Raw genomic sequence first — 70,796 nt, 5'->3', positions numbered from 1 at the left:
CGTGGCTCTTGTACACCAGCTTTAGTTATCTTCTGCCTGGCAGGATTTACCTGACCTGCACATACCTGGCCAATTCTGGCGCTGATCAAGCCAACAACCACTAAGAATCCTCAAGCCAGCTTATTGGTGCATGAATGGGCAACTTAGATGGTATAACCATTAGGATTATATGTCACCATGTTTGTTCAAACTTTTGTTCCGATAGGCTGGTATCCAGATTAGCGCCAACCTTATGTCTTCCCTGATGAGTGTTTGTGAATGGAGCAGAACCCTGAATCCTCTCAGCGACACTGACCCACAACACGCCGATCTGGTTCTTTATATCACCAGGTATGACAATATTTTGTAATGTCCTTCAGAAAAAGAGTGTAGAGTCCAAGCACAGCTTTGTCCCTGTTAGATCTCATTGCACCTCTGGTTCTCCTGACCCTGCTCTACCACCAGCCCATGTGGTCATCTTGTAATGGTCTTCAGAAATCTTCCCATGATTGATGGTATTAGGTAGGGGGTAGAATCCTAAGTCAGCTTTGTCCCCGTTAGATCTCGTTGCACCTCTGGTTCCTCTGACTATACTATACCACCAGCCCATGGGGTCATCTTGCAATGGCCTTCAGAAAAAGAGGGTAGTTTCGTAGCTCAGCTTTGTCCCTGTTGGATCTTGTTGCACCTATAGATCCCCTTGACTCTACCACCAACCCATGCGGTCATCTTGTGACAGCCTTCAGAAATCTTGCAATGATTGATGGTATGATGAAGAGGGTATAATTCTAGCTCAGCCTTGTCCCTGTTAGATCTGTTTGCACCTCTGGTTCCTCTGACAATACTCTACCACCAGCCCATGTGGTCATCTTGTAATGGTCTTCAGAAATCTTACCATGATTGATGGTATGAAAAAGAGGATAAAGTCCTAGCTCCGCTTTGTCTCTGTTGGATCTGGTTGAACCGTTAGTTCTTCTGCTTGTACCATCAGCCCATGCAGCGAGCTTGACCTTAAAATCCATTAGTTGATCCAGAAGTAGACACCTGACAACAGCTCTACTCCTTTTCACATATGGGACACTCTCTTACTGTTTGGACTGTTTAGAAGATCAGTAAGATGAATATGTCACATCAAAAGGAAATGCTCTTTACATGCCTTAAACATTTTTACAAATTTACATCTCTCTTTGAAGGTTTGATCTTGAGCTACAGGATGGAAACAAGCAAGTACGTGGGGTCACCCAGTTAGGAGGGGCCTGTTCCTCTTCATGGAGTTGTGTCATCACTGAAGACACAGGGTTTGACCTGGGGATCACCATAGCCCACGAAATTGGACACAGGTGACGGATGTTTAACATGTGACAAAGTAGTAGGGGGCAGATTAATACACGACTGTCATCTGGAATATAAATATGAGCAGAACCTACAGGTGTATGGATATATGTAATTTATGGCTTTTCTGAACCGATTATTTTTTTTAATTTTTTTTTTTTTTTTTTTTTTCCTTGTCTTGGTCTTCATATTTTTATCTTCTTGTCTGCAGTTTTGGAATAAATCATGACGGGACCGGAAACAGATGCAGTGCAAGCGGGAAAATCATGGCAGCTGAGGGAAGTCACAACAGTGTCCACCTGACATGGTCGGATTGTAGTAGAGAGCAGTTCCTCCAATTTCTCAGGTACATAGCACTTCACTATGTATTAGAGCGCCCCCTTTTGGCCTAACATGATAGCCTGGTTTTTCATCTGTGATTTTACATAGGATTGCAGGTAAACCGAAGGCATTATCAGAGGATTATCACAATAGAGCCCTACAGAGTTACTGTACACGACTTAATTCAGCTCTGCTATACCTAAGTTTGACTCATTCAGTCTTTAAAACCTCTGTCTTTATTTTCTTGCAGCAGTGACCAAGCAAATTGCATTGATGACCTCCCAGAATTAGAGAGCAGTATCCCTGGCTGGAAGCCTGGTCTGTATTACGGAGCAGATGAACAGTGTAAAATCGCATTTGGAAGCTCAGCCCTCGCCTGCACATTTTCCCAAAATAACTTGGTAGGGAGAGACTTTTTACTTAAAGGACACGTAGACTTTTTGAACTAGTTTTTTCTTATTGCTCACATGCATCTAAAAAATGAATCAACTTTGCAGTCTTGATTTAAAATTGCTACAATTCTTAGACAGACCTATGTGTCTCCATGGTTACAGACTACAAACCCTGTGTGTAGTCAGATCCTGCAGTCATTTGTTTCCCCACTCCCTCCTTTTTGAAATGTGGCCCAGAAATGTCTACTATATTTAATATGCCATTATTTTCTTTATATCTTACCTGAGATGTGGTGTGCTTTTTGCACCACAGAAATTTCTTTGTATGTGCCCACATGTACATACGATGCCTCCATAACAGCCAAAGTGCCTCCATTAATAGTGTCATCACAGTTTTTCCCTATTATAAGTGCTATCAGACTGTTTCAATAAACAGTAGTCAGCAGGGTGTCCCTATTAACAAATCCATCATAGTGCCTTCTGATAAACAGGGCCAGCAGACGGCCCCCAACAAGAGATACTGCCAGCAGAGTGTCCCCCCCCCCCCCTCTAAAACATATACAGCAGGCTCCCCCTAGTGGCAGCTGCCAGCAGCCTTTGCCAGAGACTTGCCTGGTTACAGTACTGACCGCTTTAAGGATATGTTCACACGGCAAACGAAAAATGGCCGTAAAATACAATTGAAAACAGTCCTTGATTTTAAGCCGTTTTTAAAGCATCAAGCATATTTTTATGCAGTTTTCGCGGCCGTTATACTATTGACACAATGAAAATGGCTCAAAAAGTGACATGCACTTCATTTTATGGGGCGTCTCTTTTTACGCAATGTTTTTTCAAATGGCCGCGTAAAAAAACGCCCCGTCAGAACGAAATGCCGTTTTTCATATTGAAATCAATGGGCAGATGTTTGGAGGCGTTCAGCTTCTGTTATTTCGGCCATTTGTCAGGGCGTTTACGGCCCGAAAAATGGCTGAAAATAAGCCGTGTGAACATACCCTAAGAGCTCCTTGTATCACTATTTCATGTAGGACATGTGCAGCGTCCTCTCCTGCCACATCAGCCAACAAGACCGGACCAGCTGCAACCGTCTTCTTGTCCCATTGCTTGATGGCACCGAGTGTGGAGAGAACAAGGTAAAATGTATTAATTTGGCGTCCAGAGTGGTTGTTACTCTTTTTAGTCCCATCATCACCGGCACTGGGGGTACTGGAGGAACCTGTGCTCAAATTCTTGGTACCTTGGTAAAGCATTATTTGCTTTAACTCTACATATCTGGCTGTGTCAAGGCATGATGGGAGTTGTAGTTTTGCAACAGCTAGAGAGCCGCAGGTTGGTCTATAGGGTAAATCGAACACACAGAGTATGACTAGTATAGACAGTGAATTGTACTTGGATCCAATTGTTCCTTTATGGTTTTTCCTCAGTGGTGTCACAAGGGTCGCTGTACTTCTCTTGAGGAACTGAATCCAGTATCAGTGGTCCATGGAGTCTGGTCCAGCTGGAGTGGTTTTACTTTCTGTTCCCGCAGCTGTGGAGGGGGAGTAATCGTCAGGAAACGTCAGTGCAACAACCCAAGGTAAAACACTAGTTAAAAAGGGGTTGTCCATTTTGGACAATCGCTTTTTGCTTGAAGGGTCCCTCGATGATGAGCTGATTACAGAGGACCCCCTGTGATCAGCATATCTATAGGGAGGGTCAGGGTGAGGTGTCATGTATATCATGATAACTGCACAGCAATGTAATATATACAGAGCTATTGTACTGTAGACATAAATACTTGACTTTTTATAATGTATGTATATTGAACACAGTGGCACATAATTCCCGTGGAGGGTAGAGTGGCTGTGACGACCCCGTGTATATTTCTCATTCTAAATTTTCTCTATTCTTTGCTATTATACATTGTTTGCTGATGTGTTGAAGGACATATCAGAATATAACTCTAACCCTGAAGGGGCCATGGTGCTCTTAGGCACATCCAACCCTGGTGGTTATGGATTTCCGTCACTGTCTAGAAGAATGCTGTGTTGGAGAATTACAGCAATGAACGTACCAGGGCATGAAGGGGAAATCCACCCAATGATCTACTGACATGTCATGGAAAGGTCTCAGTAGATCATATCTGTGGAGCCTGTGAGCGCAAACTTCCAGCCTGAAGAACAAATGGGTTTGGGGCCTCCACATGAAGCTGCGGCCCCTTGATTCTGGATATCACTTTTGGTGGTCTTCTGAGATATCTATCACATGTCAGCGGAACATTTTTGGGTGCATTTCCCATTTAAGCAGTTCCATGGTGTCTTCTTTTAGAAAACCGGTGCAGGTCTCCCCTCACAGACTACAACCAATTACATTGCACAATATGGTTTACTCCTGTTCTGCTCTGTGTTTAGGTCTTGTTTCTTCCCACAGACCTGCATTTGGTGGTCGGAAATGTGAAGGACCGAGTCTACAGGCTGAAATGTGTAATACGCAGGTAGGTTACGGGATCTCGGCTTGCTTTACTATATTGTTTGCATCATAGTCTGTATCACAGTGGTCTCCAAACTGTGACTTCAGCTGTTGGGTCATGCTGGGAGTTGTAGTCTCACGACAGCTGGACAGCCTCAGGTTGGAGACCACTGCCATATCAAATGATTGTATGGTGTTTTTGTCAGGTCTGTGACACAACACAACTGGAGTTTATGAAGCAGCAATGTTCTGGCACTGATGATAAACCGCTTTTCCTCTCGCAAGGTGAAGCCTCCTACTACCACTGGACGTCGGTGGCTGGGTTTGCACAAGGTGAGGAAGATGTTTCCTGAAGTCTTCTCAGTAATACAAAATTTGAATGTCTCTAAAATTTTCCAGTTACACACGTTCTTATTTAATAAAACTAATTATGTCATCTCCACGTGAACATATAATGGTGGAGCATTGACAGAATATTTCAGAGTGGAATTATCCAGCAGGTTATGGATAGACTATTCTGATTTTTCTTTGGAATTTTTAATATGGCCAAAGTATGGAAAATTAGTGTTTTTAAGAGAAAATCTAGAAAGTTGAATATTCATTCCAAAAATGTTAGACCATAGATAAACGTTCAAGGGTCTTCGGGTATACAACTGCAGGACACTACTCTATAAGAAAGTCTATAGTCACATTGGTGCACAGCTCCACATCATCACTGGTGCATGGTTCTATAGTCACATTGGTGCACAGCTCCACATTATCACTGGTACACAGGCAAATAGTCACATTGGTGCACAGCTCAACCTCATCACTGGTACACAGGTCTATAGTCACATTGGCGCACAGCTCCACCTCATCACTGGTACACAGGTCTATAGTCACATTGGTGCACAGCTCCACATCATTACTGGTACACAGGTCTATAGTCACATTGGTGCACAGCTCCACATCATCACTGGTGCATGGTTCTATAGTCACATTGGTGCACAGCTCCACATCATCACTGGTACACAGGCAAATAGGCACAATGGCGCACAGCTCAACCTCATCACTGGTACACAGGTCTATAGTCACATTGGCGCACAGCTCCACCTCATCACTGGTACACAGGTCTATAGTCACATTGGTGCACAGCTCCACATCATTACTGGTACACAGGTCTATAGTCACATTGGTGCACAGCTCCACATCATCACTGGTACACAGGTCTATAGTCACATTGGTGCACAGCTCCACATCATCACTGGTACACAGGTCTATAGTCACATTGGTGCACAGCTCCACATCATCACTGGTACACAGGTCTATAGTCACATTGGTGCACAGCTCCACATCATCACTGGTACACAGGTCTATAGTCACATTGGTGCACAGCTCCACATCACTGGTACACAGGTCTATAGTCACATTGGTGCACAGCTCCACATCACTGGTACACAGGTCTATAGTCACATTGGTGCACAGCTCCACATCATCACTGGTACACAGGCAAATAGGCACAATGGCGCACAGCTCAACCTCATCACTGGTACACAGGTCTATAGTCACATTGGCGCACAGCTCCACCTCATCACTGGTACACAGGTCTATAGTCACATTGGTGCACAGCTCCACATCATTACTGGTACACAGGTCTATAGTCACATTGGTGCACAGCTCCACATCATCACTGGTACACAGGTCTATAGTCACATTGGTGCACAGCTCCACATCATCACTGGTACACAGGTCTATAGTCACATTGGTGCACAGCTCCACATCATCACTGGTACACAGGTCTATAGTCACATTGGTGCACAGCTCCACATCATCACTGGTACACAGGTCTATAGTCACATTGGTGCACAGCTCCACATCACTGGTACACAGGTCTATAGTCACATTGGTGCACAGCTCCACATCATTACTGGTACATATCTATAGCCAAACTAGTGCACAACTCAACATCATTACTGATGCCTGTCCGGGTCGACAGCTCAAAATAAATTAATTTCTCCTGCCTAAAATAACCTGTATCTCAACTTTTATACCACGGTCCCTTGTCTGCCTGCTTTTACTGACTGCTATAAGATGATTGCTGAAACCATTGCTCAGCACAAGACCAAATCTGAGATTAAAACAGTTTGATTGAGCTAGGGCTCTGACCACACTTTGGTATCATACTTGCTTACATTGTCTATTCCTCAGGAGACACACTGTGCCAGCACATGTGCCGTGCTCAGGGCCAGAACTTCATGGTGAAACGAGGAGACACTTTTATGGATGGCACGCGGTGTGAGCCAAGTGTTGAGACAGATGCTGCTTTCAATCTGTGTATAGCTGGAAAATGTAAGGTAAGAACCAGAGAGGTAAAAACCTATATTATGGGATATAGTATTCTAGATCTGTATGTTAAGTGGTGTTGTACCATTGCAAACTCAAATCTCATGGAAGACCTTAGGAAATACACTGTGATGCACGTATTATCTCATGGGGTGCAAAACATTGTATCAACGGTTAAACAATCTTCATGGCTCTATAACATGGTGGTCAGGACCATCCAAACCAATGGTGGGTTGTCCTATCTATGTAAGACTTACGAAGGGGGTGACCTGCAACAAGAGTCTCCGTGCAACCCAACTTTTCCTGCCAGCAACAATCCTATTACAACCATTTTGTGTTGTATTAATTATAATGAAACATTGTGCCGGCGCAACTATTCCAACTTTCCTTTAATGTTTTTTTCGACTGTCACAAGGCCAACAGAGTGTGGTGTGAACCTACTGTGTTGCCAACGAACTTGGTGTGGGGAAAATCTAGGGAGCGGAGTCTAAGAATACCCTGGTGTTTATCCTTTAACCTTCGTATAGGGAGATGTAGACTTGGCTACTTGGAATCCCCAGGTCGCTACACCTCGTTGGCAACGGCTGATGTGGACAGACAAAGTTCCAAAAAACAAACTCTGCAAGATACACCGTAATAACAAGCAGAGGTCAGGGCAGACGGTCACTCACGGTAAGACAATCCGAAGGCAGGCAGAGTTCAGTCGTAACGGCAGACGAGCAGAAGGTCAGGGCATGCACGACGTGGTCAAAGTTCAGGCAGAGTCGGTAAGAGTAAATCCAATAATCCAGGAAACAAACTAACAAGCAAAGAACCTAATTGCTCAGATCCAGTGCAAGGGGAGGGTACCTTAAGTAGCCTGTATGATATTGATCATCTAATAATACTAGGAGTGTGTGACAAGTGGCCCTTATGAAGTGACCCTGTATATAATGCAAGTGTCTCGCTCAGGTCTTTGGCTGTGATGGGGTCATGGATTCAGGGATGGTGATGGACCAGTGCGGGGAATGTGGTGGAGACAACAATACGTGTAGTAGGGTCAGTGGATCCTTTACTGAGGGAACAGCTGGCGGTGAGTTGCAAGAAACTTACAAGAAGCTGTCATGTCTGTATCTTTGTATTAGTTATTAGTTACGGACCTTTAGGCTATTTGTCACTATTGCAGGTAATTTTATACTAACCTTTATAGACTATGCCTTAATATGATGTGTGTATGTACATGGTATACATGGAGAAGGAGACCACTAGCAAATTGGCACTATCCACCAGGTGCTGATTCATGCCACCAACTCCCTACACTATCCCAGGCACCGGCCGTGACTCTCAGGCTGGTTCCACAGTCACCTATCATTCTGACTAAGTAAAGGGTCTGGGCTAGCATTTCATTAGGCCCAATAGCAGTCTTGGAGCTACCGCTATGCTACATAGACCATTGGTTGCGTTTTGGATTTGTTAGAATTTGCCATTTAATATCCTTATAGAGAGAATATATGATCGAGATGACACAATACGCCTTCAAGTATTATAGTTTACTATAATTTGTTGTGTTGCAGTATATGTCACCTTTCTGACAGTCCCAGTGGGTTCCATGAAAGTACAAGTGACCAACCAAAATCCTCTTTTCACACATTTGGGTAAGCAAAAAAGTCTGTCCCAGAATCCCTTGGTATCAATGTAACCAGGGGCGTAACTAGGAAAGACTGGGCCCCATAGCAAACTTTTGACTGGGGCCCCCCCTCTGCTGGGTATCACACAACCCCCCCCCTTGTAGATAGTGCCTCCCTATAGATTCCACCACACAGCGCCCCCCCTATAGATAGCACCATACACAGCCCCCTGTAGATAACGCCATACAGACCCCCTGTAGATAACACCATATAAGCCCCCCCCCCAAAAAAAAACGGCCTATAGTTTGTCCTACAAAAGACATGCATCCCCTATCCACAGGATAGAGGATACATGTGCGATCGCTGGCATTGATAAGGAGAACGGGGGACCGAAAGTCCCCCCTAAGTTCTCCATGACTAACCTCGGACTTCCGGCGTCTGCGCAGTTCAATAAAAATGAAAGGAGTGCTGGTCACGCATGCGCACAAGCGCGACCGGCGCTCCATTCATTTCTACGGAGCTGCCGACACAGACCCCGGAAGTCCGAGGTTTGTCATGGAGACTTAGGGGGGACTTTCGGTCCCCCGTTCTCCTCATCGCTGGGCGTCCCAGCGATCCCACATGTATCCCCTATCCTGTGGATAGGGGATGCATGTCTTTTGTAGGAACAACCCCTTCAGTGGTGTCGCGCTGTAGCAGCCATAGCGGCTGCTAGCGGAGCCTGCGGCCATGGGAGGGGGCCGTGCCGGCGGGTGCCACGGGCCCCCTCATGCTGCAGGCCCCGTAGAAGTCGCTACGGCTGCTATAGCGGTAGTTACGCCACTGCGTATAAGTTTGTACGGTGTAAAACTACAGCTCCCAGCATGGCCGGAACAATGGTAAGGATATGCTGGGAGATGCGGTTTCACAAAAAAAAATCATACCACCCATCATCTCGCTGCAGATCATACAGTGACTACAATACTGATTAGAGGCAGAATAAACATTTACATTATGTGACTCACCGGTGACGTCTCAGATTCTAGTTCTTTTCTTCTCCCTCCGGTTCAGACATCTATGATGGATTTCTCCCGGCCATGACCCATTTCTGCAGTTTTCCGTTTAGATGTCTTCAGCTTCTCAGTTTTAAAACATTTCTGCACCTGTAAACAAAGTTAAAATTCTCAACACATCTAAATATAACTGTCACACACACACACACACACACACACACACACACACCGTGCCCCCTGTAGATAGTGCCCACATATGGACTCCAGAGCTGCAAGGCAATAGCGCTAACCACTGAGCCACCGTGCTGCCCTACATATAGCTTCCCCTATAGTTAGTGCTCCACGTATAGCCCACCTCTGTAGATAGTGTCCCACATATAGCCCACCCCTGTAGACTGTGCACTACATATAGCCACCCTGTTGCTAGTGCCCCACAGGTATCCCACCCCTGTATATAGTGTCCCACACATAGCCCACCCCTATAGAAAGTACCCTAAAAAATAGCTCCCCTATAGATAGTGCTCTACATATAGCCCACCCTTGTATAGTGTCTCACATATACTGCCCCACATATAGACCCCCCTGTAGATAGTGGCCCACATCCCCACATACAGACCTCCCCTGTAGCTAGTGCCCCACATATAGACCCCCCCCCTGTATATAGTGGCCCACATATAGACCCCCCCCTGTATATAATGGCCCACATATAGAGCCCCCTGTATATAATGGCCCACATATAGAGCCCCCTGTATATAGTGGCCCACATAAAGACGACCCCCCCCATTATAGATAATGCCATTCACATTTTTGAAGAAAAAAATAAATAAATTGCCATACTCACATTATCCCGTTCCCACGCTGTTCACTGGCGATGCAGACATGCTCTCTTCTGAGCATGTCTGCAGGAGCTGAACGAGCGTCCTCCAATGACGCTGATTGGCGGGGCAGAATGACTTGCCCCGCCAATCAGCACCTTCCAAGCATGGAAGCGGCGCGATGATGTCATCGCGCCGCTAGCCAATCAGTGTCATTGTAAGGCACTGGATGGTCAGGCACGGAACATGCCCGGCCATTCAGTGCTAACACATGTATTTGGCTGCCGCTAGCACTGGGGCCCCCTCCGGTGCTAGCGACACCTACAGGCATGATGAGAGGGCCTGTGTAAGGCTCGGCGGCGCGGGCCCCACAGTAGCGGCGCTACCGCTGTAGCAGCCATAACGGCTGCTAGCGGCGCCACCGGGCATTTGGGTGGGCGTGTCGGCTGGCGGCACCGGCCCCCTCAAGCCCCGGGCCCCGTAGCAGCCGCTACTGCTGCTACCGCGGTAGTTACGCCACTGAATGTAACCCTATTGGCCCTAGTGATGTGACTAGCATATTGGATTGATAGGTCGAGATGTTTTGGTACGAAGGACTATACTATTCATTCACATGGACCAAATCTCTGGCCCAACCAAAAAATGGGTTAAGAATATAAACCTGTATAAGTTCCAGTTGTGATAGTTGGACACTCTTGTCATCTATTTCAATGGCATTAAAGGTCCTACAAAGGAGGCAGATACTTATAACTTTAGATGATCAAACATCTTGCTATATCAAGTTGTCAGTGGGCAAAAGTCCACATAAATCATCAATAGTAGTCCATGATCTGTAGCTTGAGGTGGAGTCTTTTAATTAGGGATGCCACCATTCACGGTCTTGGTAAATAACCCATAATATGCCCAAGAACTGATTTAACAAATTACAAAAACAGAAGCTTCAGCCACTTTTACATTTTTTGCTCAGCTGTTAAGGAGAATGCAGAGTACATTGTAGCTGGAAAGAAAAGTATCTCCTTAAACGTTACCCATCCTTCAATCTTGGAAGATGAACAGATGAAGTATAGACTGTATCTCACGTCTGAGAAGCTTCCGCATCAGGAACGAATCCGTATTGCTGGTCCAACCCCATCTGAGATAGAGATACAGGTAAGATTGGGCATGACCTGATGCACCATGAAATTAACTATTGGATCTAGTGGGCATCAATATTCTTTATTTGTTTATAGGTATACAGAAAATATGGACCAGAATATGGAGATATTACAAATCCAGACATTGCATACAGTTATTATATTCCTAAGAAAGACCTTTCTTATACATGGATGTTGGTCTATGGACTGTGCTCAGTTACTTGTGGTGGAGGTACGAATAATTAAACCATCTTATCTGAAAACCCATCAGTATCTTTATTTTTTAGCCATTGTTCAGATCAGAGAAATTATAAATAAGTTCATGAATAGAGAATCTCCCTTCCTTCCAGGCATTCGGATGGTGTCCCATGAATGCTTTGACCCTATGCTCCAAGAAATGGTTGACTCCAAGTTATGTAATGAATCTAATTTTATCAGACCCACTAAGGAACCCTGTGGAGATGATCCTTGCCCCCCATGGTATGTAGTTTAACTATATAATCATGAAGTGCCTGGTGTTGTCTGAAGGATTCCTTGTGCAAGAATTAGTGAAGTTGACTCTTGTTTTTATTCCTAGGTGGGATGTGAAGGTTTCTTCTCCATGTACTGTCTCCTGTGGCGGTGGAGTGATGCTGAGGACTGTGCACTGTGTTCATAAGCAACACGATATGGAGACCATTGTATCTGACCGGCTCTGTACCAACACACCTAGGCCTGAAGCCTTCACCACCTGTCACCCAGAGGCTTGTCCTGCAAGGTAGATCTCTAAAATAAAAAGTGATGCATTAAAGAGTACTGATTTTAGGTGGCAGTTTCCTGTGACTGTAGTTGTATCTCCTACATTATCTCTATCTACAATGAGACCAAGTTGGTGGAAACCAGGAGCCAATGTCTCTGTACTCTCTTAGTTCTTACAAATCTCTTGCCCCCTAGAATGGTTGTAGAAACTGTAGGCTGGTAGGACATCTGTAGACCGTGACACAAACATGGTAACGGGGAGGTGACTGAGTTCCTCAGATGGTGGAGGAATAAAGTCAATTGCCTATATTGTCCCTTCTGTAATTTCACCCTTCTGGGTGATATAAAATCTTTTCTGCTTGTAGGTGGGAAGTGTTGGAGCCCGGTCTGTGCTCAGCGGTTTGCGGTTCAGGTCTTGCAAAGCGGAATGTTTCTTGTGTGCAGTCACAGTCTGGCGTGGAAGCCATAGTTGATGACGCTAATTGTTTAGGGCAGGAGAAACCATCAACCCTGGTCCAGTGTGTGGTCAGCGTGTGCCCTGTGGGCTGGGATAGAGTGAGTATAACATCCAGCTGAAGCTCAGGAGGGAAATGCTATATTATGCCAACTACATTATGGATGTTGGTTGTTTTCTTGCCATAACAGATTATACCTTCAATAAATAAAGATGTCCAGCTCATCAACACGCCATTCAAGAGAACACAAGTGTACGTGTGGAGTCCAGTCCAGGGTCAATGCTCCGTAACTTGTGGTACAGGTAAGAATTAATTTATAAATGCTTTGACATTGGATCTTCTTGCAGGTCTCTCAACCTTGAGGATGAATTTAACCTCTGCCCACCAGAAGTAATTAGGAAATGGCTTCAGCCTTAGCCTAACTACAAGGGGCTACCTGTCTAAAAGTGACAACCACTGCTGGGGCTGGCAATGTCTTCAGGATATTACATAGCCTGTGATTTTTTTTAGACAGGCCTATAACCCTGTTCCCGTTACTTTGGCAGGTAAGCAGGACAACTGTCAGGATCCCCAGGAGGGGAAAAAAAAGACTCTAAGCAGCACCTAAGCTACAGGGAGTACATTTGAGGCCCGAGACTTCAATAGTTTTACATTTTACTTAGTGGTCTTCTTTAATGTTTTATTTAAAGTTCATTATTTCTACTCTTGCCCATATATTTTAATAAGCAATGTAATCCACTATTTTTTGTGGTTAATCACCGTCTTACTTTATAGGTATCTCAGAGCTCCGCTATATTTGTGTTGACTTTTATGCAAAGGAGGAGATTTTGGAGAAGAACTGTAACCAAACTTTGAAGCCGGAGACACAGCACAAACCATGTCAACCCCAAAGCTGCCCTCCAGTGTAATAAAATCATGTGTATTATATACTGCTAACCTCAGTAGTCATTACATTACAATAAAGGATGAGGCAGAGGTGGAGCTGATTTTAGGGGGTAGCAAACCGCACAATTGCCCTTGGCCTCTGAGGACAGGAACAAACAAAAACTATCCAGTACTTTTTGATGGCGTATGGTAGTAATATTTGGCAACGATATGGCAGTTATTATGTGGATAACCTTTTAAGTGAATATTATTACTGTATATTATTTTGCCACTATATAGTGGTATTATATAGGCTGTATACGGCGTGTATTATCTTACCCTATATGGTGGTATGTCAGTATTATGTGGGCTCACTTTTATGGGTAATCTCTAAAATGTGGAATATTCTTTGGAAGAAAGCAAATTCAGAAGTGAACACTAATTTAAGGCCTTGTTCATTTTATTGCCAACGGATCATTAGACCAATGTAAGAAATACGGCAATTGCTTTCTTCTGCTAATTCAACAGGGAGGAATAGCCCAGAATGCTGATCCACCACACAACTTTGGTCCTTTATATTAAGTTTATGGTCTGGGTACATCTGCAATATCTGCACCCCTTTTATAATCCACATGCCTTTCATAATTGTAAAAGTTTTCCCATTTCTGTCCTTATAGGTGGGAAGTGAATGAGTTGTCCCCATGTCCTGTGACCTGCGGAGGAGGAATAATCCCTCTGTCTGTGGCTTGTGTGAGGAAGAACAACAACAACATCTCCCATCGATTACCTCACTCCAAATGCAGCCAAATCCCACGTCCAAACTCCACCAAAGAGTGTGCTATGGAGCCCTGTCCTGTCCGGTAATGGTGTCAGAATAGAAATTGTCTACAATCAATTTGCTTGAGATTGATTGTCCCTTATAGTTAGGAATAGGAGCAATCAGGGGCATGCATAGGGACAAGGGGGGGCACCATAGCAAATATTAAAATGGGCCCCCTGAGATAGGAGGACCTGATGCTTGTTTGCCACCATTACCTTTCCTTGTTTGCCTAGGGAGAGAGGATCCCAGTAACATGTTCACCTATTAAAATTAGAAATGAGGTCAATCTGGACCCCATAGCAGGGGTATGTGTCTCTGGGTGAACAATAAATCTGCAAACTATGAAGGATGGAAAGTGAAGGAAACTGGGTGACCAGGTGACAGTAAAACCAGACCTGTAGGTGCTATAATGGCTGACAATGGTAGCTGTCAGGAAGCTACTTCATGTTCTATTACCTGAGGGTAGTCGACGTCTGCAGCACAAATTGCTTAGCTTGCAAGAGAAAGCCGGCACACAGTTGCAACACGTTTTAGATTCACGAGCACAATCCAATTTTAATTTTCAGCTGGATTCATTATTTAATTGTATTACTTTTAAATCTTCTTACATGTTGTGTTTTTTTTCCCCCAGGTGGCGCTATAAAACAGGATCTTGTAGTGCAAGTTGTGGAGGGGGTATTTTACAGAGACTTCTATACTGCACCACAGCCCCCCAGGAAGGAGAAACTGAAGAAAAAATTGTTGCAGATAAAGATTGTCAGCATTTGCCTCACCCTCAAGAGCAGGAACCCTGCAACCAACAACCCTGCCCCCCGAGGTATAGAGCTGCTGAATACTAAATACTTCTGCTGTTGCCCTGCAAGATGCTGTGACATTTACCGGGGGATTATCTTTGGATGAGTTCTGTTCACAGAGCATATTATGTAATTCTACTAGTAACAGAGACAAACAATGCTTAGTCTTAAAAAAGAGTGTGGTTGCAATATTCAATGTGAGAGTATAACGGATCTTATGGGCTATGGACAGTAGCTGCTAGGGTAGATCAAAGACAACCTACATAAATCATTGCATTATACCTTTTAGGTAGAGGAACCTTTTAAGCAAGCCACTAAGACCCACATGTGTTGATTCTATAGGGTCAAATTATAAGTACAATGTATATGAATTGGCTTAAAAGGCAATAATTCATCTCTTCATATTTAGCCAAATGTTCCATTTCAAATTCGAGAGGACCAGACCTGATAGTTTTGACCTCATATGAGCTACAATATTTCCCTTTATACAAGTGAGACTGGGGCTTTATGATGTTTTGCTCACAAATCAACACTGAATAACTTTGTATGAACATTGGTCTGCACGCATTATGGTTGGCCAGTGAAAGCTAGGGTAACCTAAAAAGCATCAAGGAGGGTTGACCACTCAAAACAACAGCAAGATCGTACGGAGCCATCAAGCTGAAGATGCCAGATGGCTCTATGGAGCCTCAGCCCTTTATGTAGTCATCTTTCTTGGAATATTCATGCAACTGAATGTTGTCTTCTCATTGACTACTAGGTGGCGAGTGGTAGAAGCCAGTCCATGTTCTGCAGCTTGTGGGTATGGAATATCCAAGCAGAAGGTGTCATGTGTGCAGATGGTGGCTGGAGCAGAGAATGAAATGGATGCGGCCTCTTGCCAATCTCATGAGAGACCACTGTCTGTTATTCCTTGTTTTATCGCCAGCTGCTTCTACACATGGGATGTGGGGGCCTGGACTCAGGTAAGAAGCAACTATGAAGCATGGCACTATGCAAATATTCTTACAATAATAAAAGAGTTGGTATGATTGGGTTATTGGAGGTGGGCATGACTTATAAAATATGTACCATTGAAAATTGTTTTGTGAATTTGGGTCCAGTCTGTTTAACCCACCACAAAAGGGACCACACTTGGGGAAATGGTTAAAATAACTAAACTCTAAGTGATTAATGTATTCTGAATTTTAGTGCTCGGTTACTTGTGGAAATGGCATTCAAAGACGTCAGGAATTTTGCATCAACTCCAAGACCCATCAGCAAGTGAGCCCCACATTTTGCCTAAACTCCCCAAAACCCATAACCTTGAGAGGATGTTCAGAGAGTCCCTGCCGCTTCGTCACACAGACGTCACAACCAGACGAGGCACGTACCCGGCTGGTGACCCCCCTGACATCTGCTGCCCCTAATCAGAGACCTCATTTTAAAGCTGTGCCAGTGTCCGAAAGACCAGGAGATGTTCCAAAAGCTATGGATGATGAAGGTGGAATGGGTAATTGTGGTTGGAGTATTGTTAGATCTAATCTTGATTATCCAGTATTAAATTTAATGGGAGTCAACATATGTCACTAAATAGGCAGATACATGTGGGGGGGGGGGGGGATATTGTCATAGTCATTTAGATTACTGTCCTCCATTTGGTCATGTATGGTCTGATTCTGGTCCACTTGAAGGGTCACATTCATTGATCATACAGGAGTTAGACCAAGTATGGCCACCATGAAGGTAAACATTACAAAGTTCCCCGTTTTCAATATGTTGGTCAATCTCCTTGCAAGGAACCACCCTCTTTACTCGTAGAAGAACCAAGACTTCTACTTATTGCATATGCTCTGCTGGTAAGATCTTGATGCCTTCACATACAGGATGTCAAGAGTTAAATGTGACTGGACTGTTGATATCTACCCTTATACAGATTTGGAATGGCCTGCCAGAGTTCCCTATTGGGTTCAGGCCTTGAAATGATAGTATAGCAAAGTAATGTAATATTAATGAACCTATGTGTATGTGGTTACTGTAGTGGAGTTCGGTTCCACTGTGGAGTTAAAGCTTCATCGGACTGTTCCTCCTCACTAGTATCATTGTCTCATGCAGATGTATGTGGACGACTCTTCATGAACTCCTCCGGAGTAATAAATACTACTGGCCTTCTCGAAAAAGACTGTGTATTCTCAATTGGACGTCCTCTCGGAGAGGTGGTTGTTGTCAAAGTCCTCTCCAGTTCCCTGAACTGCACGGCCGGTAGGTTTAATCAGTGAAGAATACAAGAGTTTTAGATGTTACACTCTTTTTACATGTATGGCTCAGTATTCCATGTGTCAGATGGGCATTCTAGGCCTAATAACTTGGTCATAGACAAATCTGTCCACTCTTTAGTCCATAAGATAAGAACACTTCTAGTAAACCTTTTACCAACTTATAAGCAATATTGATGTTTGATCTGTTGACCACAGGAGAACTGGTGCTGTTTTATGGCAGAGCCATGTGGAGAAAATCGTGTACCCGCCTCTCTGCGGTGACCGTGATTGCTAGATCCAACACCCTAACAGTGAGACAGCGCCAAATTCATCCTGGTAACGGTATTGCACTGGCATACTGGAGCAGATCAGCCACGGAACGATACCACCAAGGTATTAAAGTAGTGATGTCCAAACTTTTTACTGTGAGGGAACCCCTGTCCTTAACCATGTTTTCCTATGTGAGAGCCCCTGCTCCTACTTGTACATGGCTGAAGCTTGGTGTGGCGATAGATGGGAAGGTCTAGGTGGACAAGACATTCCATAATCTTCAACAAGTGCTATCTTTTGGCCCAAATTTGAAATCTGTTTGATATACTGATAGGCCGCTATTGCTGCTGACTTTTGAGGAACCTTTGACCATGTTTCATGAAAGCCTAACATTGCATTATAGCCTACGTTTCCTTATCAATAATATCTTATATCGCCAACAGGGGGGATTACAATATTAGTGGTCTCGGTGACTCAATCAGAGGCGTAACTTGTAGCTCCTGGGCCTCCAATGCAATGTGTCATTTATAACAATGGTGTCTTACGTGGCCTTTGGGCCCTCTCAAGCACCAGGTGCCTGGGCGCAACTGTTACCGCTGCACCCCTGGACTCAATACCGTAAGGGGCTCAGTCAGTGATAACTTTAGAAGTCTGTCATCTGTCATCAATTTCTATGCTTCTTACAGACTGTGATGTCCAACTTTTTGGGATGCAAGGAGACATACAAAATCATGTACAGCCAAAGTCAAGCTCCCCTGCATGTCGTGTTTTTATTGATGTCCCCCCTACGTTTACCATAGCTATCCATGCCTTATATATGGATCTGAATTCAGGACACATTGAGACCTACTCAAATTATATCCTGGTGAGTTGGTACTAATAGGTTTAGTGGGGATTTGCAATGGTTTACTTGCCATAGATGAAGGTCACAACATTACAATAGAAAAGGTAGAGGGAGGGTGGTGCTAATCTGCTCCCAATGTCCATATCCAAAGGGGTTGTTAGGACACTGATATGGATGGATGCTTGCATTCAATGTCCCCATGACAAGGCACCAGCCAAGAAGTGTTGTCACTGGGGCAATGGAGATGAGGAGCTGCAGGCATCAAGCCTGTTTAAGTCATTGATATCAAGGTTTTCGGAAACTCCTTGGCAAAACATATCTGAGGCTCCCCTCCCATAAATGGAGAGTAATGCTGTCATAATGCTGCCCATAATATGCCTAAATAATACCACCATACAGTACTAATACCATCGTCACGCAGCTCCCGCGTAACACCGTCACGCAGCTCCCGCGTAACACCGTCACGCAGCTCCCGCGTAACACCGTCACGCAGCTCCCGCGTAACACCGTCACGCAGCTCCCGCGTAACACCGTCACGCAGCTCCCGCGTAACACCGTCACGCAGCTCCCGCGTAACACCGTCACGCAGCTCCCGCGTAACACCGTCACGCAGCTCCCGCGTAACACCGTCACGCAGCTCCCGCGTACCACCGTCACTCAGCTCCCACTTAATACTGTCATGCAGTGATCCAGGGCTGGATCTAGATTGGTGGAGGTCCCCGGGCAAAGCATTTTTTGAGGTGCTTTCCATATTTTGGAGCTAAGTAGGTGAATTTATGAGTTGTACTGCCTTAATGCTTCCCAAATAATTCTGTCTAAATAATAACCCTACGCAATGACAAAAGTGCAACAAACACATAATATGGCCATGTAAATCCTATATAGTTCCATACAGTACCCACAACAGAACCAATATAATACCAGAACCATCAGCTTGATATACATTGGGGATGACTTGCCAGGGAGATTTATAGCAAACTGCTTGATATGGGGATGGTAGAGACCCCTCGATGGTGCAGACCTCAGAGCATTTGCCCATCTGGTCCTGCAGTGAACACATAACAGTACTAGATAGAGCCAAAATAACACCACTATGTATTTAGATGGGCACACGCTGGTAAAGACGCCTATGATATAACCTGGCCCATACTCTCCACAGAGGCAACAACATGTAATACAGTCTGTATACAGGGAAACGTTTTTAAAAATCTTAATAAAACTCCACATTATACTTTCCAGATTCGTGACATGAAGACATTAAAGTCCACCGCCTTCCACGGGAATAACTTATTTTACTGGGAGTCTCTGGGAAGCCAAGTGGAGATAGAATTCAATGGAGACTTCTCACAGGACAGAGTCAGCGTCCGAGCTCAATATTGGGCAAGGGAACGAGGAAGACAGACGAGGGCACAGGCAGGCAGCACCTGATGATGTCACCATAGCGCATGAAAGCCATCGCATCAGTTCGTAGCTACCGCTAACTTGGCAACAGAATAGTGAAAAACTTTATGTATTGGACATGGACACCTATAACTTTGTATCATTTACGTTCTGATAATCCGGCATCCAGAACAACAGCCGATGGACATATTCGAAGATTCCTTTGATAAAAAACAAAATGATGGTAACATATTTTATATGAGCATTTTGTTTCGGACCATTGTCTTCACGGTTCACCGTCTTTACATCGAAATGTTCTTTTTCCAATAATCTGGAATAATTGGCATGCGGCTTTTATCAGGACTTGTTAATTGTAATGGCAGGAAGGAGGTGAAGGGAACAAGTGAGCCCTAATCTACCCACCGCCCTGTCCCTGCCTACTTGCAACGACCCGCCCTAGGCGACGGGGTACAACTTGGCGGCGGTCCCTACGCTGTCTAAGTGCAAGGGAGACAAACCGGGAACACGCAAGGGAATACAGTAGCCCACGGAACGCCGCGAGGAAACGGAGCGGTGAATGAGCCAGTCAGGATAAGGAAGTAGTGGAGTATACAAACTGAGCACGGAGCAGAAGCAAGCCAGGGGCAGAGCAACGCAGGACAAACGGAACTGAAGCAAGGCAGAAGCACGGCAGAAGCAGGCTGGAGCAAGGCAGCAGTGGGGCCAGGAATCCAAAAAGAATAACAAGCAAGGAGGAAGAGAAAACGGCAGGTATAAATGGACAGGGGGCGGAGCTAACTGACTGACCAGGCTGCGATAGGCTCTCCCACTCCTGAGCCTGCCACCCTGATTGGTGGGAGCAGGTGTCAGTCTCAGAGGTCTGGCCTCAGGTGTCGACTGATTAATCCTGGGAGTATACCCAGATGTAGTGCCTGGCAGATCCTTTACAGTACTCCCCCTTTTATGAGGGGCCACCGGACCCTTACTAAGAGGACCCGGTTTAGTGGGGAAGAGAAGGTGGAACCTCCTTATCAATACCCCAGCGTGAACATCTCGAGCAGGTACCCAAGTCCTCTCCTCCGGCCCGTATCCTCTGCAATGGACCAGGTACTGGAGGGAGCCCTGGATCATCCTACTGTCCACAATCTTGGCCACCTCGAATTCCACCCCCTGAGGGGTGAGAACGGGAACAGGAGGTTTCCTCGAGGGGGACCAGGACGGGGAGCAGCGTTTCAGGAGGGAGGCATGGAAGATGTCGTGTATGCGAAAGGATGGGGGCAGCTCCAGACGGAAGGATACAGGGTTGAGGACTTCAATGACCTTATAAGGTCCAATAAATCGGGGAGCAAACTTCCTGGACGGGACCTTAAGGCGCAAGTTCCTCGACGACAACCACACCAGATCCCCGACAACAAACCGGGGGTTAGCAGAACGTCTACAATCAGCCTGAATCTTTTGTACGCTCTGGGACGCCTCTAGGTTCTTCTGAACCTGGGCCCAGACTGTGCACAGTTCCCGATGAACGTCCTCTACCTCGGGATTATTGGAACAACCAGGGGAAACTGAGGAGAACCTAGGATTAAACCCGAAATTACAGAAAAACGGGGAGACCCCTGACGAGTTACTGACCCGGTTATTCAGGGAAAATTCGGCGAGGGGAAGGAATGAGACCCAATCAAATTGACAGTCAGAAATGAAACCTTAAATATTGTTCCAGGGATTGGTTAGTCCTTTCCGTTTGGCCATTAGTTTCGGGATGGAAGGCGGAGGAGAAGGATAGATCAATCTCCAACTTTTTACAAAAAGCTCTCCAAAATAAGGAAACAAATTGTACCCCTCTGTCCGAAACTATATTGACCGGGGCCCCGTGGAGACGCAGAATGTGTTTCACAAACAAAGAAGCTAACATCTTGGCGTTAGGTAGTTTCTTAAGGGGCACAAAGTGGCACATCTTGCTGAAGCGGTCTACTACCACCCACACCACCGACTTGCCCTGAGATGGAGGCAAATCGGTGATAAAATCCATGGAGATATGGGTCCAAGGTCTCTGGGGAATGGGCAAGGAACGTAGTAAGCCCGCAGGTCGGGACCTAGGGGTCTTGGACCTAGCACAGACCTCACAAGCGGCGACGTAAGCCCTAACGTCTTTAGGCAACCCAGGCCACCAATAGTTTCTGGTAATGAGGAGTTTGGTACCCAAGATGCCAGGATGACCAGATAGAGCGGAGTCATGGTTTTCCCTGAGTACCCTTAGCCGGTATTGCAGGGGGACAAACAGTTTGTCCCCAGGGAGGTTCCCGGGAGCTGAACCTTGATCAGCCGCGATGTCAGAGGCTAAGTCAGAATCAGTGGCAGAAACAATTATACCAGGGGGTAAAATACAAGCAGGATCCTTCTCAGAAGGAGGATTAGCCATGAAACTACGTGACAGTGCATCAGCCTTAATATTTTTGGACCCAGCCCTATAGGTAACCAAGAAATTAAATCTGGTAAAGAACAGTGCCCAACGAGCTTGTCTAGGATTAAGCCTCCGGGCAGATTCTAGGAAAACCAGATTCTTGTGGTCAGTAAGGACCGTTACCTGGTGTCTGGCCCCCTCCAAGAAGTGCCGCCACTCTTCAAAAGCCCATTTAATGGCTAAAAGTTCGCGGTTGCCAATATCATAGTTACACTCCGTGGGCGAAAACTTCCTAGAGAAGTAAGCACAGGGGCGGAGATGGGTGAGGGAGCTGGTACCCTGGGACAAGACGGCCCCCACTCCCACCTCGGACGCGTCAACCTCCACAATAAATGGCTCCCTTTGGTTGGGCTGAACCAGCACGGGGGCCGAGATAAAGCACTTCTTGAGGGTCTCAAAAGCCTGGACGGCCTCAGGGGGCCAATGGAGGACATCAGCACCCTTGCGAGTGAGGTCCGTAAGAGGCTTAGCGACGACCGAGAAGTTGGCAATAAATCTCCTGTAATAGTTAGCGAACCCCAAAAAGCACTGTAGCGCCTTCAGGGAGGCAGGTTGGACCCATTCCGCCACAGCCTGAACCTTGGCAGGGTCCATGCGGAATTCATGAGGAGTGAGGATTTGACCCAAAAATGGTATCTCCTGTACCCCAAACACACATTTTTCGGTCTTCACAAACAGATTATTTTCCCGAAGGACCTGGAGGACCTTCCTGACATGCTCCACGTGGGAGGACCAGTCCTTGGAAAACACCAGTATGTCATCAAGGTACACTACAAGAAAATTACCCAGGTAATCTCTCAGAATTTCATTAATAAAATTCTGGAAGACGGCAGGGGCATTACACAACCCAAAGGGCATGACTAGGTATTCGAAATGACCTTCGGGCGTGTTGAACGCAGTTTTCCACTCATCCCCCTCTTTGATGCGGATAAGGTTATATGCCCCCCGTAGATCGAACTTCGAGAACCATTGGGCCCCCTGAACCTGATTAAAAAGATCCGGAATCAAAGGAAGGGGATACTGGTTCCTTACTGTGACCTTATTCAAGTTCCGATAATCAATGCACGGCCTAAGACCACCATCCTTCTTCCCCACGAAAAAGAAGCCAGCACCTACAGGAGAAGTAGAGGGGCGAATGAAACCCTTGGCCAGGCATTCTTGGATATACTCCCTCATAGCTTTACGTTCAGGACATGAAAGATTAAATATCCTCCCCTTAGGAAGCTTGGCACCAGGCACCAAATCGATGGCGCAATCGTAATCTCTATGAGGGGGGCAACACCTCGGAGGCCTCCTTAGAAAACACATCAGCGAAGTCCTGAACAAACTCAGGAAGCGTGTTTACCTCCTCCCGGGGAGAAATAGAGTTAACCGAAAGACATGACATCAGGCAATCACTACCCCATTTGGTGAGATCCCCAGTATTCCAATCAAACGTGGGATTATGCAGCTGCAACCAGGGAAGACCTAATACCAGATCAGACGATAATCCCTGCATCACCAGTACAGAGCACTGCTCCAAATGCATGGAGCCAACACGGAGTTCAAAAACAGGAGTATGCTGAGTAAAATAACCATTAGCAAGGGGAGTGGAGTCGATACCTACTACAGGGATAGGATAAGGTAAATCAATAAAAGGCATTTTTAGAGACATAGCAAATTCCACAGACATGATATTAGCAGATGAGCCCGAATCCACGAAGGCACTGCCAGTGGCAGACCGGCCAGCAAACGAGACCTGAAAGGGAAGCAAAATCTTATTGCGTTTAGTATTAACGGGAAATACCTGTGCGCCCAAGTGACCTCCCCGATGATCACTTAGGCGCGGAAGTTTTCCGGCTGCTTATTCTTGCGCCTGGGACAGGTGTTCAGTAGATGCTTGTCGTCCCCACAATAGAAGCAGAGACCATTCTTCCTGCGAAACTCTCTACGTTGTCGAGGGGACATGGAGGCCCTGAGTTGCATAGGTACCTCTGAGTCCCCCGTGGAAGAGCGAGCAGACGGGACCTCGGGGGGAATCGCAGGGCAGTCAGAGGGGAAAACATTGAAATGTTCAAGCTGACGTTCCCTGAGACGTCGGTCAAGTCGTACTGCTAGGGCCATAACCTGGTCTAGGGAGTCAGAAGAGGGGTAGCTAACCAGCAGATCCTTCAGGGCGTCAGATAATCCTAACCTAAACTGGCACTTTAGGGCCGGGTCGTTCCACCGAGAAGCTACGCACCACTTTCTAAAATCAGAACAGTATTCCTCAACAGGTCTCCCACCCTGACGTAAGGTCACCAGCTGACTCTCGGCTAAGGCAGTCCTGTCAGTCTCGTCGTAAATGAGACCGAGGGCAGAGAAAAACCGATCAACGGAGGAAAGTTCAGGGGCTTCGGGAGCCAAGGAGAAGGCCCACTCTTGGGGCCCTTCCTGGAGTCGGGATATAATGATACCCACCCGCTGGTTCTCGGAACCTGAGGAGTGAGGTCTTAGGCGGAAATAAAGTCTGCAACTCTCCCGGAAGGAGAGAAAAGTCTTACGGTCCCCTGAGAACCGGTCAGGTAACTTGAGGTTGGGTTCTAAAGGTGAGGTGAGGGGTACTACAAAGGCAGCGTCAGACTGATTGACCCTCTGAGCCAGGGCCTGGACCTGTAGGGAGAGGCCCTGCATCTGCTGGGTCAGGGTCTCAAGGGGGTCCATGATAGCGTCAGCGTAGAAGAAATGGTAGACTAGGTAAGGGCTTGTTATTATGTAATGGCAGGAAGGAGGTGAAGGGAACAAGTGAGCCCTAATCTACCCACCGCCCTGTCCCTGCCTACTTGCAACGACCCGCCCTAGGCGACGGGGTACAACTTGGCGGCGGTCCCTACGCTGTCTAAGTGCAAGGGAGACAAACTGGGAACACGCAAGGGAATACAGTAGCCCACGGAACGCCGCGAGGAAACGGAGCGGTGAATGAGCCAGTCAGGATAAGGAAGTAGTGGAGTATACAAACGGAGCACGGAGCAGAAGCAAGCCAGGGGCAGAGCAACGCAGGACAAACGGAACTGAAGCAAGGCAGAAGCACGGCAGAAGTAGGCTGGAGCAAGGCAGCAGTGGGGCCAGGAATCCAAAAAGAATAACAAGCAAGGAGGAAGAGAAAACGGCAGGTATAAATGGACAGGGGGCGGAGCTAACTCTGACTGACCAGGCCGCGATAGGCTCTCCCACTCCTGAGCCTGCCACCCTGATTGGTGGGAGCAGGTGTCAGTCTCAGAGGTCTGGCCTCAGGTGTCGACTGATTAATCCTGGGAGTATACCCAGATGTAGTGCCTGGCAGATACTTTACATTAATACTGGATAAAATAATTTTACTCCATTATTCTAATGTATTATGTGTAATTAAAACAGATTCTGCTGAGAGTCATGGCCCTGCCCTTGCTAACATCATCACTGCCTCCCTGAAACACTCTGCACTGCTGTGTGAGTCTGCTCCTGCCATCTCTCAGTCTGTGGAGTCCGACTGCCTTTTATTTCCCTCATCACATCATGGCGCTGCCCCTGTAACACACAGTCCTGTTGGCAATAATATCATCATCACGTGAGTGGACAGACCATTGCCTCCCACAATATTAGCACACTCCCCTCCTGAAATACTCTGTGCTGCTACTGACTCTGAGTCTGTGGAACTCAAATTTACTCTTTCCCCCTCCTCATTTTATGGCACTGCCCTCAATAATATGTTCACATAAGTGGACAGGTCACTGCCTCACTGAAATACTCTGCGCTGCTGGGTGAGTGTGTTCCCACTATCTTTCAGTCTGTGGCATCCAATCCTCCTATCACAGCGAGGCCCCAGTCACATGCAGCCCTTTTATCCACTACATCATCACAATCGAGGACAGGTTACTGCCTCACTGAAATACTCTGCACTGCTGGGTGAATCTGCCATACCTATCAGCCATCCCGGATTCCTGGGGTATGTCCCGCTGTCAACCTAATTCTGGGGCAGAGAACCATCAGCTCCCTGCTTCAGAATTAGTTCATAGCGGAGGAGCAGAGGGAGCTCCATCAAGGGCTTTCCCCAGCACATCGCTTAAAGTAGCGCTGTGCCCGGGGAGTCCTCGGCGAGCGGAAGAGCTCCCTCTGCTCCGAACTAATTCTGAAGCAGGGAGCTGATGGTTCCCTTCTTCAGAACTAGTGAGTATTTCTTGAGCGGAATCCCCGTTGCCGATGATATGGCCAGGGATTCCACTCCTAGAGGAAACCCCTAAGTTCACTGTCCATATATGGACATTGACATCAGGGGCTCCTCCTGGAGCGTAAACCCCGGCCAGATTCGGCAATTGGGATTCCGCTCAAGGAGTAGCCACTGACGTCGCTGTCCATATTTGTCCCAATGGCGCTATCTACAGGGGGGTGTGGCACTATCTACATGGCCACTGTGGCACTATATAGGGGCACTATCTACAGGGGACACTGGCGCTATGTACATGACATGGGCACTGTCACTATCTACAAGGGCACTGGCACTAGGGGCAGCTAAGGGGACATTATACTGTATGGGTGCAGCTCTGGGGGCATTATGCTGTATGGGGGAATTTGTTTGGGCATTATACTGCATGGGGCATCTGTGTTGGCTTTATACTGTATGGGTGCATCTATGGGGCAGTATACTGTATGGTAGCATTATACTGTGGTGGCAGCTAGAGGGTATAATACTGTGTGGGGGCAGCTATTTGGTATTATACTGTGTGGGAGGCACTATGGGCGCATGACACTTTGTGGGCTGAATTGGCTGTGTATGGGTGGGATTAGAGGCGTGGCTTAAAAGAAAAAATATTGCCCCTCTTTATGGTACTTGAAAAATGGGAGGTATGAATCTGCTATCTCTCAGTCGGGGGTGTCCAATCCGCCCTTATTCCCCACATCACATTCAAAATGGCCACTGTTATTTTCAGTATTATAACCACTCGGGCCAGCTGTAGGTTCATGTGAGCCCTTAGATGACAGTATCTCAGTGGGCACCAATCTACCCTGGCACCTACATATTTGCGATACTTTAGTTTGGGCACCTGTCTGACCTCGACAAGTGTTGGCGTCAGCCCTATCACCACGAACGTGTCGCACAAACAATACTATCTATGTCTTGCGAGGATCAGTTTCTGGTGATCTGATCGACTACACGTCCTGTACTATTTCTGCCTTGAAAAATGGGGACAAACAGGAGAGGAAGACGGAAAATAACAATGTGTGTGACAAATATATGACCGTGAAGAAACGCCTCGTACACCCAGCAGCTCCTGAGTCATCCGCACATGATTTATGATGTCACCTGTTTATTTTGTCACACGCGACAGATCCAGGACATTTTCCATAGACCCTGGTTGTCCTCCAGACTAACGCTATAATGTCCTCAAGAACGCTAAGGACAAGACGTTCACACACTGGTAGTGCCGCTACATAAAAAAAAAATTATTTTTTAACCACTTCATGACTGGAGTTCCCCTATCCCCTATAATAACACTTTTTGACACTACTAGGCTTTGTTCACATTACGTTTTTCCTCTACGTTTAACATATGCACCTGGAGAGCTCCCAGCGGAAACGCCAAACGTATCCATACAGCCCTATGGACCCGATGTATGCCAAAAGAGCGTCCTTTTGGGGCAGTATATTTTTTACTGTATGTAATAGTGCAGTTGACTAGGCTATACAATACAGAGGCATCCCGCAAAAAAAGAATAGCGTGATACATACATTTTAACGTATCCATTACACCTACAAACATCTGCCCATTGCTTTCAATGGGTTTTACGGTGTTCTGTTCCCACGAGCCATTATTTTACGCGTCGCTGTCAAAATACGGCCCGTAAAATGATGGCTCGTCAAAAGAAGTGCAGGAGACTTCTTGGGACGTTTTTTGAGCCGTTTTTCATAGACTCCATTGAAAAACAGCCCCAAAAACGGCCGTAAAAAAAGCAGGAAAAAACGCGAGTTGCTGCAAAAACGTCTTAGGGTATGTGCACACACACGAATTACGTCCGTAATTGACGGACGTATTTCGGCCGCAAGTCCCGGACCGAACACAGTGCAGGGAGCCGGGCTCCTAGCATCATACTTATGTACGATGCTAGGAGTCCCTGCCTCTCCGTGGAACTACTGTCCTGTACTGAAAACATGATTACAGTACGGGACAGTTGTCCTGCAGAGAGGCAGGGACTCCTAGCGTCGTACATAAGTATGATGCTAGGAGCCCGGCTCTCTGCACTGTGTTCGGTCCGGGACTTGCGGCCGAAATACGTCCGTCAATTACGGACGTAATTAGTGTGTGTGCACATACCCTTAAAATCAGGAGCTGTTTTCACCTGAAAACAGCTCTGTATTTTCAGATGTTTTTGGTCACTGCTTGTGAACATACCCTTAAGAAACCCCTGTGCCAGTTTTTAGGGTATGTTCACACGCTTAACAAAATACGTCTGAAAATACGGAGCTGTTTTCAATCGAAAACTGCTCATGATTTTCAGACGTTTTTTACGGCCGTTTTTGGAGCTGATTTTCATTGCAGTCAATGAAAAACGGCTCAAAAAACGTCCCAAGAAGTGTCCTGCATTTCTTTTGACGAGCCATCATTTTACGCTCCGTATTTTGACAGCGACGCGTAAAATAAAGGAACAAAACATTGTAATTCCCATTGAAAGGAATGGGCACATGTTTCTAGGCGTATTAGAGGCGTTTTTTAAGGCGTAATTCGGGGCGTAAAACGCCCGAATTACGTCTGAAACCACTGCGTGTGAACATACCCTGAAAGTTGTGGTTTTAAAAACCTTTCCGACACTTTTTTAGTGGGGAAAAAAAACGCCAGATTGTGCACTAATGTCGCACGCTGCTTGGGGGGGGAGGAAAACCAATGCACTGTGCGCCAATGTTGACAAATCTTCCCCAAAGTTTCCCGAAAATAGGGAGATTTACTAAAAGGGGCGTGGCTAAGAGTCGATAGATTGTGCTAAATATATTAACGTTGAATGCCATATTATGGCTCAAAATATTCATCTAAGACGCCATCCATGAGGTAAGAGAGTCAAGTGTCTAACATAGCCAGCAAAATTTTGATAAATTTGACACAATTTGCACCGTTTTGTGACGCTCACAAATTTATTTTATCTATAGGTAATTATGTAGGCACTACTAAGTAATTTCAGTCACATAGTTCGAATGTGCATTGTACTTCTATAGCTACAAGGGAATATATAGGAATTGTGAAATGTAAGCACTGTAGGCCTCATATGTAAACGAATACTAGCGCGCAAAGCAGTTGCCCGTAGCAACCACTCACATTCCCTCTTTCATCCATACAAGTTATAAAATAAAACAACTGTTCTGATTGGTTGCTATGGGCGAAAGCTGCACTTTACGTCTGAACCGCGCATTATTATAAAGATCAGCTGAGCGATTTGCCTGGGGAGGGTGTTTCCCGCGTGACGTTACTGTAGCCACGCCCCTCTCAGCTGTAGGTTCCCTCCCGGCATGCATTGCGCTGTAGTGACGTGTACCCTATGTTCTATTGTCATCACAATCCCGGCTGCGGGCAGCGGAGTGATACCGGCCGCCGGTGCTGGACTTGTGGAGGTGTGTATCGTCTGTATACCGAGGGGGGCAGCTAGAGCTCGGTATATGTGTACGTGTCACTATGACTGTGTATACAGCCTTGTATATGTTTGGCTATAGTGTGGTAATGATACATAAGGGAAATGATATACATGTTTGTTGGGTGACAACCGACCTAGTTGATAGAGACAACCCATTGGGTAGTCACCCAGCTTTCTCAGACCACTGAACTGTCCAGATGTATCGCTGCCGTTCAGGAGTCTGGGAAAGCTGGATTACAACCCTACAAGGCGTCTTCTTGTATTATTAGATTATATGTATACATGAGGCAGGCATCAGCAAGCTATTTTTCTCCGTTATCAGCCACAACCTATGACGACAGTACGAGATCTATCTAATATACGAAAAATGGCGACCGCACAATACTAATGCCACCTAAACATTATATATGAATAAATATACATTACTGCTCAATCTGCTTACCATAGTGAGGTTCTTAGCACACATTGTCATCAAATTGTGTGAGCCCACCTGCCACGACAAGGCGACCTCACTTATAGGGTCAGTTCACACGTGTAAATACTGCGGTTTTTCCGAAACTTAATTATTAGTGGAAAATCCGGAAGCAAATATCGGAGCAGCAAAGTGGATGAGATTAAACAAATCTCCTCCACACGCTGCGTAAATAGTGAGCGGAAAAAAACGCTCAGAAATTTACCGGCGGTGCAGAATTTTATTTCGCAGCATGTCAACTGTATTTGCGTAAACGCTGCTTTTTTGTTGCGGGGTTTTCCCCATTGAATTCAATGGGGGAGGTAAATCCCGCAACAAATAAGAGTTGTTACGTTTTTTGCGGCGGGTACGCAAAGATTCTGCCGCAAAAAACGCAACTCAGAAAAAAATAATCTCATACTTACCCAGGAGTCTGTGTTCCTCCCTCTAGCGCGGCCTCCTGGGATGACGTTTCACCCCGTGTGACCGCAGCAGCCAATCACAGGCTGTAGGGGCGGTCACATGGGATGAAACATCAGAGGAGCCAGAGGAGATGTCACCACCCTCAACATTGAGAAAAACGCAGCAAAATTCGCACCATTTTCTGCAGTAAAAAAACGCAGGAAATAGTGCGGTTTTTCCACAGCGGAATTTCTGCTACTTTCTGCGGAATTGCTGTAGAACTTTCCCTGCACTTTCTCATTTGCATTCTCTCAGTTGCTCTTTAGCAGCCGGCTATGATGCGTTACTTGTGGACTAATAAGTCTGTTTTCTATTAAAGGGGTTGTCCAGTTTTGAAAACCCATTTCCATACCCCCTATCAGGGAATTCTGAGTTAATAGGGGAGGGGGAGGGGGGGGTCCTCTGCTCTTGGCCAGTATAATGAGGGGTTATAAAGAGCGTCTTGCTCTGGAGGACCTGTCCTGTATTACACAGACAACACATTGATATGAAGAGACTGTATGTAATGCTTCATTTTCCCTGTGGTGGCGCTGCAGAGAAATTGAACGTTTACTGCCAGGTTTCCTCACAGATCACACCTGATCGCTGGGGGTCCCAGCAGAAGGACACTTTGTGATCTGCTTATTCTCAAGGGACCCTTCTATTAAGTAGGAATTGTCCAAAGTGGAGAACCCTTTTAAGACTTGTTGCCTTTGATTGTTATGGGGAATGTAGTTATTCTTTCCAGTGCCGCTATTCTCATCATAACTGTTGTCCCTGACCCTGCATCATCCTCTGGTGTCCTATAGGGCAGTAGTCTCCACCTTGTTACTCTCCAGATTTTGCAAAACTTCAACTTCCAGCATGTCCTGATGGCTGCATTCTGTCAGGGCATTCTGGGAGTTGTAGTTTTGCAACAGTCGGAGAGCCAGAGCTTGGAGGGCTTGTTACCCAGCTATTCACTGACCCTGAATGGCATATAAATCTGCATTATTCTGCAGTTTCCTTCTTAGCTCCCGATCTCCAACTGCTGTGACCAAGGATTTACATACCATAGAGACCGTTCATATGGTTGCTCTGGGGCCCCTGGGGAGAGCCGGCCCAGATTAGCTGATTCCTAATGGGTTGTAAGGACCTGCATAGAGATCCCCGTTTTAATCTTTACTCTGGGACCCCCTCACCTCTTAGTATGCCCCTGGCCCTGACTATATCAGTGTCAGTCTTCACTGCAAGGATTGTGTTCATGAAACAGGAGGCTCAGGATGAGCAAAGCTTTTCTTCCTAAATTGGAAACTCACACTGTAATACATTAATCTGTGTACAATTTTAAGAATAATATGTGATTATCACCAATAAAAAAAATACTTAATCTATCGGGACCCCTCCTGTGTTGATTGATCTACGGATAAATAAAAGCAGATTCTCTATGATGACTGAATCTCTGTTCTCTGCAGGAAGACGCACGGTTGTTTGGAGCATGTGGATTCCAGATTACAGAAGAAGACGCACTGATCTGTTTTAGTAGTCCCCCTGGATTCTGCGCCGCAGGCCGCCAAGGAGTCCGATATACAACCCAAGACCTCTAAAATGAGCACAGTAGAGCCAGATGCACCAGCGCAGGGGAACATGGCGACCTCTACGGCTCAGGATGATGGCATGACATGGTGGTACCGCTTGTTGTGTCGGCTCGCCGGGGTCCTGGGGGGCATATGTAAGTATTAATTGGCATGTTTCTGCTTGATCAGGTATATAGGTCCATCTGAAGAGTTGTGCTCTCCATCTTGTGGCTCTCCAGCTGTTGCAAAACCACAATTGGGGCTATTGGCATGCTGGGATTTGTAGTTGTGCAACAGCTGGAGAGCCATATAATATAAATGAGTGTTACAGTATAACGTTACTTATGAACGTCATTTTGTTTTTAGGTCCAAAATTCTGTGTGGATGATTTTCTGGATATATCTTTATAGGGGGTCAGAGCTTTGTTTTTCGTGCATAGAGCTCAGAATCCCCCATAGTGCTAAAGGATAAAATTCTGTCTACCTGCAGTCACCACTAGGGGGAGCTTAAAGGGGATGATGTCTCATGACACATGACCTGGTGAGGCTGCGGCTGCCTGCCGCATCTAGGCGGAGTATAAGTGCAGAGCAGGATGGGGTTTTGGAAACAGCCAAGCTACGGTGTTTCCATAACTACCATTTACTTTTATAAGAGCTATGGAAACAGCGTAGCACAGCGAGCTCGGCTGTTTCTGTCATTCCCGGCCACCTCTGCACTGAGTCTCCACCCGAATGGGACAGGGGTCCCCCATTTGGTAGATAGGTGCAGGTACTAGAGGTGGTACCTACATCTATCATATCCTGTAGATAAGATGGGAAAACCTTCAGATCTGCTGCTAACGTCTTGGCGCCAGATATCACAGGAACCTTCAGAGGTCTGGTGGGGTCCATGGCTAGACGGGTCAGAGTTGTTTTGGTGAAACAAAGGGGACCTATGCAATACTAGGCAGGTGGTTTTAATGTTATGGCTGCACAGTGTGTGTGTAAAATATATATATACATGCTAGATACATGGAACTTGAATAATGCCGGGGTATTGGATTTTCCAAAATATAAAAAAAATAATTCTAACACCAAGAGATTTGAAGATCTGCCATCTTGGCCTCGATGTCCCCAGTGAGACGAGTCTGCATGGCCCACGTTCCCTCCTGTCATCAGAGGCGCTTCCTACTACACTAGACAACAGGTGGTGACCCTATAACACGGTGCTCTCCAACTGTGGTGAAACTACAACTCCCAGCAGGTTGTAGGCCACTGCTTTAACCCCAAGACTTTAACCCCTTTTGCAGTTCTCCCTTTTATTACTGGCAGTCGCTGTGTGTATTAAATAATAGCCTGACCAGGTATCTGGGGCCCTTGCACAGAGTTGGCTGAGCCGCCGGCAGCGAGGCGCTGTCACTGGGTGATCCAGTTTATCTGATTGTGAAATTGGCCCCCGTCCATCTGTTGTGATGGATTAGTGAAGGTCAGGTAGTATACGTGTCACTGGCTGCACTGCCCCCTGGCACCACACCGGCCCCTCATCTCCTGTCCTGACCCTTGTGGATACTTATTGATAGTTAGCAAGACAGGCCTATCTCTATTATTATTATTATTATTATTATTATTATTATTATTATTGAGTAATAAGGTCTCCACCCCCCGTCCGGTTTTATTATATCATTATATTACAGCCAGGAAGACAATGATCATATACCCTTTTAGTTCATATGAAGGTCATAGAGGGGGGTGCCCGGCTCGAAACCCCTCCCTATGAGCCAGACCATAGAGCCGCTCTTACAGATTCCAGATGTGTGTTATGTGGGCAGTTGTTCATCCGAAGGGCTTCCATGTAATACTATATTTCCCCTGTAGTGGCTACTGCAGGAAAATGCCTGGTTTGCCGTGGCTTTCGCTGGCAAGATCTGGGCTATTGGCTAGAAGAGGGACCCGCAGCGATCAACTGATCGCCGTGTGTTCTCCAAACTGAAAAGGGGTTGCCTCTGATGAGACAACCCCTTGTAAAGTGGATCTCCGCCCTTATGTGTTTTGGACAATTTCTTTTTTTTTTTATAGAAGGGTCCTCGGATAATAAGCTGATTTCAGGATGTCCCGCTACTGAGACTCTTAGTCATCAGCTGTAATCTGTGGGGGTTCCCAATGACAAGTGTTCAATTTCCCTACAGCGCCGCCACAGGAGAAATGAAGCATTACACAGTCCCCATTTAGAATCAACGGTCTGTCTATGTAATCTATTGAGGTGCTGAGTCCTCCAAGGAGAGATGTTCTTTGTAGCTGCTTGGTAATAGATGAGGGTCCTGAATACCACCCTTAGAATTCCCTATTGGGTATTTGAAATGGGATTATTTAAACCTGGCAACTCTTTTAAGGAACGGTTACGGTCAAGGACGCTCAGCAGAACTCAAACCCGGCTTCGGAATATCAATAATCAGATGATTAAAAAGATACATTCCGGTGGAGAGCCCCTTTAAAAAATTAATGGGGAAGGTGGGTGGTGCCAAGTCTATGGGCACCAGGGAACGATGAGGTGGTGAAATCCCTTTAACTCTTGCGGTGACTCTACACAACTCTGCAGGTGTCCGCTGCCGGCAGTAATTGTGCGCTCCTAGTGCCGTGTCTTCCCACGCTCTGCGCCCCATGCGCCCCGCCACCCCGTGCAGCTGATGTTACACTTGTTAAGGATACGGAGCTTTGTTCTCCTGCCTGTTGCTGTCAGCTGAGAAGAGTGGGTGTATCGTATGTAGAGGGGGCTATGCACTATTAATGAGCATGGCCGCTCACGATGACTGGGAGGCCGGGCACAGCCATTTGTGTCTTTGTCTTCTGCCTGCATTCAGCCTGGCATTAGAGAACGCTTTTATACCCAATCCTGCTTTACATAATGACGTCACACCATGTTAGTGCTCGCCGCCTCCTGGATTTTGCATATGTGCAGCTCAACAGAGGGACGTTAGAATTGGTCTGTGCGACCGTCTCATGTGTTGGCCCTAAACACAAAAAAATACAACATTTTTAACTTGGTGTCGCAAAGCAAGATGCGATTTTATCACATGTAGTGCCATCGTGCCCTATAGGCTAAGCATCGTATGTCTTGTGCACATGGGCTGTGGTGCTGCACGCGATGGAGGTCGTCATTCATCCCTGACCTAAATCTGCTTGCTGATCGCCACCACTTCAATATATATATATATTTTTTTTAATAGCTTTTCTTGCTGTCACTCAATGGAAACCGTCATGAGTGAAAGCCTATCCTGACCTGCTTACGAATAAGTGTATAAGAACCGTCTGGATGGGAAAGAGTATTCCATTCACTGACAACAAGCAGAGATCTTGGAAATAGTGAGGCATTTGTATACTATTACATTAGAAAGTTGCAGAATTTTTCAGTGTATGATTGTTAAAGGGCTTGTCTCATGAAGATTGACTCTTCTCTAAAGACAGGCAAGTTTAATTCGGTCCCACATTTCTCCTATATAGTATTACACTTCAGCCGTGTAAATGAATGGTTCTCAGGAGACCCCCCCCCCCCTCTATGACCTCAATATACCCTCATAGGGCATATGGACAGGACTTGTTGCTCCCCAATATAGTTGTTGCATAACTGCTGCTGGCTGTCAAAGCATGCTGTCAACTACAACTCTCAGCATGCTCTGTCCAAGCATGCTGAGAGTTGTAGTTGTACACTTTAACATGGCTGCAGTATGCTTGAAGACTATTCTACCGCTTGTCTGTTCGTGATGATTAGAAGGATACTAAACATAAAAATGGACATAACGGGGGTAACCGCTGACGGTCTTGTGTGTTCTTATCTTGCAGCATGTGCCATTGCCGGCCTGTGGAACTGCATCACCGTCAACCCATTGAACATTGCAGCCGGAGTCTTCATGATGTGAGTACAGGTCGTGGACTTGATTGAGCCATGTACAAAATCTAATACCAAAGACATGCATGTGGCCAGTGTTCTAGTCTGGAGCTGCATTCATAATTCTACTGCTTGTCATTGGAAACAGTCAGCAAGCTTGTCATCAGGACACAGCCGTAATAGCTTAGCCCTTATAATGCAGTAATGCAGTTTTCATTTACAGATTACTGTTAGTAAACCCCGTCATCGAGCTACCAGATAATTCTGGAAGATTTCTGCTCTGAAGCTTGCAGAATAGTGAGTGCAGCTCTGGAGTATAATATAGGCTTGTATCTCCGGATCAGTACAAGGCAAGTCATATAATGTACAAAGTTACTTAGGGTGGCACCAATGGGCACTGGACGGATCGTGCTTAACATGAACTCTCCAATTATTGCTTGTTTATCACCCTATGGAGTAATATTTAGTTTTGGGTGGAGATAATAATTTGATTTCACCCGGTAATAGTCGTGTTATGCTGCTTTCTGGTGTACAGTGTATTATTAGGGCAGCTCTCTATACAGCGTCCTGTCTTTACCGCACGTACTATGCCTCTTTAATCTGCTTTATAATGATAGGTGTTCTCTTTTGCTTATAGTATTACAACTGCAGTACCTTGTCCTGACACGAGGTGGTGCTGCAGGTCTCCTAATGCCAATATATGTATGGTATCCTATATAAGCATTACTTTCATTAGCCATCCCTTCTCCACGCATATTGCATTGATCTACATTTTCCTGGGCTCATACCAATAATAACATTAAAGGGATTCTCCGCTTTGGATAATCCCTCTTTGTTATATGGGTCCCCTGATCATAAGCTGATCAAAAGTTTCCCCGACGCTGCGATCATCTGTGATCTGTTTGGCAAACTGGCAGTGAGTGTTGACTTTCCCTGCAGCGCCTCCACAGGAGAAATGAAGCATTACATATTGTCGACCCTTTTTGTCGCTCTTCTCTGGCCAATAGATGAGGGTCCTGAATGGGGGATGCCCCTCTACCTCAATAGGGTTTTTGAAATTGGGTTTCCTAAACCAGACAACCGTTTTGAAGTCTTGGTCGAAATGCAAATGGAACTCCAAAAGACGGCGAGAATTCATAAAGGGGAAATCCAAGTTATTATAAAGTTACAGCCGCTTTCCCCACAAATGCGCTCTGCGGTGCCCCCATAAGTGCCGTCATTCGTCCCCTTCCCAGAGCAGGGAGAACATGTTACTAACGTCTTTACTTCTGTGTGACTCCCTGAAGCTCACATTTGATTTGCTGAATAAAAGAAAGTAATAAAAGCGCTACCAGTCAATAAAGAAACTATACTTCCCAAATAGGGACACTGCGGCTGAAAACCTTAAACTCCCATCTGGGGGTCGTAGTAGAGCGTGCGCTGTATTGTAGTCCGCCGCCTCTCAGCTGATTGGAGGAGATCAATGCTCCATGACACCTTTCTGCATCAGATCATGTGATTCCTCTCAGCCAATCCCCTTAAAGGTACATGCTGATTAGAGTACAGCACTTCCTCGTGGTTCAGTGGGTGCGGAGTTCATGATTTCTAGATCCGTTATATACTGTAATGTTTCCTCCCTACAGGGTGAATGCGCTGGTCCTGTTTCTATGTGAGGCGCCATTTTGTTGCCAGTTCATCGAGTTCGCAAACCGTGTCGCAGCGAAGGCTGATAAGCTGAGACCCTGGCAGAAGGCCTTCTTCTACTGCGGGTATGGTCTGTCTTCAGTAATACATCATAATAGTCATACAAACTAATAGGGAAATCTCCATGTTTTCTCCATCACTGATACTCGCTGCTGTTCTCTGTTATCATTCAGTTTTTATATTCTGTGTATTTACAATAACGTTACGTTTATTATCCACAGGATGGCGCTGTTTCCCATTTTTCTCAGTTTTACTATAACTACCCTCTTTGGCAACGCTATCGCTTTTGCAACCGGAGTGCTGTACGGATTATCCGCCTTGGGAAAGAAGTACGTTACCCCCCCCCCCCTTCACCCAGAATGCACTTCAGTGGGGAACCAGGGCAATGTCCAATATCCCACAATTCCCTAAAGAATTAGTCGGCAATTTTTAGTAGCACTAGATGCTGGTTTAAAGGGAACTTGCCACTAAGTAAAGGTCCATATTCTGTGGCTCCCGCAGCTCCCATCATGCCTTGACAGTCACAGGCTATTAGGGCATGCTGGGGGTTGTAGTTTCGCAATTGCTGGAGGGCCGAAGGTTGGTGATACTAAGTGTCCAATATGCCATGTATATGTGGCACATTTCCGAATATGGCTGCCTTTACAATGCCCACAGGGGTTGATACCCGGCTTTTCTAGAGTCCTGCATGGCAAGCGTGACTAGTTATACTAGTTGTCTCATCAACATAACCCATTTTTACAATGAAGCCGGCCAGGTAATAAGCTGATCACTATGGGTCCTGCTTCTGAAATCCCTGGTGAACAGTTGCTAGGGGAAGCGCCCACTACAGGGAAAACGTAGTATTACAAGGTGCATTTAAAGAGAAACTTCGCTTTTTAAAAAAACTTTTGACATGTCCGATGTTTTGATCGGTGGGCGTCCGAGCACTGAGACCCCCACTGAGCGCTAAGACAAAGCGGCAGAATTGCTCTGATGAGTGATGTGCCGCTTCATATCTGATTGGTTTTCCCTGGAGCAGTGCACGGGCTCAATAGAAAGTCTATGGCTCTGTACATGCACGCTCGGCTTTCTGAGGAAAGCCGATCACTAACAAAGCGGCTCAGCGCTCACCCGGGCACTTCTGCCGCTTCATTTTAGCGATCGGTGGAGGCCTCAGTGCTCCGACTCCCACCGATCAAGACATCTGACCTACAACTATGACATTTCAAAAGTTTAGTTGCCCTTTAAATGAATGACTGACTCTTGTAATAGTGCTGGCGGACGCAGCCCAGCCCCCTGTTCTGTTAGCGATTCTCTGCTCTGGTTAATAGAGGATGGGTCCTGGGCGGATGGACCCTCTGTGAGGCCCATATGGTCTAAGTGCATTTTTAACTAGACAGATTTGCCATTCTGGTGCTTGGGAAAGCTGGGTGAACATAATGTTTAATGACTCAGCAGGTGACAATGATTCAGGGACTTTTGGGGATTTTTTTCTAAGGGAATTCTCTTTTATTAGCCGTCTTCTTACCCTTTCTGTCCTGATATTTCAGGGGTGACGGTGTCAGTTATGCAAAACTCCAGCAGCAGCAGAAGCAGCAGCAGCCGGATGAAGAGAAGCCGGCCGGGACATAAGGAGCTCCTCATCAGCTCGGACCTTCCCCATTTTAGTTTTTAACATATACATTTTTTCATTTTTATTTATTTTAACGCGGATTTTGACGTGCGTCTTTAAAGACTATAAATCTGGCGAATCCCCGGCCGCGCCGCGGTGGTTGGATACGTCGGGGTCTTCCTCTGAGTTGTTCTATCGATGCTGCGCTCAGTGCAGGTGAAGTTTACACAATAAGGGGGAAGTCTGTTCTGCTTTTCTTACTTTTGGGTCGTGCAACGTGAAAACGTCCGTTCATGGTGTAATCTCAATTGCCTCCGATTATTCTGGGCCTTTTAAATTTATGCTGCGGCAGAATTTTTTCTACAGTCTTTTTTAAGGTGCACGAGATTGGGAGAAATGCAGAATACTTGAAGAATACTACTAAGGGGTCTCCAAGATTGTTTAAAGGGGTACTAACTGTAAATCCTCCGATCACTACTTCTGTCAATGAGAACCTCCAGGAACATTTACCTTCATGTACGTGACTGATATTCGCGGCACCTTGTTTTATAATGCTGCACTGTTAGGAGCTGGTGGCTTTTTAGGGTTAGTGACCCTCTATATGGATTTTTCCATCTTACACTTGACTGGTGAGGGTCTGACCACTGAGACCCTCGCTGATCCCGGGTACGTTTCTTATGCATGTTGAGTAAATGCGAGATAGGGAAGCAAAACCCTTCATTGAAGAATGACCACGCGTAGACTGCCACTTCTCTGCCGGGAAGCGAAAACGGTAACACCTGTTCTTAGGATCAGTGGAGGTTTCACCAGTCTTGTAGACACGGCATCAGGCCGGGTTCCCACGGGTTAGGCATACTGCGTAAAATCCATCCTGGAACCCGCAGCACCTTCCATCCGAAAAATCGGACCACGTTGTGGTGCGGTTTTTCTGACGGAATTTCCACTGCGTAAAAAAGCGCTCATACTTACCCCCTCCCTACTCTTGACGTCCGCTCCGGCCTCCTACGATGATGTTGCAGGCCATGTGACTCTTCAGCCTGTGATTGGCTACAGCGGTCAAATGGGATGAAACGTCATCCCAGGAGGCCGGACTGCAGGAAGGAGGAGAGCGTTCTGGGTAAGTATGATGTTTGTTTGTACGTTTTTTTTCCAGAGTTGCGATTCTTGCGGCGTAATCGCTGCTAATACGGCGCAAAGGTCACAACACTAGGCTTACTGTTGCGTGTTTTGCATCCCCATTGAATTCAATGAGGAAAATCAACTAAAACGCAGCATAAATTAATTAAATTCCGCACCGCAGGTTAATTTATTAACGTTTACGCTGCGTTTTTTTCCGCAGCGTGGGCATGAGATTTACTAAATTTCATCCACTTGGCTGCTGCTGTAAATGCTGCGGAATTTCCGCACAGAATTCCGTTGTGTAAATTCTACAACGTTTACGCTACGTGGGAACTCGGCCTAAAAGTTTTTAGCCCTTTAAAACGCCTACATAGCTCTATATATTCCCTCTTGAGGGCCTCCAGGCACAGGGGCCGAGTCGCACCCTCTGTACCATCCCCATCAATATACCACTAAGTGCATTGAAGTTCCTGCGCTACATAGGATGTAGGGAATATATGAACTTTAGGGTAGAAATAACAGACTATTCGCTACAGTCACGCAGGATATAGGTCAGGAAGGACTTTACCTGCTTATCTGAGCTTCAAGAACTAGGAGGGTCACGTCACGCAGATATAATGCGCAACTGGAAGTCTCGTAATCCTCCCTATGGACTGAAGATTCTGGATTTCAACTAGATTTTACCTATGGACTGGAAGGAACGTGGTGGAGGAACAGTGAAGGTTAGATGTGGATTTGTGGAACTTGTGGTTATCTTGATGTTCCCCTTTAAGAAATACCAGCAAATTTACCTTGGACTATAGTAGAATGTATTTAGATATGACGAGGATTTTACTCGTTGGTTTACGGTTACATAGATTTCAGGTTAGACGAAAAGCACACGATCCCATTATATGGATGATCATATTTCCATTAGCGTTTTAGCCTGGCCGAATGAAATAGCCATGAAGGGGATGAATTCCTTAAAGGTGTTCTCTTGAAATCGAACAGGTGTTTCGTTGTAGTCAATAGGGCTGAGACGCAATACCAGACACAGCCCCTGGACAAGAGTGGCGCTGTTTCTAGAACACTACAGGGTTTCTAAAAATTATACAAACCCGGTGTCATGCTCCGCCCCTTTGACCAGACTGGATCTGTATCACTGAAGGTGGAGAACCCCTTTAACACTGTTTTATATAAGCAGCATTTATACCTTCCAAGCGAACCCCCTTTAACCTCTCACTACTTGAATTTCTTGTTACTTTTCAGTTTAATATATAAGGAAGATACAAAAATGAAATCTAGAAAACGCCTGTAAATATTTAAGTCTTCTTCAAGTTGTTTGTGGTCACCCAGCTTTCCCAGAAATAGATATAACTGGGAAACGGCTGAAGAGGACGACACGAGGATTCTTATTCCCTGCTATTTTTTACTATTTTTGGAGGAAATTCTCTCCGGTTTTAATAATTAAAGGAAAGTAGTTTTGTATAGTCGATCTTTTTAATTTTTCTTCTCTTGTATCTTAAAGGGGTTTATGAGATTAAAAAGACAGATCTGATTTTCTTCGAAACAGCGCCACTCTTGTCCATTGTCTGGTATTGCACCTCAGCCACATTCATTTGAATGGGGCTGAGCTGCAATACTAGGCACAGCCTGTGGACAAAAGTGGCGCTGTTTCTGGGAAAAAAATAAGTCTTGCTGTTCTGATCACATTGAAATCTTTTCAGCATCACCCCGGAGTTTGCGTTATTTCATGTTGGGATACTTTATTGCACATGGGTTATAATGTGGACATGGGCTCGAGTATCGTTTATTTATGTCTTACCAGTAGGATACATTGGGTAATTCTTAATAGACTGCGGCCTGGCACAGGATCCTGACTGATGACTCCACGTAATACCAGGGGAAGAACTTGTAAGATTTTGAAGTTTCTGCCATTGACGTAATGTCTTTCCAGCGGTTTCTCTCTTCTGAAGTCGTTTTCCTTCCTGTCTATGCAGTGAATAAAGAAAATACCTCTCTACCTCTAACCTGTATGTCTTCATTGTATGCTATGTGCACTGCAGAGTTTGGAGTTCCCCTTTAAATAGATTCCTATAGTAAGGCTGAATTCACACGTTGCGGAATTGTTGCGGTTTTGCCGCCGATCTCGCCCTTTTGCATTGCAAAGTGTAAAATCTGCCCTGAAAATCTGCGTCAAATCCTCGACGTGTGAACTCCGCATAATTGTTTAACGCAAGATCCAATACGTGGGTGACACCTCCGCCTTTCCATGTTGTGGAGATGATGGGCACTTCCAGTCAATGCGGGTGACACAACTAACACCGCTAACTTACAGTCCAGCGCTGGAGAAAGAGACGTATAGCTGATTGGTAACCAGTTTCAATTCCCCTGTGGGTTGCCACCCATCTTTCTGGAGTCCTGCATGGTATACCTAACTAGTTATACAGTGAAATGGCAGTAGGGGAGTTATCAGCACATACGTTGGTAGATTTACCATTCAGGAATCTGGGAAAGTTAAGTGACTGACAAACCTTTTGCCATATTCCAGTGGCAGCCACATTGGTTGTGGCAGATATGCTGGCCGCACACTGTAGATTGCTGTCGCTGAACCGGTCGTTTGGCTGTCAACTATTCCTCCAGGTTTTCCATTAAGGCTTTGATCTTTTGTTTCTACGTTATTCTTGCGGTCAAAAATGCGGGAACGCCTGGTGCATAAATAAAAACGCTAATGTGAACAGAGCCTAAGATGGTGTTTGTTGCAATTACATGGTGGATTTTGGGGACCACAGCTCCAAGCAGATGTCTAACGGGCATCAACACAGGAGTGTATATGGCGGCACGGTGTATACAAACAGATCAATGTACCCGCCACATCTGAACGTCACCCTCTGTAGTATTGATCAGGGGTGGGGGGGCTATGGGGTAAGCTGGCACTAAAACGGGGAAGGGGTAATTCTTGGGTGGGCACTGTAGAAGGCTGACACTGATGTGGGCCAGGGCTATGACAAGATTGCACTTATATGGCGTAGGTATTGTGGTGGGCTGGCACTGAGATAAGGTAGGCTCTGTGGTAGGCTGCCACTGCTTAGGCTCATTGGTAGGTTGGCTCTGTTATGAAGGTACTATGACCAGCACGGTTATGGGGCTGCTGTAGCAGGGTGGCACTTGTATGGTAGCACTATGCTGGTACTGTTATGGGGTTGGCAGCCACGTATCCATAGTAGATGTTCTTTATAGTAAAGTCCTGTGGTTTCCAGGCAGTGAATGAGAGAGCAGATTGCACTGTGATTTATTTTTTTTTGCCTTGTTACTAAATTTCCTGTAATTTCCGTCTCTCATTTTGCAATTCCTTAGTATGTAGATGTGGAAAGCAGCGTCTCCTCACACATCGTAATGTCCCTTATGTCACAATTATGATCCGCGCGAACTATGATGTCATCAAAGCCATAAAATATCATAAATGAGTGTGAAAAAAACTGTGACCAAACCTCTTCTCTCACTGAGGTCAGGATTACTAATATATTTCCGTGCCACCCAAAGGTGCGGCATAGAAATACAACTGAAGCTCCTGGGACACCATGCAAAATCTATAACCGCCCCCAACTCTTATGGGTCAGAGAGACCTTTGGGCTCCAAAAAAAAAAAAAAAAAAGGGGCCTGGGTGTGACACGAACCTCTGCATCCGTATAGTTCTATATCTGATGCCAGCGTCTAAAATAAACATCAGCGCGATTTTCACATAAGATCAGGTACCGTGATTTAACATATACCCTTCAAATTTTTAAAGGGCATGTCCATAACATACCTTTAAATCACAAGTAGTACATATGTCCCCTTCATCGTACCCCCAGACCCTGCAGCTACTCTCCTTGCTCCTGCAGTGTGCCGTCCTCACCCCTGGGTGCCGCCACACACAACATCCTGACGCCGGGACCTACAACCACTTCTTTTCTCAGCCTTGCCAATCAGGACGGTGTGTGCAGCAGCGCCTGAGTAGAAGGACTTGTCGTTCAGCAGATTTTCCCACCTGGCAGTACCTTAACTTGTTATATCGAATTCTGGGTCTAAGTGGGTGGTGAATGGAAAACTGAAGCTAGAATCAGAATTTGTGTCATGCTCCGCCCCCTCAGGCCCCACACTGGGCATAACACAGTTTGATCTGGAATGTTCCTTAAAGAGAATAAAAAAAATTCTGCATCTAAATAATTTGCCACTTTAATGTTGTACCTTTTTAATGTTGTTATTATCCTACTATTTACATTGATCCACCTGGACTAACGGGTCTATTTGGCATCCAAATTGTAGCGTATAGTGATTTCGGGCCGTGACGTGACTGTCCTAAAGATGTCACCGGTTTCAGTTTCAGAACATAGAACATCGAGATCTATTTGTCATTCTGGGGGAAGATTACAGAGTGTCTTTTCTTCTGGCCTTGAAAGACTAAAACCAGTTTACTGGTTAGAGGGTTCGCCCAGCATAGTATTAGTAGCTGGCACTCCGAGGGTTACTTAATGAAGGAACGTCGACCCGTCCGGAAGTAGGATTCGATTTGTTCCAGAGTCCGTCCCTTGGTTTCTGGGACAAAGCAATAAGTGAAGACGATGCAACACACACAGATGATGGCGAAGAAGAAGAAGGGAGTCTCCAGGTTAAAGGTGTTCTGGGAAAAAAACCAGAAACTTCCAATCAACCAATTATAGCAGCAAATATTTTGACTTTTTGATGGGACTCACCCACGTCTTTATTACATTGCCACCCCATTACCAGTAAGGGTCCATGACTGTTCTTCTTAAACTACTAGGATGGAGGTACGTCCTGGACAATAGGGGCCTAGATGTCCAGACTGCTGGTATAAGGACTTGGCATTGACGATAATTCAGACGCAACAACAAATGTATAATATGTAACCAAGTGTAGCGTCCATGGCCGGGATTACTCACACCACCCCCCCCCCCCCGCGGGCGCAGCCATGGATCTGTGAGAGCTGGCCTGCACCTCCTCCCCAAAAGACGCCAGTGCTCACTTCCGCTCCGGTCCGCCGTGTCCCGTAGGGTGCGCACGCACGCACATGGGAATCATAATCAAATGGCCCATGATCACCCTGGACTATAAGAAGGGCCCTGCCCCTTTGCTCGTTGCCTGAGCATTGTTAGTATTCTCATGTTGGACTTGCAAATGGTCCCTTAGTGTTATCCTGTTCCCGTTGCCCTGCTACCTGTAGCCTGTATCCTGTGATGTGTCCTTGTTCCTGAGCCTGTTAGTGTTTGGAGTCGTGTCTTACTGCACCTGCTGGCATCTGCCACGTCTGGCGCAACCTGCTTCACCTGCTGGCATCCGCCACATCTGGTGCAACCTGCTGCACCCACCTCCATCCATGCTAAATCCTCTGCCACTGTTTGGACTATTCAGGTACCCTAGAGCGGGACTTTGTATTGATTGGGTGCTCTGTTGCTTGGCATGCTGCCTCCCCGCTACGGCGGTGTGGCCTAGTGAGTCCACATACCCACAGACCGTGACACCAAGGTTGTGGCTACAAAGTACAGGGCCCCAAGACCTTCCATTATGTGCATGGTCCAAGTGGACCGACAATGTGAAAAAGTATTGTCCAAACAGTTGCTGTTCATGGAGTAGAATTTAAAGGGGTTGTCCAGGATTAGAAAAACATGGCGGCTTTCTTCCAAAAATAATGCTTTTCCCTATTCACTTGAATGGAGAATTACACAACCCTCGGTCAGGTGTGGGGCTGTTTTTGGAAGAAAGCCGCCATGTTTTTCTAATCCTGGACAAAGCCATTACCCAACCACCAACATAATAGGACTATGCTTAACCATTTTCGACACTAAAGAACCATAAATCGATGTGAAGAACCCATAGCACATGGAACAACTTCCTTCCCTGGTACTCACCACAACGGGCAGGAAAGCTTCGGTGAGAACAAAGCCGGTGATCCAGCTGACCATCACACATAGGCCTGAAGCCGTTCCTCGGGTTTTCAGTGGTAGGATCTCAGACATGAGTAGCCAGGTGATAGGTCCCCAGCCAAAAGCATAACCTGAAGACAAGATGATATTAGGGCAAGGCAAAGAAGACAACAGGGACTAAGAATTATTGAAATGGAGCAGCGGTATTCCCTATGGAAGTGCACGCAACTCCAATGGACACCTGGTAGACTCCAACATTGAGTGATGTCAATGGGACATCATACTTGGTACAACTACCAGCCCAGTGGTCACACCGGGGCAAACTAATCCCAAACGAACGGCTAGCTATAGCCGTGAACAGTAGAGATGACCTGTCTAGTGAAGGCATATTGTATCACATGGTATTGAACGTACTTACCAAATCTCATTGTCACTTACCTAAAATATACAACATGATACACACAAGAGGGATGATTTCCAAATAGTTAACGGGATGTGCATCGGTGTGCGGGTCATTCCATGTCACGGTCAGGTTGGTGGAATTGTTCTTTATGTCTACTGTGAAATTAATGTACAAGCCCATGGAGAGAGAGGACACAAACATCAGAGCACCTGTCAAACAAGGTAGAAGAGATGGATGAGGAGGAGACATATTGGCGGAGTCCATCAAGAAGAATTGATGATGCTCAGATACTTACTAGATGCATAAAGAAGGATTTTCCTGCCCGCTTTATCCATAACCAGAGCTGCCACGAGCACAGAGACTAATCTTACCAACCCAACCAGGGCAGCGTCATAACCACCTCTCTAGAAGAAGACACCACAAGTCAGAGATCACCTACCTACAACCCTTCCCCAAAGCAGCAGCGTATAACATTACCACTATAGCTATACCCGGGATTGGATTACAGAGATGGCATGTGCGCCTGGAGTTACTGGCTCGGTTGTCTCCCTAGAACCTGTCAGTGGTGAGGGCCATGCACCCTTGTGGGCCACCTCTCCTATATGTGGCCGCAGGATCCAGAGGTGTGGTGAGGGCCATCATCAAATTTAATCCGGGCTTGGCTATACCCCAACAAGTGAATTGCCCTCATTCATCAACGAAAATTCCACCATGTGCCACCCAGCGGTGTAGCTTGGGTCAGAACTGGCGACGAGGTATTGGCCAGGTTGTCACCCAGCTTTCTAAGAAACATAGTGAACAGAAGAAGACGACTCAAGGCCTCACCAGAATGACTTTGGTCTTGTTAAAGATGGGCTCCAGGTAGGTCAGTATAGGGTTAATGCCAGACAGTTGCTGTAGGCACCTCATAAATGTGGCGATGAGGATGGGCTTGTAGTAGTATGGGTTGGAGAGTTCGCTGCAGGTGAGAGAACTGTTCTGAAATGATACAAAGAGTTAAATTTCCGCAATCACCCCCATCATTCCTCCCAGCATACATCTACTAGAGGTTTTACCCCCTGGATTCTTACCACCTTCAGGACGCTTTCTTTAATCCTCTGGAACTCCCCTCTGTACGCAGTATTGGGGCCCCGGAGCCAGACCAGGGCCCGAAGTGCCTTCTCATCTTTGCCCTTTGATATTAGGAAACGCGGTGAGTCGGGCATGAAGCAGAGAAGGAACAGCATCACGAATACGGGCACTTCTCCAGCTATTGCCAACCAGCGCCATGGCAGGATGAGCCCTTAGAGGATGAGATGGATAATCTGTTAATACATTAGACGTCAAAGGGTCTTATACGGATAGATACCAATCACTGTATAACGTAAAATGTATCGATTTTCTTGGCAAATTTTGTGTTTCTAAGGCTCCTTTTTTCCCCAATATATCTTCTGCTTGCTGTCAGTGAATATAATTTTTTTTAAATGCATCTAGACCCATCTTTACCCAGTCCCACTCACAAAGCTCCTGGCTTGTATTAGTTTAAGCATTCTTCTGTAAGCTAAACTGGGCAGCAGCAGCACTCGCTCTCTTGCCCTGGGCGGAGAGTTCTTACCTACACCGATACAATGTAACAAACGGCAAATGTGTGAACAGGATTAAATGGGCATTATGGTTTCATCAAATAAAGGTTATTTGTTGTATAATAAAAAGTTTGAAATCAGTTCCTCAAGGTATTCAAGATCTCTGCTTGCTGTCATTCGATAGGAACCTTCATTGTTTACTTCCAGTGAATGAAAATATGTCCTGGTCATGTGATGATCACACAGGTGCAAGACTCGTTACAAGACACAACTCTGATAACTGCACCAGTGTGTCCATCACATGATCCGGACAGATTAGTAATCAATGAAGGTTCCTATTGAATGGCAGCAAGCAGAGATCTTGAAAACCATGAGGAATTGATTCAGAAATTATATTGATAAATTGTTTAATTTTACATTATACAATGAATAACGTTTATTTGATGAAACGGTAATAGCGTAAATAAACCGAACAGGTTTTCATTCAGTGATAGCAAGCCTAGATCTTGAAAATAGTGAGGAATTGAAGCACATAGTATATTAGAAAGTTGCAGACCTTTTCTTTATACAAGGATTAGGCTTTATTTACATTAGACTGGACGGGGAATGAAGATTTCCGACGACTAGAAAGATAAAGTTCAATATGTGAATGGGAGATCGGTCAGATCTTTATGGATCAATGATCATTAGAGATTAGCAAGTTCTCTGCTTTGAGCTGATTCGCCTACCACAGCTGGAGCCCCACAATACAGGACCATTGTTTACCTTCCATTGGGTTGACATTTGAATACATGGAAGTTTAGACATACCTAATGCATAGAGAACCAGGGCTCCACAGACAGCCATCAACTGAGGACATGCTCCCAGCGCCCCCCGCACTCCAGCATGAGAAATTTCCGAAATATAAACCTATACACAACAAATATCACATAAAAAAATATACAATTTAACATTTCCTGCTGTTTTTTATCCCTCTTCTTACATAACATACTGTACTACTCAGACCGAGGCCTTATTCAGACGAACTTTGTATTCGTCCGTGTGCTGTCCGTTAAAAAAACGGACAGAACACGGACCTACGCAATTCAAGGGGACTATTCAGACGTCAGCGATTTTTACGCAGCGTTTCCATTGCGTGAAACTCACTGCATGTCCTATTCTGGTCCCTTTTTGCGGACCACGTCGCCCATTGAAGCCTATGGGTGCCTGAAACTCATGGACAGCACACGGAAGTCCTCCGTGTGCTGTCCGTGTTTCACAAAACAGTTGATAAAGAAATGCTGAGTAAATAAATAAAAAATGTGCGCCAACACCAACACTGCCGTTAAAAACTGATGGCACACGAACTAAAATGCTTTAAATAGGGTCCGTTTTTTTGCGGGCGCAAATGGGCACGCCCGTCTGAATCAGGCCTAACTATTATTTGTGGTGTGCACAAACTTACTGGTAAACACTTGCTGTATAATAATTTTCAAATCGGTAGAAATCCTGTCATTCTAAAATTAGACTCAAAGGGTGAAAATGAATTCGGTCACGCGATGACTACATTACATAGTGTGCATACGCTATATAACCGTGTTATTATATACCACAAATGACCCCTCTGTCCCCAACTACAGGGAGGGCAGCTTCCACATACCAGGGATGAGGATATATGGAAGGGTTGTTTCTAACTTCCAAGAATATAACGCATTAAAGGCTTTTTCCTATGGATATGGGATCACTTTATGATCGTGGGCGTCTGACCTCTGGTACCCCGACCGATCCTTAGATTGACGGAGCTATAGTGCTGATTTAGCTTTTCCTGCTGTGCCGGGGCGCCGTTGTGAAGGAAAAAACAGTGAAGGGGACACAGCGGTAAATTAGAGCTGCGGTCCCTTCCTTCTTAGGATCGGTGGGGATCAGAGGTCGGACCCCAACGATCATATAGTGATAGCATATCCTGGCGATTTTCCATCTCTTTATTAGAAGTCCTATATAATGATTATAAAGCAGGCCTCAAAATTAATGTAACCCCTATATCCCTCTCCTCCTATGTCACAGGCAGGGATGTAGCTGTAGGGGGTGCAGACAGGGGTGTAGCTATAGGGGTGCAGAGGTAGCAGTCGCACCCTGGGCCTGGAGCCTGAGGGGGCCCAAAATCCCCTCAGCTGCATAAGAAGACACCAGTATTATAAATGATATATGGTAGGTGGGTGCCCTGTTTTAGATTTTGCATTGGGACCCAGAAGCTTCAAGTTACGCCTTTGGGTGCAGAGATAGATGTCTCACTCAGCCATGGTGCCTGAAGGTGCCCAAATGCCCCTCTTCCACATAAGAAGACACCAGTATTATAAATGGCACCTGCGAAATGGAGGCCATGTTACAGATTTAAAATTGTGGCCTAGGAGCTTCAAGTTTCGCCTCTGCTCATAGGAAGCTGAGATATTGGGGGCTGTTTGGTGGGGTTCTCACACTGTAAAGCTGCTTTAGGTGTCCCTGTAACATGGAGGGAACATTGTGGTGATTTTTGTGGGCCACATTATGGTCGTCTGAACTGGGCCTAATATATTAAAAGGGTTGGTTATTATAATGGCTGCATTGTATACAAAAGGGTTAATTATATCCCGGGTTAACAAGTCGAAATTCTGTTTTATTCTTGGACATGGAATGCATGTCCCATATATACAGACATTTCTATGGTGCGTGATTCATATCCTATCCTTGTGAGGAACAAAGGGGCATTTGTGGGGTATGGGAATATAATAAGATTCTCCACATCCCCCATAAAATGTACTGACAAGTATGACCAAAAAGCCAGACCCCCAACCCTACACCACCCATACCCAGAGCGAGAAAAAAACGGGGGATGGTGGGCGATTGGAGGATTATCTGAGGTCGGTTTCCATGGCGTTACTTCCCGTCATTTCCTTCCTCTTTCTCTCACCAGACGACACGGTAGAAAATTTTCCTCCTTCCTTGGTTAAAACGATATAATATTATTATGTGATCTAAGTCCGAGAACCACGAGCGTAGCAGCCATATTACCGTCTTCAGAAACCAAGTCCAAAGTGAGGCCGGTCTGTCAGCCATGATTCCCTAGAACACAATGCTATATAGGGCATACATAAAATAAATGTCGCCTGGTTATTTTTTACTTTAGATGCTCACGCCGGGAGCTTGATGCCCTATAAAGTTCTGAATAGGAACTTAAGCCTTCTTGTAGTTTGTATGTCCTAAACTCGGTGCCAGTTAAGTAATCTGAGGCAGGCTGGTTGCTAGGGCATCCTGTCTGTAACAACGCTGTAGCACTGTATCCATAGTAACCAGTCTGTCTCATGTCATTCAGCTGTTCAGCTTAAAGGCATGTAACCATGTCGCGTACATGCAATATACGGCGGCACACGGAATCGCTATGGTTTTGTATTACTGAGCCAGGGCCGCTCCTTGTGCTGCTGTATGGTGCCTCCATAAGACGACACATTCTGCCCTAGGATTTACAGACGGGAACACCTCCAGCAATGGAACATGCTACAAAATCGGAGGCACACCGAGGTATGGTGTTGGCCCTTAGCGGTCTAGGGGCACCATATTATCTATTCACATAACACAAATCCGAATGCTGGATTATGATCGTGCTGATAACAGAGAAGGGCGATTGGGCCTTGGCAGCGGTCACACCATGCTTCTCGTTCTGCATTACTAATCAGATTTTTCTAAAGATTTCTAAAGGTTTAGGTGGAGAACCTCTTTAACAAAATTGAACCATTAGAGACAAGTCCACTTACCGGTATAGATGATGAAGTCAGTCCTCCGGCCAGACCGGTTAGGATCCTGCCCAACAGTAACATTGAGACATGTTGTGCACTGCCCATAAGTAGGAAGCCCACAGCCGCAGGAAGGGCTGAGAACATGATACTCAATTTACGTCCAAGTCGGTCATTCAGAACCATTGAGCTTATCCCTCCGACACAGCAGCCGAGAGCAAAGACGGACTGTCCGAGAAAAAGAAAAATATAATGTCCAGTAATGTTCCTTTAAGACAATGCCCTACCTTGTTTCAGGCCAAATGCCAATAAAACATCAGATACAAAAAAGAAAGATCTCTACCCCAAACCATGACTTTTCCGCATCCGTAATATGCAGAACTGGATCAGCATCTCCTTCCAGCGCCGGAAGCACGGGTGAGGGGTACACCAGGCCATAGCCGAAGGAGAAGTTTCCCAGAACTGCGGAAAAGGCGGCCAAGAACATCCTCCTGTTGTCTAGTGTTCTGCATGGAAGAGGAATAATATCAATCATAAACCGATCAGGGAGGAGAAGGCAGAAATCAAAATGGGCCACCCATCGTAGTTCTGGTTTTTGCCGTTACATCCCCCCCCCCCTCACGTGACACGAGGGCTCGGAGCTTGTCCCCCTACTTCCCATCCATTGATGAAGAGAAGACGATCTGGCCATCAGGGGTGAGTCCTTTCTCCTTGGTTTATACCACCCATGAGGATGTTGGGTATTAGGACCTTAAGGTCAAGGCAGAATAGCCAGTGGATAGAGGACAATGTAGCGGCAAGGAGGCTTGACAGGACCTCCGCCTTGACTTTCTCCATCTCTTGTAGGCATAGTAATCAGATGAGCTTGCCCAAATCCCGACCCACTAGCCTCAAAGTGCTTATTCCCTTTGACGTTGTCACAGCAAGAGACCAGATGCTATCACTGAATAGCAGTATAATGGAATTTCTAGAGGGTCTTCATCTGATTTTTTTTAAATGAAAATCTGGTTACTATAGCTAGAAGAGATGGAGATAGTTATGGTGTAAGTCCTGACAAGCCTCTATGACGCTACATTGCCCTCATCTATTCTGCCTTGACTGTAAGACCTGTGATCTAAGACAGCCTGGTTGCTAAGGATGTGCTCCCTGATAACAAATTTCAAGGTCCATGGTTGTTAAGCAGTGTATCCCTAGCAACCAGCCTGTCAGATACCAGAGAAAAATGAAAGTTGCGTGGCAGGAGTCATAGCCTCTCATCATCTCCAGATTTTAGGTAGAGAACCGGTTTTTGTGGGTGGGGCTTAAAATGTTCTGCAATCTGGGTTAGTGGTCTCCAACCTGTTGCTCTCCAACCTGTTGCAAAACCTTACTTCCCAGCATGCCCTGACAGGAAACATATGCTATTTTATGGCAGCCTGTATTGTGGTAAGCAGAACACAACTGCTCGAAGAGTGAGAGAATGTGATAATAACATCATATTGTGGAATTGCTTGACATGTAATTGTCTAACTTATAAATGTAGTTCATCTTTTACTTTAAACTTAGAATCGGTTCACTTTTTTAACGTGATCCTCCAAGGAAAAGGGGCGCCGATCAGCATTTACCACCCATATACACAAGCCGGCTGTGCCCAAGGAGAAATCCAGTTTAGATAAATACAATTACTTGGGCACAGATATTATGTTGCTCAAGTGGCTTTCATTCAGTAAACACTTATTTCTACTACCGTAGTGACATTCTGAAGTGTTGTAATATGTCGAGAAAACGGGAAGTGACCGTGTCCCGCGTGGAGCGCACAGTTCAGCAATAGTCTCATTCACTACTGACCGCAACAAGACTGGCGTGAACATAAGATTGCAGGGTAAGGGTATGTTCACACTGTGTTTTCGGGCGTTTTTTTTGGCGTAAACGCCTCGAAACCCACTTGAAAAAATGGTAGCTAAACGCCTACAAACATCTGCCCATTGAATTTAATGGGAAAAACGTAATTTTCTGCCATTTTTACTTGTGCGTGTGAACATACCCTAGGGCTCATGTACACGGACGTATTTACAGCTCCGTAATAAGGGCTTCTAGAGATGCACGAGCATTGCTTATATGGGAGAATATCTCTGTACATATAGCGCCTGACGGAGCCTGTATTGCAGCACGCAACGTCTGCAGGTCTGTACCAGGGAGCCGTACGGTCTTAGTGCTCTGCTCTACAGGCTCGGTGCACACGGGGGGCAGGGCAATACAATTTAAAATCACTTACATGGACGAATAAAGATACATTTTAAATAAATAGATTTAGATAGATAGATGTGAGAGAGATAGATAGATGTGAGAGAGAGAGAGAGAGAGAGATAGATAGATAGATAGATAGATAGATAGATAGATAGAAATATATGAGATAGATAGATAGATAGGAGATAGATAGATAGATAGATAGATAGATAGATAGATAGATAGATAGATAGATAGATAGATAGATAGATAGATAGATAGATAGATATGAGATAGATAGATATACAACAGATATAAAAAAATGGCGACAGCACCCTGCAACACTAATGCCACCTAAACCACTAAATATAAATAGATATGCACTAAAGCTAAATCTACCTACAAATAGGGAGGTTCTTAGTGCACATTTTGATCAAAAAGTGTTAGCCCACCTGCCACGACAAGGCGACCTCTAGATAGATAGATAGATAGATAGAGACAGACAGACAGACAGACAGACAGACAGACATTATTGTCCTTACTATCACATAGTACTATTGATGCTACTTCTATCACTCACTTTATATATTTCTTCTCAGCTTCTCTCAGGATCTTCCCCACAGACTGATAATTGGATTTTTCGGGGTCACTCAGGAGGGGTTTGTTGTCCATGGTGGGACTGTTAGGACTGGACGGATGATCTTGAGGTGTCGTGGTGGTTGTGTACAGTTACTTCATGCTGCTCCAGTCCTTTGAGGCTTCCTGTCCCGTGCTGGTTGAGGACTGTGCCCTGCTCAGCATTAGAGGTGGATTCCCACCACTGGGGAGGGTCAATGTCTTCCCTGCATCATTGTGTAATAAAGGAAATCTGCATTTGTCACATACACAATGTATGTCATCTGTCTTGTCTGTGTCACACAGAGGTCCTGACAAGACTACAGAAAATATCATCACACATGGCAGAGGTGGACAAAACACCCCTGCAACCCAGTCAACAGCATAGGACCCTGATGGCAAGGGGGCACGGCTGCTTGTGTCAGGTGCCCACTAAGAACAGGTCTCTTATAGATACTCGCAGCATGTGGTACGTATAACTGCGTTTGGAGGGCACAAATGTCAATCCAGTCAATATAACATTTTAACCCTGTAAAAAAATGCCACACAAGTTGCCCACACTCAGTTTTCAGTTACCACATGGAAACTATAAACAAGCTGCTGATGACAAATCAATTTATCATTTATCATCAGGGTACATGTGTTGCCACCGTTACACGGACCCTATAATATGTCTCTGTTACGGCTTATTGAAATGGGCCTGTCAACAGAATAATGGATCCGTCAACAGCATCTTGTTGATAGTTTCTGGGTTTTTTCATACTAAATGTAGGTATTTATATGCTAGGCTCTGTCCATATAACGAGCGCTTACGTTGGCCATACACATTTAATGAGTACAGCGGAACGTACAGTTTGCCTTACATGTATGCAACGGTTTTCCTACGCCATTGACTTTCAATGTAAAATAAAAATAAAGAAAACTGTGGCGTGAATATATAATGCCGACATATATCGACCATATGTATGCCAGAAGGACACACTTTGGCTACAGGACGCAAGTTCATGGACACAACATTGTTTTTTTTTATTTCGAAGGGGAAATGTTCTTTAACTAATGCAATGCTAACCATTAAATCCATTTTTCATGGCTCCATTATGAATGCCTTGCACGGGAGACATGACTAATGTATCCCATGAATATAACTCGTCTTATTCTTCTTACTTTACATGGAAATTGTAATTGATTTGGTAAAATATTTGGATTTCCTCTCACCAGTGTAACCGTTCCCACTGTGTCCTAGTACAGGCTTAAGTGGAGCAGTTGCATATAGCAGCCAATCAGATACAAGCGTTCATTTTTTGTAAGTGCCAATTAAGAAATGGAATAAGCGATCTGATTGGTTGTTAGAGGGTATGTCTAGAAAACAGGGCGTGGCTAAGAGAAGTTGTAAATTGCGCCAAATGTATTACAAAGGGCTTTTTGCGGCACAAAATATTGGTGTAAATCACTGGCATACATAGAAAAGAGGTGGCGCCATTGCACAGATCAAAATCCCCCCCCCCATTAGGGAGACAGGGGTTGTCACCCAGGACAGATAGGCCCAGAGAATATTTTCCACTTCCTTTCCATGACCCCTGGGCCAATTTCCCACTCCCTTGTTTGATAACAATGTAGTTCTTCTATAGAGGGGGGTCCTATACAGGTTCTCACCACCCAATAGCAAATGAAATACCCCGGGTTGGGCCCCCCACTAACCAAGGGCCCATAACAGTCACACAGTCTGCCTCCATGGTATATACCCTTGGTGTAAATGTATGCCGGCGTTGTAAGGAAGAGTGAGTTATATATATATATATCTTTTGCTGCCTATAATAAGGACTCAAGGGTTTTGTTTTTCCGATTCTCGTCCTCACAGGCGGTGATCTCATGGACAATTGTGCAACTTCTTGGAATTGTCCACTTCCTCTTTCATGGTAAACGTCCTCAGATGATGGTATTCATCTTCATTTTAAGATTGTGGCCTTATTTATAGTTTCACTTCATACATCTGGAAACGTTTTCTTTTATTTTAAGAAGGGAAATATCTATCTATCTATCTATCTATCTATCTGTCACGTTGGGTTCGTGGACACACTGGGCCCTACCTCCTTGACGGTATCGCAGCTGGCCAACAGGGCGCAGGTCACAGTCTTTAGTTCATATAGTGTACCTGTGGCAGCTCGGACAGTAGCAAGGCAGGCTCGGCTGGGACTAGGCAGCAGGTAGACGTCAGGCTTGGAGTAGCAGGACAGGGATGGAATACAGTTCAGCACGGCACTTGACCAGGATAGCACGGGATACAGGATACAGGTACCGGGAACACTGGGAACTGGAAACCACTAGGAGACCATTTGCATAGACAAACTTTGGATACGACAAACAACACTCAGGCATTGCAGGGAGGGGCACAGCCCTTCTTATAGCCCAGGGAGCTCTGTGAGCAATCAGCTTAATCTCCCACCTGCGTACGCTTTGACTTCTTAAGTCTGGACTGAGCTCTGGAGCGCACCCTGGTGACCACTGTGGAACAGGACGGCCGTATGTGCAGACATCTCTGGAGAGAAGGGCGTCGACTGGATGGAAGGAGTTTGTGGTCAGCGACCACGGACATCTATCTATCTATCTATCTATCTATCTATCTATCTATCTATCTATCTATCTATCTATCTATCTATCTATCTATCTATCTATCTATCACAGGTGTTCTTGTACCTGCATACACGTTTTGTATCATTTTGTTGGAATGTGCTGTTCAAACTTTTTTTTTGTTTATGTGATCCATACATGTGGGGTTAGTGACTGCCTCCATTTTTGTTCTTGCGCTCCTCCCATTCTGCCCTGGCTGATTTTAATTAGTTTAGTGCTGGTTTCTACCATCCCCAGGTATATATGTAGGCTTAGTCCCAGTTCTGGGTGTATGTGCAGAGTAAGTCCCCACCTTACAGAGGTCGCCTTGTCGTGGCAGGTGGGCAAACACTTTTTGATCAAAATGTGCACTAAGAACCTCCCTATTATAAGTAGATTTAGCATTACTGCAGATTTATTTCTATTTAGTGGCTGTAACGTCCGTGGCTGCGGGCTGTCAGCTCCAGCCTCCCGCTGACAGCCGCAGCCACCAGTCGGCAAGCGCTGGCCCCAGCCTCCTCCTCAGGAGATGCCAGCGCTTGCATCCACTCACCTTCGCCGGAGCCCGCAGGGTGCGCGCGCACGCTCGTCCCCGCTCTTAAAGGAGCAGCGCGCGCACTGGACATCTTGAACGACCTTTGACCCGTGAGTACCCTGGGCTATAAGAGGGGTCCAGCCCCCTAGTTCGATGCCTGAGCGTTGTTAGTTTTCCCAGTCTGTCTTGCAAATGGTCCCTTAGTGTTTCCCGTTCCTGTTGTTACCCGTACCTTGTTCCCCGTTCCTGTTTCCGTGCTTTGCCCTAGTATCTAGTCGTGCCACGTCCAGAGGAAACTGCCACGTCCTGTGTTATCTGCCACGTCCGGAGGAATCCGCCACGTCTGGCGCAACTTGCGGCTCCTGTGTCATCCGCCACGTTTGGCGCCATCTGCTGCACCCATCTCATCTGTGCCAGAGCTGCGGCCACCATCTGGACTATTCAGGTACCCTTGTGCGGGACATTGTATTTCTGGGGTGTCCTGTTGTTTGGCCAGCTGCCTCCCCGCTGCGGCGGTATGGCCTAGTGGGTCCACTAACCCGCTTCGTGACAGTACGCTCAGGCCATGGACCCCGCTGGTCAACCTGCGACGTTGTCTACACAAGCCATGCTGGCTGAGATGGAGGATCTCCAGTCACGACAAGACCAGCTCGTCCTGTCGGTGAACGCCATAGCCCATCGGCTGCTTGCTCCGTCCACAGTCATCACCGCACCCGTTCCTGCGGTTCCGCCTGCCACACTTCCTGTCTGTACCGGTACCAACCCCCTGTGTTTCTTGCCGCTACCTCCACGCTATGACGGAGAGCCGAGGTCCTGCAGGGGATTTTTGAATCAGTGCCTGATCCATTTCAGACTACATGCCAGGTCCTTCTGTTCGGATGACGTCAGGATCGCCTTTATCATCTCTCTCCTTACTGGCAAAGCCCTGGCATGGGCCAATCCTCTGTGGGAACATCAGGGACCAGAGACCCGGGACTTGCAGTGCTTCTTACAGACCTTCCGCTCGATCTTTGAGGAACCTGGGAGAGTTTCTTCGGCTGCTGCATCCTTGCTTACCCTACACCAGGGAGACCTCTCCGTGGGCGAGTATGCCATTCAGTTCCGTATCCTGGCTGCTGAATTGACCTGGAACAACGAGGCTTTGGTGGCTACATTCTGGCAGGGACTGTCTTCAGGGATCAAGGACGAGCTGGCTGCTCGCGATCTGCCATCTACCCTGGACGATCTTATCCTACTCGCCTCCCATGTCGACATGAGGATCCGGGAACGTTCCCAAGAGGTTCTCCGGGGAAGAGAACTTCCCAGGCTGGATTCTGCTGTCCCGCAATCCTCAGTCGTCCCACCAGAGGACCCGATGCAGAGTACTTATATTAAATTGTCTACCCAGGAGAGACAACGCAGACGCACTTCTGGACTTTGTTTGTATTCCGGCCATGGAGGCCATGTTGTGCGTCTGTGCCCCCAGAGGCCGGAGAGACCCCATTGCCTGGGATTGGTTGGAGAGACAACACTAGGTGGAACAGAATCTAACAGAGGATTCGCTTCCAAACTGACTATTCCTGTGACCCTGGTATCCGGCGACAGGACGCATCAAGTTTCTGCCTATCTTGACTCTGGCTCTGCTGCAAATTTCATCCAGAAAGAGCTTGTGGATCATCTTCAGCTGCCCACAGTTCCCCTGGAGACATCTTTGGCTGTTGCCTCAGTTAATGGACTGCCTCTGCCTGATCCCATTACCTCTAGAACCAAGCCGTTGAAGCTCCAGGTTGGAGTACTTCATTCTGAATTTATTTCGTTCCTTGTTTTGCCCAAAGCCATCAATCCTGTTCTGCTGGGCCTGCCTTGACTTCGACTACATGCCCCAGTCCTGGACTGGAATTCTGGAGAGGTTCTCCAATGGGGCTCCAAGTGCCATGGTCGTTGTCTGCTGCAGATCCATCATGTCAAGCCTTCTCTGCCTCAGTCGCTGTCGGGACTGCCTTCCCATTTTGCTCAGTATGCAGATGTTTTCAGCAAGAAGGAGGCTGAGACGCTGCCTCCACATCGCACCTATGACTGCCCCATTGAACTGGTTCCTAATGCCTCTCTTCCCCGTGGACGGGTATATCCTCTCTCCCTGCCTGAGTCTCTATCCATGTCGGCCTATATAAAGGAGAATCTGGAGAGGGGTTTTATACGAAAATCTTCCTCCCCGGCCGGGGCTGGATTCTTCTTCGTTAAAAAGAAGGATGGATCCCTTCGTCCCTGCATTGACTACAGGGGCCTCAACCTGATCACAGTCAAGAACAAATACCCGTTGCCACTCATCTCTGAGCTATTTGATCGCATACGAGGGGCCAACATTTTTTCTAAGCTAGACCTGCGTGGGGCTTACAATCTAGTCCGGATTCGCCGGGGTGACGAATGGAAGACGGCATTTAACACCCGGGACGGGCACTACGAATACCTGGTGATGCCCTTCGGACTGTGTAACGCTCCTGCAGTGTTTCAGGAGTTCGTTAACGACATCTTCCGAGATCTACTCTATGTCTGTGTTGTTGTTTATCTCGATGATATTTTAATTTTCTCCCCAGATCAGACAACTCATAGGAGGCATGTTCGTCAGGTTCTACTATGATTGAGGGAGAATCATTTATACGCCAAGCTGGAGAAGTGCGTCTTTGAGAAGAGTTCTCTGCCCTTCCTGGGCTACATCATCTCGGATCAAGGCCTCAAGATGGATCCTGAGAAAGTGAAGGCTGTCCTGGAGTGGCCACGTCCCCAAGGCTTAAGGGCCATACAGCGGTTCCTGGGATTCGCCAATTTCTACCGGCAGTTTATTCCTAACTTCTCTTCTCTGACGTCTCCCATCTCGACCCTTACCAAGAAGGGTGTGAACGCCAAAGTGTGGACTCCAGAGGCAGAGTCCGCATTTATTAGCCTGAAGAGTGCCTTCACTTCAGCCTCGATCCTCCATCATCCTGACGTATCTCGGCAGTTCTCACTGGAAGTGGACGCTTCCTCTGTCGGTGCAGGTGCACTCCTGTTCCAGAGGAGCTCCAAAGGAAAGGCAGTAGTATGTGGCTACTACTCTAGACTGTTTTCTTCTGCTGAGCGCAATTACTCCATTGGAGATCGGGAGCTGCTGGCCATCAAATTGGCTCTGGAGGAGTGGAGACATCTTCTGGAGGGCGCTGCTCACCCCATCCTGATCTTCACCGACCACAAGAACCTCACTTACCTTCAGTCCGCTCAAAGACTTAATCCTCGTCAAGCCAGGTGGTCGCTGTTCTTCACCCGTTTTCTGTTTGCGCTCCACTACCGTCCCGCAGACAAGAATGTGAGGGCCGATGCCCTGTCCAGATCGTTTGTGACGGAAGACACGGTGGAGTCCCTCCAGACCATCATAGACCCGTCCTGCATCGTCACTGCTAATCCTCTGCAGGTTAGAGACATCCCTCCTGGGAGGACTTTTGTTCGGTTGGCGGACAGGAGTAGAATTCTCCGCTGGGGACATAGTTCTAAACTTGCTGGGCACGCCGGTGTCCGTAAAACCCGAGACCTAATTGCTCGTCACTTTTGGTGGTCCGCGCTACCTAAGGATGTTCTGGACTTTGTCTCTGCTTGCACGGTGTGTGCCTCTAACAAAGTGACTCACTCCAAGCCTGCCGGCCTGCTTCAACCTCTGCCTGTACCCAATGCCCCCTGGCAGCACATTGCGATGGACTTCGTCACAGACCTTCCCCCCTCAGCAGGATGTAACACTGTCTGGGTGGTGGTGGACCGGTTCTCTAAGATGGCTCATTTTATCCCGCTGACCGGCCTACCTTCTGCTCCTCGTCTGGCAAGTCTCTTCATTCAGCACATCTTCCGCTTGCAAGGCTTGCCTCTTAACATTGTGTCCGACCGGGGGGTTCAGTTACCTCTAAGTTCTGGAGAGCCCTCTGTAAACTCCTGGATGTGAGATTGGACTTTTCCTCTGCCTATCACCCCCAATCCAATGGGCAAGTTGAGAGGATCAACCAGATCATGGAAAATTATCTCCGCCATTTCATCTCTTCACAGCACGATAACTGGGTACAGCTTCTACCATGGGCCGAATTTTCTTACAACCACCACACAAGTGAGTCCACCAATTCCACTCCGTTTCACATCGTGTACAGTCAACATCCCAGAGTTCCTCTCCCTGTGTCGACTTCATCTCAGGTTCCCGCTGCTGACTCTGCATATGGGGACTTCCTGCAAATCTGGCAACAGACCCGGTCCTCTATTTTGCTGGCAGTAGATCGCATGAAGCGAAAGGCAGATATTAAGAGAAAAGAGCCGCCTCAGTATCTTCCGGGGACTAAAGTCTGGCTGTCCTCTCGAAACATTCGCTTGAAGGTGCCTTCATACAAGTTCGCTCCCAGGTTCCTTGGACCATTCGAGGTCCTGCAGCAGATCAACCCTGTCGCCTACAAGCTTCGGCTGCCTCCTACCCTCAGGATTCCCAACTCCTTCCACGTCTCCCTCCTGAAGCCTGTGATCCTAAACCGCTATTCCAAGACTCCCAGCCCTGCGGTTGCTCCCAGCGGCTCCTCGGACATCTTTGAGGTAAAGGAGATCTTGGACACCAAGAGAGTGAGAGGAAAGACCTTGTATTTGGTGGATTGGAGGGGGTTTGGTCCCGAAGAGAGGTCCTGGGAGCCGGAGGAGAACCTCAATGCCCCTACTCTTCTAAAGAAGTTTCTCTCTCGCTCCGGTCCCAATAAGAGGGGGCGTAAGAGGGGGGATACTGTAACGTCCGTGGCTGCGGGCTGTCAGCTCCAGCCTCCCGCTGACAGCCGCAGCCACGAGTCGGCAAGCGCTGGCCCCAGCCTCCTCCTCAGGAGACGCCAGCGCTTGCATCCACTCACCTTCGCCGGAGCCCGCAGGGTGCGCGCGCACGCTCGTCCCCGCTCTTAAAGGGGCAGCGCGCGCACCGGACATCTTGAACGACCTTTGACCCGTGAGTACCCTGGGCTATAAGAGGGGTCCAGCCCACTAGTTCGATGCCTGAGCGTTGTTAGTTTTCCCAGTCTGTCTTGCAAATGGTCCCTTAGTGTTTCCCGTTCCTGTTGTTCCCCGTTCCTGTTTCCGTGCTTTGCCCTATTATCTAGTCGTGCCACGTCCAGAGGAATCTGCCACATCCTGTGTTATCTGCCACGTCCGCAGGAATCCGCCACGTCTGGCGCAACTTGCGGCTCCTGTGTCATCCGCCACGTTTGGCGCCATCTGCTGCACCCATCTCATCTGTGCCAGAGCTGCGGCCACCATCTGGACTATTCAGGTACCCTTGTGCGGGACATTGTATTTCTGGGGTGTCCTGTTGTTTGGCCAGCTGCCTCCCCGCTGCGGCGGTACGGCCTAGTGGGTCCACTAACCCGCTTCGTGACAGTGGCATAAGTGGTATTAGTGTTCGCAGTGTACGGTCGCCATTTTTTAGTCATCTATCTATCTATCTATCTATCTATCTATCTATCTATCTATCTATCTATCTATCTATCTATCTATCTATCTATCTATCTATCCTTTAGGAGTTTAGCTGACATAACTCAAACTTTAAGTGTATGACATAATCTGGCCCCTTTCCCCCTAAATAGTATAAATGGAGAAGCAGTGAGGATCAATATTATATCCCAGAGAGGATATGAAATTAAATTAGCAGAAGTTTTATAAGAATTCATAGAAATCGACTTCGGTTTATTTTACCCCATGATTCTAAATTTAAAACTTGTAAGCTACAGTCATAGAATGACACATTTTTTTATTTAACCAAGTCTGCATGACTGAAGCGTTAGTGTTAAGTGACCACCAGGGGCGTAACTAGGAAACAATGGGCCCCATAGCAAACTTTTGACTGGGCCCCCCTCCCCTGGGTGCCACATGCAGCCCGCCCTTGTAGATAGTGCGCCCCTGTAAATAGTGCCATACAGCCCCCCTGTAGACAGTGCTATACATCCCCCCTGTAGACAGTGCTATACATCCCCCCTGTAGACAGTGCTATACATCCCCCCTGTAGACAGTGCTATACAGCCCCCCCTGTAGACAGTGCTATACATCCCCCCTGTAGACAGTGCTATACAGCCCCCCCTGTAGACAGTGCTATACAGCCCCCCCTGTAGACAGTGCTATACAGCCCCCCCTGTAGACAGTGCTATACAGCCCCCCTGTAGACAGTGCTATACAGCCCCCCCTGTAGACAGTGCTATACAGCCCCCACTGTAGACAGTGCTATACAGCCCCCCCTGTAGACAGTGCTATATAGCCCCCACTGTAGACAGTGCTATATAGCCCCCCCAGTAGACGGTGCTATGCAGCCCCCCCTGTAGACAGTGCTATACATCCCCCCCTGTAGACAGTGCTATACAGCCCCCCTGTAGACAGTGCTATACATCCCCCCCTGTAGACAGTGCTATAAATCCCCCCCCCTGTAGACAGTGCTATACATCCCCCCCTGTAGACAGTGCTATACATCCCCCCCCCCTGTAGACAGTGCTCTACAGCCCCCCCCCCTGTGGACTGTGATATACTTTCAAGTATTACAAAGAGGGACAATCGATGTGGTGCACAGTGGCAATTTTTCTCTTTTAAGCCACGCCTCTAATCCCACCCAATCCCCGCCCATACACACCCGGTTCAGCCCACACAGTAGAATGCTTCTATAGTGCCCCCCCACACAGTATAATGCCCCCATAGCTGCCACCATACAGTATAATACCCCCATACAGTATAATGCACACACAAATGCCCCATGCAATACAATGCCCAAACAAATTCCCCCATGCAGCATAATGCCCCCATAGCTGCCCCCATGCAGCATAATACCCTCATAGCTGCCCCCACAGTATAATGCCCCCACAGTATAATGCCCCCACAGTATAATGCCCCCATAGCTGCCCCCACAGTATAGTGCCCCCACAGTATAATGCCCCTCATAGCTGCTCCCACAATACAATGCCCCCCATATCTGCCCCCACAATACAATGCCCGCCATAGCTGCCCCACAGTATAATACCCCCATAGCTGCTCCCACAGTATAATGCCCCCCATAGCTGTCCCCACAGTACAAGGCCCCCCTACATTATAATGCCCCCCATAGCTGTCCCCACACTATAACGCCGCCCATACCATATAATGCCCCCCATAGCTGTCCCCACAGTATAATGCCCCCCATACAGTATAATGCCCCCATACAGTATAATTCCCCTCATATAGTAAAATGCTCCTATAGATAATGCCCCCATAGTGCCTAATAGAAAAATAATAACATAATTAATTACTTATCCCCGTTCCCACGACAGGTGGCGGATCCTTCTCCTCCGGTCTGTGCTGTGAGTGACTCGGAGCAGACTGGCGATGACGTCACTACACCGCGCCTGCCTGCGCAGAGCCGCTCACGGCAGAGTGAATGCTGGAGCATGGAGCTGTCTGCTCCTCGCTCCAGTATTCAGGAAGTGGGACCAGCGCGGTCAGCGCTGTATGGCTACAGTGGCCCTGTGGACCCCCAGGCTTAGGGGCCTGGTCTCAATTGCGACCGTTGCGACCCCTAGAGCTATGCCACTGTGTACAGTAGCCTGTGGCAGAGCAGGGAGATACCTCCCTGCCCTGTCATAGTGTTCAATAGCATCTGCATCCGAAGGACGCAGACACTATTGAATGTGGCGTCGCTACCGCTGTAGCAGCCATAGCGGCTTCTAGCGGAACCTTCGGTCATTGGGGGGGCTGTGCTTGCTGGTGGCACGTGCCCCCTCATGCCGCGGGCCCCGTAGCAGCCGCTATGGCTGTTACAGTGGTAGTTACGCCACTGGTGACCACTTAATAGAGGTCTGATACATTATATATTTAAAGGACAACTCCAGTTACAATTTATATTAACATCAATGGTGCGGTAAATATTACGTGATAAAGCGCATTTAAAAAAAATTTGATTATACTAATCCCTTTTTTTTCATCCTGTATATCACTCCCATCATGCATCAGGACGGAGCACAGATTTCAGATTTTCTTTATTTTGGGAGGAGCTTTCCCCTGTGCTCATTGTCGCCCCCTACTGAGTAAATATATGTACTTCTAGTTCTAACTAGTAATATAGTGGATGAAAGCTTACACATGGAGTGGAGGGCTATGACCAGCAGTAGATGTGTGGCACAACAATATTAAAGATGGCAATAGATGGTAGAACAATTGTTATGTAAGTGCCTTAGACTTTAGGACAATTTAAAAGGGAGAAAGGGCATAGGGTGCAAGTTTATTGGGTCCATGGTCCCTGTAGGGCTCATGAAAATCATACAGATCCATAATATGTCACTGACACTGTACCTCTGCGTGCCCCCGACTGCATATGGAGGCATATTGAGGTGGTCCACACCCTACTTGTTTTTTTTTGAAGATGCTCAGTGCCCCCATAACAGTGCCAGTCACAGCGATTTGCATTTGTTTTATCTACCCGAGGACTGAGAATTCTGAAACTTTTCCTGTGGTTGGTACCTTTGTCCAACACGGGCGTACTACTTACCCATCATTGGCATTGTACATGATGACATTAAACTGTTTCGAATCTACATATGGCATAGAAAGAAGGTAAATGTTAAACCCCCCAACTGACCGCCACTAAAAAAAACAAAACTCAAAAACCAAATCTATAAAAAAAGACATTTGTGGCATAAGCGATCCTTTACAGTTGAGTGACCCTACTGATCGTGGCCCCAACTCCGTGGGCCGCAGCCCCTCTGCCCTTGGCCCCTTTTAGTTTCTTCAGCTGAGAACACCTGCCTACTGGAAGAGCCAACGGTGCCCACCGCAACCCCACTGGCTTTCCTGGGCAGCAGTGTCCCTCCCTGGCTAACCTTCATGGGTTGGCCTACCGGGGACCTTCCCCGCAGCTTGCTTGCCCCCACTGACAGGAAACCCTGCTTTCTTCTAAAAAGATAAACTGTTAGTCCCCCTGGCTCCCTCTCCTTATAACCCCCTTTTGCCAGCCCTCACCCGACTCTTTTCCAATGCATTTTATCACTACACAATACCCCTTAGAATCTGTCAGCGCCATCTTTTCCGTCTTTGCCCCCTAACCTGCTCTTGGGGGGCCACATGGCCCTCCTTATAGATCCTTGCAGACATGGCAGCCCGCTCTTTTTGCTTTTCTATGATGAACATGAAGTCATTGCACCTCTGCGCTTCCCATTTGAAGCATCCGTGTTCTCCGCGGTGGCAGGGCATCAGTGGGACCCTCAGGTATAGCTTCCCAGATTGAGTGCAAGCTCTGCAACCAATATTCCTGTACCACTGGAGTAGCTCCTCTTTAGACCACCCTAAAGAGACTGGTCATATTTTATATTGTATTGTATGTCACTGGAAACATGTTCTTTTACCTTCAGACGGGGTGACATGCTCCATGCACAGTGTATACGTGTGTAGACAACTCTCCCTATGTACATAGCAGATCTGTGACCAGGGGGGGGTGTAGCTGTGCTGTGTTTTAGGTCTCCAGGTGAGCTGGGGGTGTTACCTGTGCTGCACTCACCTACCTTACCTGAGAGGGAGTGTCCATAGCATCTACCAGCCTCCCAAGCCGAGGTTCAGAGACTATCCACATGCCACTGGGGTAAGTACTCGCTTGGCACTGCTTTATCGTCAGCCTGTGCACAGATTTTTGGGAGTTTTTTTTTTGTTTGCTTTGCCTTTTCTTATGAGAAGTGTCGACTGCTGCAGAATATAGACAACGCTAGTGATCTCCAACCTGTTAAACTACAACTCCTAGTATGCCTACAGCTGCTGTCAGCACATGCTAGGAGTTGTAGTTCTGCAAGCAGGAGAGTGTCAGGTTGGAGGCCGCTATGGCAAATGGTCTGATCTCACCACAGCTGCTCTGCTCTATTATAGGATCAGTTCACATGAGCGATATATGTCAGGGCATTGTTATATTGATATATACAGGAGAAGGTTCACACTATGGCGGATAATGGGCGAACAAGAAAGTGGCATTGGGGGTTTTTCTGTCGCTTTTATGGACCTATGAGCTTACGTAAATTATTAAAGGAACACTCCAGGGATTACGGATACGCTGTTTTATGCCTAGTATCTGGCCTGAGGGGCGGAGCATGACACAAATTCTCTTTTTGATGGTCTTTGAATCCCCATGTGATGTATACGTTTTGCAATATCCCTTTAAAACAAAAGTGTATTATTTGTCTGTGGTTCATGTAGTTAAAGGGATTTTCCAGTATGGTGGGTTCTGGGCACACACACTGGCAGAGTACCGCCCGGTCTTATTGTTAGCACTCGATCATTGATACTTATCTGAACTATTGCTGTTTTTAGGACTCCTATATTTATGGCACTGGTTGGGGTCTTAGGTCCAGGACCCCTACTAACGTCTTTTTCTAATATACCAGCAAATAATAGAACTGGAATACCCATTGGGCTTAGGCTCTGGTATCAAACATCTGAATGGAATTCCGGTGCCAGTGATAGCCACATTCAATCGTGTCTGTGTCTCCTGCCAGTGCCCACGGTACCCCAGGTATGTTTAGAGTCTGCCACTACCCTTGAGCCATTGATACTAGCACTAGACCCCCCAAGAACCCAATGGCTTGTGATGATTCTACCATGCGAAGACATCCCACCGTTGTTTCGGGTTGTCCTAGTGTTTATAGTCACCCCCACTACCGATGATCTCCAGGGCAATAGGACAGAATGCAATCTCAATCTCATGCCCCTTCTGTTGCCCGTTGACAAAGTAAAGCCGTCTGGTCTTTGAAATGTAATTATATGGATGCCAAGATATGTGGGCACCCATATGCTGAGACTCACTGTATATATTCGGCTTCCTCAAGGCTCCAAAACCTAAAATATGCCAAAAAGGTGCCACCAGTAAACCCCCATTGTATAAGTGAGTGATATTTTATACATAATATTCCTATACCAATGTGCTCCAAAATATAAAATTGCCCTGGTAATGGTGGCCATAGTGATGTAGGGTATGAGTGCCCATGAATGGTCTGTTTACATAGAGGTCAATGGAGCTAGGTTCTTCCTCAGAGAAGTTTCCATAACTTCCATCCACTTCAATGCAGAGGGTCCGCTATGCCCACTACTCCATTGGACTCAAACTAACCTGTTCTTGGGTCAGTGGACTCTGCAGGGGCTGGACTTATAATATAGCACTACGTAAGTCGTCACATATTGCATTCTGGAGTCTGGGAAAGTTGGATGATATAAGATTTTAGTTGAATGTACATTATCCTCCTCCGGCCTGATCATCTGACATAACTTATGATAATTTTCTTGTGAAATGGTGATCACACGGAGATGCTGCAGGCCGGGCGCTTTCTGTCAGGGTGTGGAGCATTTTAATATCCATCCAACGTACACCAGAGGGATTTTATGATAAGACATACGTGCCATTTTCGAGAAGGGTGTTATGAAGATTTTTACCTTATGCCCCACCCATTTATATAGGCCCCCCCCCCATTTACATTATTTGAATCACATAAAGCTGAAGAAAAGAAGTCTCTTTCTAATATAAATCTCATTTCTATCTATCGTTTAGTTCTCTGAATGCAGCCAGCAGTGTAAACACTGGGAGCTTTCACCCTGGTTGCCATGACTACGGGACGGGTATACATGTAGATACAAACCCTTTCTCTTGTAGTCATACTATGTGAATGGGGTCAAGTAGTCACGCTTGACTTTCCCCAGTCATTTCTATTGGAGGGAAAAGTCACATGACTCCAATTGCGCAGAATTAGCGTCAAATAAATTGTCAAAAAAAATAAATGATACACTGGCCTAACAACAATAGAGGCCGATACGTGCGCCAGGCTGTAACCATGGCAACAGGTGTAACTCCTGGACCCCAATGCAATATCTGCCACAGTGCCCCCCACCTACCATGTGCCACTTATAATACTGGTGTCTTCTTAGGTGGCACAACCCTCTCGGGCACTAGGGCCTGGGTTCAAGTGCCTGGGGCAGGATTTTAGATGTTGTGTTGACGGTCCCTGTTTTACGAGTGACTGGCACGTTTACGGGTTATGTGAGGGACGGGGGAAGACAAACCTGCTGAGTTGGTTTTGTAGCTGGTGAAGAAGAATAAAACCATCGAGGGAAGGTCTAGTCTGCAGGACAACATTCACCGTACACAGGGGCAGGATGGAAAACACGGAAATTCATCAAGATATATGATGTCCTAGTAATATGCCGATCCATTCTGGAGACTGACAACCCCCCATGCAAATCCATAAATTATTCAGACTCAGAAATCATGGACCTCTACCGCCCAGAGAGCTCCGCTAAATGTCCTGAATCATTTCATAAAATATCTGGCTGCAAATAGCCACCACCAGGGGGAGCTATCTGCATACTGATTTATATAGCTAGTTCTGAGATCAATAGTAGCTATAAAATCTGTGAGCGGCCCCTGGTGGTGGCTGCAGGTAGCTTGAATATAATCAAATCAGGAAAACTGAGCTCCTATACAGGTATATTATGAAATGAATCAATGCATAGGAAGCAGTTCAGTGCCAGGCACCCTCCCGTCATAGGCACCATAGCAGTCAGGTGCCCTTCGTCTATGGTAGGCACTACCTGTGACTTGTATCCAGGTGGGTAGATCTATAGTAAGTATTTTTATCTTACTATATAAGTCTACATAATAACATGGAGTGAGATGACTTTTCTGCGCCTCTTAATGCCTTAGTAATCAG

The 70,796-nt window shown here is 46.5% G+C and overlaps 3 protein-coding genes across 7 annotated transcripts in view; 2 read left to right on the top strand and 1 right to left on the bottom strand.

The window, feature by feature from the left end:
- The window catches only part of ADAMTS13 (ADAM metallopeptidase with thrombospondin type 1 motif 13), a 23,594-nt gene extending 3,603 nt beyond the window's left edge, over positions 1–19,991 (top strand). For 2 of the 4 annotated variants that reach the window (XM_075835088.1, XM_075835092.1), the window contains 26 exons: positions 206–330; positions 1,173–1,319; positions 1,523–1,657; positions 1,883–2,033; positions 3,053–3,157; positions 3,449–3,600; positions 4,434–4,497; positions 4,679–4,805; positions 6,660–6,805; positions 7,746–7,866; positions 8,348–8,428; positions 11,176–11,357; positions 11,438–11,573; positions 11,692–11,821; positions 11,919–12,098; positions 12,445–12,634; positions 12,725–12,836; positions 13,309–13,438; positions 14,076–14,258; positions 14,850–15,035; positions 15,773–15,977; positions 16,204–16,504; positions 17,107–17,253; positions 17,466–17,642; positions 18,206–18,384; positions 19,603–19,991. In XM_075835088.1, coding sequence (XP_075691203.1) covers positions 206–330; positions 1,173–1,319; positions 1,523–1,657; positions 1,883–2,033; positions 3,053–3,157; positions 3,449–3,600; positions 4,434–4,497; positions 4,679–4,805; positions 6,660–6,805; positions 7,746–7,866; positions 8,348–8,428; positions 11,176–11,357; positions 11,438–11,573; positions 11,692–11,821; positions 11,919–12,098; positions 12,445–12,634; positions 12,725–12,836; positions 13,309–13,438; positions 14,076–14,258; positions 14,850–15,035; positions 15,773–15,977; positions 16,204–16,504; positions 17,107–17,253; positions 17,466–17,642; positions 18,206–18,384; positions 19,603–19,791 — 3,981 coding nt within the window. In that variant the 3' untranslated portion in view covers positions 19,792–19,991. The remainder of the gene's footprint in view (positions 1–205; positions 331–1,172; positions 1,320–1,522; positions 1,658–1,882; positions 2,034–3,052; positions 3,158–3,448; positions 3,601–4,433; positions 4,498–4,678; positions 4,806–6,659; positions 6,806–7,745; positions 7,867–8,347; positions 8,429–11,175; positions 11,358–11,437; positions 11,574–11,691; positions 11,822–11,918; positions 12,099–12,444; positions 12,635–12,724; positions 12,837–13,308; positions 13,439–14,075; positions 14,259–14,849; positions 15,036–15,772; positions 15,978–16,203; positions 16,505–17,106; positions 17,254–17,465; positions 17,643–18,205; positions 18,385–19,602) is intronic. The other 2 variants (XM_075835091.1, XM_075835089.1) reach the window with 2 other exon arrangements.
- Positions 19,992–29,646: 9,655 nt separating this feature from the next.
- On the top strand, positions 29,647–42,525 carry CACFD1 (calcium channel flower domain containing 1). 2 transcript variants are annotated; one of them, XM_075835086.1, is made up of 6 exons: positions 29,647–29,791; positions 32,158–32,414; positions 36,075–36,147; positions 37,743–37,868; positions 38,025–38,132; positions 39,336–42,525. In XM_075835086.1, the coding sequence occupies exons 2-6, from the start codon at positions 32,291–32,293 to the stop codon at positions 39,415–39,417; spliced, it is 513 nt and encodes a 170-aa protein (XP_075691201.1). In that variant the 5' UTR covers positions 29,647–29,791; positions 32,158–32,290; the 3' UTR covers positions 39,418–42,525. The 2 variants fall into 2 exon arrangements, with proteins under 2 accessions (XP_075691201.1, XP_075691202.1); XM_075835087.1 differs by having other exon boundaries at positions 29,647–29,840.
- Positions 42,526–44,697: 2,172 nt separating this feature from the next.
- On the bottom strand, positions 44,698–56,198 carry SLC2A6 (solute carrier family 2 member 6). The gene is made up of 11 exons (XM_075834161.1): positions 56,166–56,198; positions 54,916–55,177; positions 52,474–52,636; positions 52,152–52,358; positions 49,194–49,293; positions 47,893–48,104; positions 47,648–47,800; positions 47,118–47,226; positions 46,858–47,031; positions 46,405–46,550; positions 44,698–45,158 (listed from the first exon to the last, which is right to left on the bottom strand). The coding sequence occupies exons 2-11, from the start codon at positions 55,005–55,007 to the stop codon at positions 45,003–45,005; spliced, it is 1,512 nt and encodes a 503-aa protein (XP_075690276.1). The 5' UTR covers positions 55,008–55,177; positions 56,166–56,198; the 3' UTR covers positions 44,698–45,002.
- Positions 56,199–70,796: the final 14,598 nt, after the last annotated feature.

This window comes from Rhinoderma darwinii, chromosome 8 (assembly GCF_050947455.1).
Source record: "Rhinoderma darwinii isolate aRhiDar2 chromosome 8, aRhiDar2.hap1, whole genome shotgun sequence".
Taxonomy (NCBI): Eukaryota; Metazoa; Chordata; class Amphibia; order Anura; family Rhinodermatidae; genus Rhinoderma; species Rhinoderma darwinii.
Note: the sequence above shows the minus strand (reverse complement) of the source record. Positions and strands in the feature narration are given on the sequence as shown.

Excerpts from the sequence above, each read along its gene's own strand:
- CACFD1 (XM_075835086.1), top strand. The coding sequence starts at position 32,291 with ATGAGCACAGTAGAGCCAGATGCACCAGCGCAGGGGAACATGGCGACC. Across the intron at positions 36,148-37,742 it reads GCAGCCGGAGTCTTCATGAT|GGTGAATGCGCTGGTCCTGT; the intron begins GTGAGTACAGGT and ends TCCTCCCTACAG. Across the intron at positions 37,869-38,024 it reads AAGGCCTTCTTCTACTGCGG|GATGGCGCTGTTTCCCATTT; the intron begins GTATGGTCTGTC and ends TATTATCCACAG.
- SLC2A6 (XM_075834161.1), bottom strand. The coding sequence starts at position 55,007 with ATGGACAACAAACCCCTCCTGAGTGACCCCGAAAAATCCAATTATCAG. Across the intron at positions 52,637-54,915 it reads GCTGAGAAGAAATATATAAA|AACACTAGACAACAGGAGGA; the intron begins GTGAGTGATAGA and ends TCTTCCATGCAG. Across the intron at positions 47,801-47,892 it reads AAGAAAGCGTCCTGAAGGTG|AACAGTTCTCTCACCTGCAG; the intron begins GTAAGAATCCAG and ends GTATCATTTCAG.